Source organism: Nerophis ophidion, linkage group LG27 (genome assembly GCF_033978795.1).
Source record: "Nerophis ophidion isolate RoL-2023_Sa linkage group LG27, RoL_Noph_v1.0, whole genome shotgun sequence".
NCBI lineage: Eukaryota > Metazoa > Chordata > Actinopteri > Syngnathiformes > Syngnathidae > Nerophis > Nerophis ophidion.
Genome location: NC_084637.1, coordinates 302076 through 372830, shown reverse-complemented (window position 1 = coordinate 372830; position 70755 = coordinate 302076). Strand labels below are relative to the sequence as shown.

At 42.9% G+C, this 70755-nt stretch overlaps 1 protein-coding gene across 2 annotated transcripts; it reads right to left on the bottom strand.

The window, feature by feature from the left end:
• Positions 1–19567: 19567 nt before the first annotated feature.
• On the bottom strand, positions 19568–63973 carry LOC133544261 (cholecystokinin receptor-like). Of its 2 annotated transcripts, XM_061889421.1 has the most exons (5): positions 63277–63972; positions 52371–52619; positions 38028–38289; positions 31258–31388; positions 19568–20548 (listed from the first exon to the last, which is right to left on the bottom strand). In XM_061889421.1, the coding sequence occupies exons 1-5, from the start codon at positions 63497–63499 to the stop codon at positions 19995–19997; spliced, it is 1419 nt and encodes a 472-aa protein (XP_061745405.1). In that variant the 5' UTR covers positions 63500–63972; the 3' UTR covers positions 19568–19994. The 2 variants fall into 2 exon arrangements, with proteins under 2 accessions (XP_061745405.1, XP_061745406.1); XM_061889422.1 differs by lacking the exon at positions 52371–52619 and having other exon boundaries at positions 63277–63973.
• Positions 63974–70755: the final 6782 nt, after the last annotated feature.

Below are 70755 nucleotides of genomic sequence, written 5' to 3'. Positions count from 1 at the left end.
GTCTTTTCTTTGGAGATGTTTCTTGCCTCATTCTTCTGTTGTCTACTGCGGTGGTGTGAGTTGATGAGTAGGACTAAACTGGATGTTTAAAAAGAGGCGATGAAGAGGTCTTGAGAAAAACTATACTTGAATTGAGAAAAGGGTTCAAATGTAGAGAAGAAATGATGATAATGTCATTTTGTCATACTAGAGATGCTTTAGTTTGCTATTTTCCTTTTCTTTTCTACAAAAGACTTGAATGAAATTATTTATAAAATGCGTTCTACAAGTCATTATCTTTTTTGGACGTAAAACAAATGTATTTATTAAGAATTTTGTTTCAAAGAAAAATAAATCTTAAATATGTTACGCAATGTGACGTTTTGTGTCTGTGAATGAGAGGGTGAGGTACATCATGTTGGCCAGTAGAGGGCAGCAGAGCACCATGGCTTCCAGTTCTATGCACAGAAGATTGTGAGTGTGAATAAGAGGGTGAGGTACATCATGTTGGCCAGTAGAGGGCAGCAGAGCACCATGGCTTCCAGTTCTATGCACAGAAGATTGTGAGTGTGAATGAGAGGGTGAGGTACATCATGTTGGCCAGTAGAGGGCATCAGAGCACCATGGCTTCCAGTTCTATGCACAGAAGATTGTGAGTGTGAATGAGAGGGTGAGGTACATCATGTTGGCCAGTAGAGGGCATCAGAGCACCATGGCTTCCAGTTCTATGCACAGAAGATTGTGAGTGTGAATAAGAGGGTGAGGTACGTCATGTTGGCCAGTAGAGGGCATCAGAGCACCATGGCTTCCAGTTCTATGCACAGAAGATTGTGAGTGTGAATGAGAGGGTGAGGTACATCATGTTGGCCAGTAGAGGGCATCAGAGCACCATGGCTTCCAGTTCTATGCACAGAAGATTGTGAGTGTGAATGAGAGGGTGAGGTACGTCATGTTGGCCAGTAGAGGGCATCAGAGCACCATGGCTTCCAGTTCTATGCACAGAAGATTGTGAGTGTGAATGAGAGGGTGAGGTACATCATGTTGGCCAGTAGAGAGCAGCAGAGCACCATGGCTTCCAGTTCTATGCACAGAAGATTGTGAGTGTGAATGAGAGGGTGAGGTACGTCATGTTGGCCAGTAGAGGGCATCAGAGCACCATGGCTTCCAGTTCTATGCACAGAAGATTGTGAGTGTGAATGAGAGGGTGAGGTACATCATGTTGGCCAGTAGAGAGCAGCAGAGCACCATGGCTTCCAGTTCTATGCACAGAAGATTGTGAGTGTGAATGAGAGGGTGAGGTACATCATGTTGGCCAGTAGAGGGCATCAGAGCACCATGGCTTCCAGTTCTATGCACAGAAGATTGTGAGTGTGAATGAGAGGGTGAGGTACATCATGTTGGCCAGTAGAGAGCAGCAGAGCACCATGGCTTCCAGTTCTATGCACAGAAGATTGTGAGTGTGAATGAGAGGGTGAGGTACATCATGTTGGCCAGTAGAGGGCAGCAGAGCACCATGGCTTCCAGTTCTATGCACAGAAGATTGTGAGTGTGAATGAGAGGGTGAGGTACATCATGTTGGCCAGTAGAGAGCATCAGAGCACCATGGCTTCCAGTTCTATGCACAGAAGATTGTGAGTGTGAATGAGAGGGTGAGGTACGTCATGTTGGCCAGTAGAGAGCAGCAGAGCACCATGGCTGGTGCTCTGCTGGGAATGATGTGCGTCCCAAAGTCACCAGCCTTGGCGTCATTATAGACAGCCATTTTAAACTAGACAAACAAGTCAATGGCGTTTTAAAATCCTGTTTTTATCACCTTCGTCTTTTAGTAAAGGTTAAACCGTTTTTATCTTTTAACCTTTTTGAACGAGTGGTGCATGCTTATTTTTGAAGTGGCCTGGACTACTGCAATGCACTTTATGCTGGCATTAGCCAAAAAGCTTTCTCCTGGTTGCAGTTAGTCCAGAAGGCGGCAGCAGGACTTTTAACAGGGGCCAGGAAACGCCAGCACATAACCCCAATTCTTCAGAGTTTGCACTGGCTCCCTGTTCATTTTAGAATTGATTTTAAAACATTGCTGTTTGTTTTTAAATCTTTACATGGACTGGCACCTCAATATATCTCAGACCTCATCCAAATTTACATTCCTGCGCGCGCTCTGAGGTCCGAGAGCCAGTTCCAGCTCGTGGTGCCCAAGACCAGACTCTGGAACACTCTGCCCCTCCATGTTCAAACTGCTTCCACAGTGGACTCTTTTAAGTCTCGTCTTAAGACCCACTTTTATTCTTTGGCTTTTAACACTACGTGAGTTGTGTGGTCCTCTGTCCTCTGTTGTCCTCTGTGTTTTTTATACACTTTGATTTCTATGTCACTGTTTTAATTGATTTTACCCTTTAAAATAGTTTTTAATCATATTTGTTTTTATATTGTTTTTATTGGTTTTATATTCATTTATTTTTTGTTTTTATTCAGTCATTGGTGGAGCATAATATATTTCTATATACTTTTTTTATTTTATTTTATTTTATTTTTACAATTGTTTTTAACATGGCTGTGCAGCACTTTGGAAACGTTATTGTTGTTTAAATGTGCTATATAAATAAAGTGGATTGGATTGGATTGGCTTCCAGTTCTATGCACAGAAGATTGTGTGAATGAGAGGGTGAGGTACATCATGTTGGCCAGTAGAGGGCAGCAGAGCACCATGGCTTCCAGTTCTATGCACAGAAGATGTACTCACCTGTCCAGGAGAGGTCATGTGTTGTTTCCATCTATCACTACACACTGAAACATTGGGATTTAATTCTACAGAACATTTCTGAATGTGGCATGAATGATGAAGTAATAAAGGATGTTGGAGTTACAATTCAAAATACACTATATTGCCAAAAGTATAACCCTAACCTAACCCTACATCATCAAAATAGTACCACTTGACTACATCATAATAGTACCACTTGACTAGATCATAATAGTACCACTTGACTAGATCATAATAGTACCACTTGACTACATCATAATAGTACCACTTGACTACATCATTATAATAACATTTGACTACATCATAATAGTACCACCTGACTACATCATAATAGTACCACTTGACTACATCATAATAGTACCACTTAACTACATCATAATAGTACCACTTGACTACATCATTATAATAACATTTGACTACATCATAATAGTACCACCTGACTACATCATAATAGTACCACTTGACTACATCATAATAGTACCACTTGACTACATCATAATAGTACCACTTGACTACATCATTATAATAACACTTGACTACATCATAATAGTACCACTTGACTAGATCATAATAGTACCACTTGACTACATCATAATAATACCACTTGACTACATCATAATAGTACCACTTGACTAGATCATAATAGTACCACTTGACTACATCATAATAGTACCACTTGACTACATCGTAATAGTACCACTTGACTACATCATTATAATAACACTTGGCTACATCATAATAGTACCACTTGACTACATCATAATAGTACCACTTGACTACATCATTATAATAACACTTGACTACATCATAATAGTACCACTTGACTACATCATAATAGTACCACTTGACTAGATCATAGTAGTACCACTTGACTTCATCATAATAGTACCACTTGACTTCATCGTAATAGTACCACTTGACTACATCGTAATAGTACCACTTGACTAGATCATAATAGTACCACTTGACTTCATCGTAATAGTACCACTTGACTTCATCATAATAGTACCACTTGACTTCATCGTAATAGTACCACTTGACTACATCGTAATAGTACCACTTGACTAGATCATAATAGTACCACTTGACTACATCATAATAATACCACTTGACTACATCATAATAGTACCACTTGACTAGATCATAATAGTACCACTTGACTACATCATAATAGTACCACTTGACTAAATCATAATAGTACCACTTGACTACATCATAATAGTACCACTTGACTAAATCATAATAGTACCACTTGACTAGATCATAATAGTACCACTTGAAATAGAGGACATTTCAAATGTACATGTCAGGCTTTCCCCTGACAGTTTGTCTATGTTTTAGTTTTTCCTCTGCATTTGTCTGTTTCCTCTGTGTTTTAGTATTTCCTGTCCTTAGTTCCTGTCTAGTGCTCTTATTTTGGTTCAGCTTCCTGTTTCTCTCCCTGTGTCCTGTTTTCACTCAGCTGCGGCTGATTGGCATCGGGTCACACCTGATGTCAATCAGCCAACTCCTATTTGTACCCACTTTGTCTTCCAGTCAAGGCTGGATCATTGTATTGTCTTGCATGTCTCTTCTGTATTGTAGTTCCTGACGTGTCGCTTCTGTATTGTAGTTCCTGACATGTCGCTTCTCTATTGTAGTTCCTGACGTGTCGCTTCTGTATTGTAGTTCCTGACATGTCGCTTCTGTATTGTAGTTCCTGACATGTCGCTTCTGTATTGTAGTTCCTGACATGTCGCTTCTCTATTGTAGTTCCTGACGTGTCGCTTCTGTATTGTAGTTCCTGACATGTCGCTTCTCTATTGTAGTTCCTGACGTGTCGCTTCTGTATTGTAGTTCCTGACATGTCGCTTCTGTATTGTAGTTCCTGACGTGTCGCTTCTGTATTGTAGTTCCTGACATGTCTCTTCTGTATTGTAGTTCCTGACGTGTCGCTTCTGTATTGTAGTTCCTGACATGTCTCTTCTGTATTGTAGTTCCTGACATGTCGCTTCTGTATTGTAGTTCCTGACGTGTCGCTTCTGTATTGTAGTTCCTGACATGTCGCTTCTGTATTGTAGTTCCTGACATGTCTCTTCTGTATTGTAGTTCCTGACATGTCTCTTCTGTATTGTAGTTCCTGACATGTCTCTTCTGTATTGTAGTTCCTGACATGTCGCTTCTGTATTGTAGTTCCTGACATGTCTCTTCTGTATTGTAGTTCCTGACATGTCTCTTCTGTATTGTAGTTCCTGACATGTCTCTTCTGTATTGTAGTTCCTGACATGTCTCTTCTGTATTGTAGTTCCTGACATGTCGCTTCTGTATTGTAGTTCCTGACATGTCGCTTCTGTATTGTAGTTCCTGACATGTCGCTTCTGTATTGTAGTTCCTGATGTGTCGCTTCTGTATTGTAGTTCCTGACATGTCTCTTCTGTATTGTAGTTCCTGACATGTCGCTTCTGTATTGTAGTTCCTGACATGTCGCTTCTGTATTGTAGTTCCTGACATGTCGCTTCTGTATTGTAGTTCCTGACATGTCGCTTCTGTATTGTAGTTCCTGATGTGTCGCTTCTGTATTGTAGTTCCTGACATGTCTCTTCTGTATTGTAGTTCCTGACATGTCGCTTCTGTATTGTAGTTCCTGACATGTCGCTTCTGTATTGTAGTTCCTGACGTGTCGCTTCTGTATTGTAGTTCCTGACGTGTCGCTTCTGTATTGTAGTTCCTGACATGTCTCTTCTGTATTGTAGTTCCTGATGTGTCGCTTCTGTATTGTAGTTCCTGACATGTCGCTTCTGTATCGTAGTTCCTGACATGTCGCTTCTGTATTGTAGTTCCTGACATGTCGCTTCTGTATTGTAGTTCCTGACATGTCGCTTCTGTATTGTAGTTCCTGACATGTCGCCTCTGTATTGTAGTTCCTGACATGTCTCTTCTGTATTGTAGTTCCTGACATGTCGCTTCTGTATTGTAGTTCCTGACATGTCGCTTCTGTATTGTAGTTCCTGACATGTCTCTTCTGTATTGTAGTTCCTGACATGTCTCTTCTGTATTGTAGTTCCTGACATGTCGCTTCTGTATTGTAGTTCCTGACATGTCGCTTCTGTATTGTAGTTCCTGACGTGTCGCTTCTGTATTGTAGTTCCTGACATGTCGCTTCTGTATTGTAGTTCCTGACATGTCGCTTCTGTATTGTAGTTCCTGACATGTCGCTTCTGTATTGTAGTTCCTGACATGTCTCTTCTGTATTGTAGTTCCTGACATGTCGCTTCTGTATTGTAGTTCCTGACATGTCTCTTCTGTATTGTAGTTCCTGACATGTCGTTGCCGTGTAGCGCTAAGCTAGATTTGGTCACTTTGAGTAGCTTACTGCTTTTTGTTCCCTGCTTCCAGTTTTTGTTTGTTCATAGCCTAGTTTTATTCACCCATGTGCGTGCTTTTTGTTTGTATCCTTTGTTTGTTTTTTGTTCTAGTATTTTATATTGAAATTAGGTTTTCTCACTCCAAGCCTGCCTCCTTCTCTGCATCTTGGGGTTCGACAACAAATAATCCTGACAGTACAAAGCTGAATATTTGGATCTTGTTGGCAGTCCTGGTGGTTATCAGTTGTAGATAGTTATTAGTTGTAGTTAGTTAATAGTTGTAGATAATTATTAGTTGTAGATAATTATTAGTTGTAGTTAGTTATTAGTTGTAGATAGTTATTAGTTGTAGATGGTTATTAGTTGTAGATGGTTATTAGTTGTAGATAATTATTAGTTGTAGTTAGTTATTAGTTGTAGATAGTTATTAGTTGTAGATGGTTATTAGTTGTAGATAATTATTAGTTGTAGATAATTATTAGTTGTAGTTAGTTATTAGTTGTAGATAGTTATTAGTTGTAGATAGTTATTAGTTGTAGATGGTTATTAGTTGTAGATAATTATTAGTTGTAGTTAGTTATTAGTTGTAGATAGTTATTAGTTGTAGATGGTTATTAGTTGTAGATAATTATTAGTTGTAGATAATTATTAGTTGTAGTTAGTTATTAGTTGTAGATGGTTATTAGTTGTAGATAATTATTAGTTGTAGTTAGTTATTAGTTGTAGATAATTATTAGTTGTAGATAGTTATTAGTTGTAGATAGTTATTAGTTGTAGATGGTTATTAGTTGTAGATAGTTATTAGTTGTAGATGGTTATTAGTTGTAGATAGTTATTAGTTGTAGATGGTTATTAGTTGTAGATGGCTATTAGTTGTAGATAGTTATTAGTTGTAGATGGTTATTAGTTGTTTATTGCCTGATTCATTGCTGCTCACTGAGAAGAAAGCTTAAACAAATGAAGGATCTTGTTGATTTTTCCTGAGCCAATTGTCAAACAGGAATTGTTGACTTACTATTAACATACCGGAGGTACACGGAGCGCCTCAAGTGCTGCTCTTCCCATCTGTCAACCTCTTCTTTTTGAATGCCGTGCAAAGACAACTTATGCAGACTTTCCTGCTGGGAAAACTGCTCAATTCCCTGCAAGTAGAGTCAGCTGAATATTGTTGTTTGTCTTTTATTAAATCAAGAATGGACACCGATGGAAATTAAAACAAATAATGCATTACAGTGACAACATTACCACACACGTCTTGTGTAAAAAACAAAAAACATGACCTGCTAATTATGGGCCTGCTGCCTTGCCAACATGCTGCCAAGCAGCAGTGGATGCAATGCAAGATAGATAGATAGTACAAGCAGGGCCATATTATTGTTGCTCCTACTACACGGTTTATTATTATTATTGTTTGTATTCTTTTTCTATCCTAAACTTTTGTCGATATAAGCGACAAACCCCCACATATGTTATACCTTCGGAAAAGTCTCACTAGGATGGCAGGGGATGCAAAACAATAACAGTGCGATACGTTTTCATAACATGGTCACTACTGCCTACTTTCTCTTCTTATATTCTTATTTTACTCTTATATTTTTATTCCCAATGTTGCTTTTTATTTTTATTCTTATTGTAATAATTTTCTATTTTGTTTCTATTAAAACCCCATTATTTACTTTTTACTGTTTGATTGATCTCAACTCTGTACACTGCTGCTGGAATTTTTTATTTTCCTGAAGGAATCAATAAAGTACTATCCATCTATCTATCTATCTATCTATCTATCTATCTATCTATCTATCTATCCATCTATCTATCTATCTATCTATCTATCTATCTATCTATCTATCTATCTATCTATCTATCTATCTATCTATCTATCTATCTATCTATCTATCTATCTATCTATCTATCTATCTATCTATCCAGCCAGCCATCCATCCATCTATCTATCTATCTGTCCCTCCCTCCCTCCCTCCTCCCTCCATCCATCTATCTATCTATAATATTTGACTTGACATTTGAGAAAAATGAGTAAAATGCTTATAAGATAGCCTTAAGTTTCAAAGTGCTGCAATAGATCGATGGTGACTAGCTATTAAAAAACAAGCTAACAAGTCACTATCATGACATTAACATTATTAGCATGGCGCATAATGCTCGGAGTATCTTGGGCTGTAGGGGCCTATCATGAAATAGTTCAGAAAAGATTGGTGTTAAACTTGAGTGAAATGATGAACACTGCTTTTCTACTATCATGTTGTCTTTGGGCGATGTGAGTATTGTCATCGGCGCTCACTCCGAGAAAGTTGTCGCAAAGTGTGGGTGACAAACCCCAAGATGCAGAGATGGCAGGCTTTGTCAAGGAAAACATCATTTAATGTCCAAAATGTAAGGCAAAAATAAAAACCAGGAACTTGGAAAAAGGGGCCAGGAAACAGGAACAGGAACCAGGGAACAGCTTACAAGCGACAAGGAACCAGGGAGAACTAGAGACAAAAAGCAGTCCACGGCATACAACGACAGGTAGTAGCGACAATACTCAAGCCCAGACTGGATGGCAAAGCAGGTTTAAATAGCAGCTGACTGATTGACGCCAGGTGTGGCCAGGTGCCAATCAGCCACAGCTGAGGAGAAACACCGCTCAGGGACAAGCAGGAAACAACCAAAATAAAGGACAGGAAATAAAGACAAACACAGAGGAAAAACTAAATAAATGGGTTGTACTTGTATAGCGCTTTTCTACCTTCAAGGTACTCAAAGCGCTTTGACACTACTTCCACATTTACCCATTCACACACACATTCACACACTGATGGAGGGAGCTGCCATGCAAGGCGCCAACCAGCACCCATCAGGAGCAAGGGTGAAGTGTCTTGCTCAAGGACACAACGGACGTGACGAGGTTGGTACTAGGTGGGATTTGAACCAGTGACCCTCGGGTTGCGCACGGCCACTCTTCCACTGCGCCACGCCGTCCCCATACATAAAACATAACCAAACTGTCAGGCACAGCCTGACAAGAGTATGACGATCCTCCTGGTAGGGGTGTATCCCTTTATGGAGGAGGCCTGTGCATGACTTAGTTCAAGGTGGGGAGACTGGTGCACAGACAGTCACCACACCATCCTAGACATGACTTAGTTCAAGGTGGGGAGATTGGTGCACAGACAGTCACCACACCATCCTAGACATGACTTAGTTCAAGGTGGGGAGACTGGTGCACAGACAGTCACCACACCATCCTGGACATGACTTAGTTCAAGGTGGGGAGACTGGTGCACAGACAGTCACCACACCATCCTAGACATGACTTAGTTCAAGGTGGGGAGACTAGTGCACAGACAGTCACCACACCATCCTAGACATGACTTAGTTCAAGGTGGGGAGACTGGTGCACAGACAGTCACCACACCATCCTAGACATGACTTAGTTCAAGGTGGGGAGATTGGTGCACAGACAGTCACCACACCATCCTAGACATGACTTAGTTCAAGGTGGGGAGACTGGTGCACAGACAGTCACCACACCATCCTAGACATGACTTAGTTCAAGGTGGGGAGACTGGTGCACAGACAGTCACCACACCATCCTAGACATGACTTAGTTCAAGGTGGGGAGACTAGTGCACAGACAGTCACCACACCATCCTAGACATGACTTAGTTCAAGGTGGGGAGACTGGTGCACAGACAGTCACCACACCATCCTAGACATGACTTAGTTCAAGGTGGGGAGATTGGTGCACAGACAGTCACCACACCATCCTAGACATGACTTAGTTCAAGGTGGGGAGACTGGTGCACAGACAGTCACCACACCATCCTAGACATGACTTAGTTCAAGGTGGGGAGACTGGTGCACAGACAGTCACCACACCATCCTAGACATGACTTAGTTCAAGGTGGGGAGACTGGTGCACAGACAGTCACCACACCATCCTAGACATGACTTAGTTCAAGGTGGGGAGACTGGTGCACAGACAGTCACCACACCATCCTAGACATGACTTAGTTCAAGGTGGGGAGACTGGTGCACAGACAGTCACCACACCATCCTGGACATGACTTAGTTCAAGGTGGGGAGACTGGTGCACAGACAGTCACCACACCATCCTAGACATGACTTAGTTCAAGGTGGGGAGACTGGTGCACAGACAGTCACCACACCATCCTGGACATGACTTAGTTCAAGGTGGGGAGACTGGTGCACAGACAGTCACCACACCATCCTAGACATGACTTAGTTCAAGGTGGGGAGACTGGTGCACAGACAGTCACCACACCATCCTAGACATGACTTAGTTCAAGGTGGGGAGACTGGTGCACAGACAGTCACCACACCATCCTAGACATGACTTAGTTCAAGGTGGGGAGACTGGTGCACAGACAGTCACCACACCATCCTGGACATGACTTAGTTCAAGGTGGGGAGACTGGTGCACAGACAGTCACCACACCATCCTGGACATGACTTAGTTCAAGGTGGGGAGACTGGTGCACAGACAGTCACCACACCATCCTAGACATGACTTAGTTCAAGGTGGGGAGACTGGTGCACAGACAGTCACCACACCATCCTGGACATGACTTAGTTCAAGGTGGGGAGACTGGTGCACAGACAGTCACCACACCATCCTGGACATGACTTAGTTCAAGGTGGGGAGACTGGTGCACAGACAGTCACCACACCATCCTGGACATGACTTAGTTCAAGGTGGGGAGACTGGTGCACAGACAGTCACCACACCATCCTGGACATGACTTAGTTCAAGGTGGGGAGACTGGTGCACAGACAGTCACCACACCATCCTAGACATGACTTAGTTCAAGGTGGGGAGACTGGTGCACAGACAGTCACCACACCATCCCGGACATGACTTAGTTCAAGGTGGGGAGACTGGTGCACAGACAGTCACCACACCATCCTGGACATGACTTAGTTCAAGGTGGGGAGACTGGTGCACAGACAGTCACCACACCATCCCGGACATGACTTAGTTCAAGGTGGGGAGACTGGTGCACAGACAGTCACCACACCATCCTGGACATGACTTAGTTCAAGGTGGGGAGACTGGTGCACAGACAGTCACCACACCATCCTGGACATGACTTAGTTCAAGGTGGGGAGACTGGTGCACAGACAGTCACCACACCATCCTAGACATGACTTAGTTCAAGGTGGGGAGACTGGTGCACAGACAGTCACCACACCATTCTGGACATGACTTAGTTCAAGGTGGGGAGACTGGTGCACAGACAGTCACCACACCATCCTAGACATGAATTAGTTCAAGGTGGGGAGACTGGTGCACAGACAGTCACCACACCATCCTAGACATGACTTAGTTCAAGGTGGGGAGACTGGTGCACAGACAGTCACCACACCATCCTAGACATGACTTAGTTCAAGGTGGGGAGACTGGTGCACAGACAGTCACCACACCATCCTAGACATGACTTAGTTCAAGGTGGGGAGACTGGTGCACAGACAGTCACCACACCATCCTAGACATGACTTAGTTCAAGGTGGGGAGACTGGTGCACAGACAGTCACCACACCATCCTAGACATGACTTAGTTCAAGGTGGGGAGACTGGTGCACAGACAGTCACCACACCATCCTAGACATGACTTAGTTCAAGGTGGGGAGACTGGTGCACAGACAGTCACCACACCATCCTAGACATGACTTAGTTCAAGGTGGGGAGACTGGTGCACAGACAGTCACCACACCATCCTAGACATGACTTAGTTCAAGGTGGGGAGACTGGTGCACAGACAGTCACCACACCATCCTGGACATGACTTAGTTCAAGGTGGGGAGACTGGTGCACAGACAGTCACCACACCATCCTAGACATGACTTAGTTCAAGGTGGGGAGACTGGTGCACAGACAGTCACCACACCATCCTAGACATGACTTAGTTCAAGGTGGGGAGACTGGTGCACAGACAGTCACCACACCATCCTAGACATGACTTAGTTCAAGGTGGGGAGACTGGTGCACAGACAGTCACCACACCATCCTGGACATGACTTAGTTCAAGGTGGGGAGACTGGTGCACAGACAGTCACCACACCATCCTGGACATGACTTAGTTCAAGGTGGGGAGACTGGTGCACAGACAGTCACCACACCATCCTAGACATGACTTAGTTCAAGGTGGGGAGACTGGTGCACAGACAGTCACCACACCATCCTGGACATGACTTAGTTCAAGGTGGGGAGACTGGTGCACAGACAGTCACCACACCATCCTAGACATGACTTAGTTCAAGGTGGGGAGACTGGTGCACAGACAGTCACCACACCATCCCGGACATGACTTAGTTCAAGGTGGGGAGACTGGTGCACAGACAGTCACCACACCATCCTGGACATGACTTAGTTCAAGGTGGGGAGACTGGTGCACAGACAGTCACCACACCATCCCGGACATGACTTAGTTCAAGGTGGGGAGACTGGTGCACAGACAGTCACCACACCATCCTGGACATGACTTAGTTCAAGGTGGGGAGACTGGTGCACAGACAGTCACCACACCATCCTGGACATGACTTAGTTCAAGGTGGGGAGACTGGTGCACAGACAGTCACCACACCATCCTAGACATGACTTAGTTCAAGGTGGGGAGACTGGTGCACAGACAGTCACCACACCATTCTGGACATGACTTAGTTCAAGGTGGGGAGACTGGTGCACAGACAGTCACCACACCATCCTAGACATGAATTAGTTCAAGGTGGGGAGACTGGTGCACAGACAGTCACCACACCATCCTAGACATGACTTAGTTCAAGGTGGGGAGACTGGTGCACAGACAGTCACCACACCATCCTAGACATGACTTAGTTCAAGGTGGGGAGACTGGTGCACAGACAGTCACCACACCATCCTAGACATGACTTAGTTCAAGGTGGGGAGACTGGTGCACAGACAGTCACCACACCATCCTAGACATGACTTAGTTCAAGGTGGGGAGACTGGTGCACAGACAGTCACCACACCATCCTAGACATGACTTAGTTCAAGGTGGGGAGACTGGTGCACAGACAGTCACCACACCATCCTAGACATGACTTAGTTCAAGGTGGGGAGACTGGTGCACAGACAGTCACCACACCATCCTAGACATGACTTAGTTCAAGGTGGGGAGACTGGTGCACAGACAGTCACCACACCATCCTAGACATGACTTAGTTCAAGGTGGGGAGACTGGTGCACAGACAGTCACCACACCATCCTGGACATGACTTAGTTCAAGGTGGGGAGACTGGTGCACAGACAGTCACCACACCATCCTAGACATGACTTAGTTCAAGGTGGGGAGACTGGTGCACAGACAGTCACCACACCATCCTAGACATGACTTAGTTCAAGGTGGGGAGACTGGTGCACAGACAGTCACCACACCATCCTAGACATGACTTAGTTCAAGGTGGGGAGACTGGTGCACAGACAGTCACCACACCATCCTGGACATGACTTAGTTCAAGGTGGGGAGACTGGTGCACAGACAGTCACCACACCATCCTGGACATGACTTAGTTCAAGGTGGGGAGACTGGTGCACAGACAGTCACCACACCATCCTAGACATGACTTAGTTCAAGGTGGGGAGACTGGTGCACAGACAGTCACCACACCATCCTGGACATGACTTAGTTCAAGGTGGGGAGACTGGTGCACAGACAGTCACCACACCATCCTGGACATGACTTAGTTCAAGGTGGGGAGACTGGTGCACAGACAGTCACCACACCATCCTGGACATGACTTAGTTCAAGGTGGGGAGACTGGTGCACAGACAGTCACCACACCATCCTGGACATGACTTAGTTCAAGGTGGGGAGACTGGTGCACAGACAGTCACCACACCATCCTAGACATGACTTAGTTCAAGGTGGGGAGACTGGTGCACAGACAGTCACCACACCATCCCGGACATGACTTAGTTCAAGGTGGGGAGACTGGTGCACAGACAGTCACCACACCATCCTGGACATGACTTAGTTCAAGGTGGGGAGACTGGTGCACAGACAGTCACCACACCATCCCGGACATGACTTAGTTCAAGGTGGGGAGACTGGTGCACAGACAGTCACCACACCATCCTGGACATGACTTAGTTCAAGGTGGGGAGACTGGTGCACAGACAGTCACCACACCATCCTGGACATGACTTAGTTCAAGGTGGGGAGACTGGTGCACAGACAGTCACCACACCATCCTAGACATGACTTAGTTCAAGGTGGGGAGACTGGTGCACAGACAGTCACCACACCATTCTGGACATGACTTAGTTCAAGGTGGGGAGACTGGTGCACAGACAGTCACCACACCATCCTAGACATGAATTAGTTCAAGGTGGGGAGACTGGTGCACAGACAGTCACCACACCATCCTAGACATGACTTAGTTCAAGGTGGGGAGACTGGTGCACAGACAGTCACCACACCATCCTAGACATGACTTAGTTCAAGGTGGGGAGACTGGTGCACAGACAGTCACCACACCATCCTAGACATGACTTAGTTCAAGGTGGGGAGACTGGTGCACAGACAGTCACCACACCATCCTAGACATGACTTAGTTCAAGGTGGGGAGACTGGTGCACAGACAGTCACCACACCATCCTAGACATGACTTAGTTCAAGGTGGGGAGACTGGTGCACAGACAGTCACCACACCATCCTAGACATGACTTAGTTCAAGGTGGGGAGACTGGTGCACAGACAGTCACCACACCATCCTAGACATGACTTAGTTCAAGGTGGGGAGACTGGTGCACAGACAGTCACCACACCATCCTAGACATGACTTAGTTCAAGGTGGGGAGACTGGTGCACAGACAGTCACCACACCATCCTGGACATGACTTAGTTCAAGGTGGGGAGACTGGTGCACAGACAGTCACCACACCATCCTGGACATGACTTAGTTCAAGGTGGGGAGACTGGTGCACAGACAGTCACCACACCATCCTAGACATGACTTAGTTCAAGGTGGGGAGACTGGTGCACAGACAGTCACCACACCATCCTAGACATGACTTAGTTCAAGGTGGGGAGACTGGTGCACAGACAGTCACCACACCATCCTAGACATGACTTAGTTCAAGGTGGGGAGACTGGTGCACAGACAGTCACCACACCATCCTGGACAGAATGGGGTCAGGGTCCAGTGGCATGGAGTCCAAGACCACTGGGGACCCTTTTCTGCTGCAGCCTTCTCCCGCCATCCCAGCCGTTGTGACGCCTGTTCCACCGTTGAGGTCTTGGGTTGTTATTTCCTCAGAACTGGGCCCACACGGATGTGAGGGTGCCTTCTTCCACCATCGCAGCCGTTGTGGTAGTTCTTACATTTACCGTCGTCCACCCGCTCCGCCGTTGAGGTCTCGTTACATTTATCTATATCATTATTTGTCATCTATTAATTAAGACTTGCAAATAGAAATTAATTTTGTCAGCGAGCCTTCTTCTGGCAGGCCCTGTCACATGACTCTGTTTCCCATATCCAACGTAAGCTTTAGTGAGGTTTGACTCCTTTTCACCGATCAAACAGCAGGGATTCAATTAGAACTACAACAACCAATTACAACTACAACTACCAGTTAGAACTACAACAACCATTTAAAACTACAACAACCAATTACAACTACAACTACCAGTGAGAACTACAACAACCATTTAAAACTACAACAACCAATTACAACTACAACTACCAGTTAGAACTACAACAACCAATTAAAACTACAACAACCATTTACAACTACAACTACCAGTTAGAACTACAACAACCAATTCAAACTACAACTACCAGTTAGAATTACAACTACCAGTTAGAACTACAACAACCAATTCAAACTACAACTACCAGTTAGAACTACAACAACCAATTACAACTACAACTACAACTACCAGTTAGAACTACAACAACCAATTACAACTACAACTACCAGTTAGAACTACAACAACCAATTAAAACTACAACAGCCAATTACAACTACAACTCCCAGTTAGAACTACAACAACCAATTACAACTACAACTACCAGTTAGAACTACAACAACCAATTACAACTACAACTACCAGTTAGAACTACAACGACCAATTAAAACTACAACAACCATTTACAACTACAACTACCAGTTAGAACTACAACAAACAATTACAACTACAACTACCAGTTAGAACTACAACAACCAATTATAACTACAACTACCAGTTAGAACTACAACAACCAATTAAAACTACAACAGCCAATTACAACTACAACTCCCAGTTAGAACTACAACAACCAATTACAACTACCAGTTAGAACTACAACAACCAATTACAACTACAACTACCAGTTAGAACTACAACGACCAATTAAAACTACAACAACCATTTACAACTACAACTACCAGTTAGAACTACAACAAACAATTACAACTACAACTACCAGCTAGAACTACAACAACCATTTAAAACTACAACAACCAATTACAACTACAACTACCAGTTTGAACTACAACAACCAATTAAAACTACAACAACCATTTACAACTACAACTACCAGTTAGAACTACAACAACCAATTCAAACTACAACTACCAGTTAGAATTACAACTACCAGTTAGAACTACAACAACCAATTACAACTACAACTACCAGTTAGAACTACAACAACCAATTACAACTACAACTACCAGTTAGAACTACAACAACCAATTACAACTACAACTACCAGTTAGAACTACAACAACCAATTAAAACTACAACAGCCAATTACAACTACAACTACCAGTTAGAACTACAACAACCAATTACAACTACAACTACCAGTTAGAACTACAACAACCAATTACAACTACAACTACCAGTTAGAACTACAACGACCAATTAAAACTACAACAACCATTTACAACTACAACTACCAGTTAGAACTACAACAACCAATTCAAACTACAACTACCAGTTAGAACTACAACAACCAATTATGACTACAACAACCAATTAGAACTACAACTACCAATTAGAACTGTAACTACCAATTACAACTACAACAATCAATTAGAACTACAAATACCAATTAGAACTACAACAACCAAGACATTTTCACCGGGGAACAATACTATATGGTGAGGATGTAACCATAAACGGTAATAACGACGGCAGTAAAATTCCCAACAGTTGGTATTCAATTGTTATTTTGACAGGAAACTGAGATTGATAACTGCACTTTGATAAAGTCGTGGCGGACTGGCTGGCGCCAGCTTGCTAGCTTAAATGCTTGCATGAAAACAAGAGACACACATCTTTAAAAATCAAAATAACCCAGTCTTAACTTCTGTAAACACACCTAAGTTATTCTTCTGTGCACATTTAAGCTAAAAGGGACAGTTTTTTGGTGCATTCAAGTACCGGATACATTGCTGACCAGAAGTGATACATACCGTATTTTTCGGACTATAAGGCGCAATTAAAATCTTTTAATTTTCTCAAAAATCGACAGTGCGCCTTATAACCCGGTGCACTAAATATACGGCATAATTCTGGTTGTGCTTACCGAATACCAAAATGTTTTGGTATGACTTTGAAGACGTGCTGCTTGAGGGATTTTTGTCCCAGTACGGCTACTGTAGTCAGAGATACCAGTGGTACTATGGTGTGTATAAGGACCGCAACATGGCACCCATTAGCAGACATATTAGCTGGCCTTTGGTTTCACAATATTATGCAAAAGCAACTTTTCTTACCTCCTGGTACTTGCTGATTTGTATTTGGATCTGCATAAGTCATGGAAAATGTGCGTACTGTATATCCGCCACTGTAGTCCGTGCAGATTTTATAGTCGATAAGCTTCTTCTTTTTCTCAATTTTCTTGTTATGTGACATCCATCCTCCACTCTTGCCAATTCTAATCTAAAGTAGTGTAAAGTTCTTACTTATATCTGTCAGTAAACTCACCATGAAAGCACTAGAACATACCGGTGTAGTGAGTTTACATTATTCACCCAAGGAACTTTAGTTTTTAGAGAGTTCCAGTCACGGGACACATTTTGCGCGTTGTTGATGCACTAGTGAGCCACGGATGAGGAGATGCTGCTCCGGTATTGATTGAAGTCAAGTGTGAATGTCATTAAAATAGTTAGCGCCATCTTTTGACACTTCTTCCACTCCTGTCCTTGCACGCTACAACAAAGATGATGGGGAGAAGATGCTGTCCAAGTGGAGGCACGTAAATAGTTAGCGCCATCTTTTGACACATCTTCCACTCCTGTCCTTGCACGCTACAACAAAGATGACGGGGAGAAGACGCTGTCCAAGTGGAGGCACGTAAATAGTTAGCGCCATCTTTTGACACTTCTTCCACTCCTGTCCTTGCACGCTACAACAAAGATGACGGGGAGAAGATGCTGTCCAAGTGGAGGCACGTAAATAGTTAGCGCCATCTTTTGACACTTCTTCCACTCCTGTCCTTGCACACTACAACAAAGATGACGGGGAGAAGACGCTGTCCAAGTGGAGGCACGTAAATAAGACCGCCCACAAAACTGAATAGAATGTCAGAAAATGACTGGACGATTAGTGGCGATAAAATATTTGAATCTTTTGACAGCTCTACTATATATATATATATATATATGTATATACATATATATATATATATATATATATATATATATATATATATGTATATATATATATATATATATACATACATACATATATATATATATATATACATATATATATATACATACTCATCATATATATATATATATATAGACATATATATATATATATATATATATATATATATACATATATATATATATACATATATATATATATATATAAAACTATTAATTTTAAAAGCTAGGATTGTTTTTAGTGCAATGTACTACACTAACTTTCAAACAAATACAGTCTAGTTTAGTAATAAAATAAATTGTACAAGTAGGAATTATATAACCCTCATGGTCGTGGGCCCACGACCGCTCATTTCCTGCACGCATCACTCCGGCGGCAGCAAGTAGCTGCATTTAATCAGCACTCAGCGCACCTGTGATTGTGATTGATGGGTTTTCTGTGCTTCTTAAGCCAGTGCAGACCTGCGTTCCGGGCCAGAACGTACTCTTCTGTTCACATACAGTAAGCCACGTACGTCATGCTCTGAGCTCACTCTTGGTCTCTGTGTTTTCTTCCTCGTGTTATTGATTGTCTCGTGTCCTCCTTGTCGCTCAACTGCAGACCTTCGTTCCCGTGTTGACGAGCCGGGTGTCTCGTCATTCCTTGTTCCTCTGCTTCCCGGACTGCCTCTTGGATCTCGACCTCCCGCTTGGACACCGACCTCCTACGCCCCGCTATAGCCCCCAACTTCCTGCTTGTTTCACAGATTATTTGCAAAAGAAAAAACAATTTTCTCAATCTGAACATAAAATATCTTGTCTCTGCAGTGTGTTCAACTGAATACAAGTCGAAAAAGATTTGTTGTATACTCTTTTTATTTAGGATTTACACAAGGTGACAATTTCACTGCTTTTGGCTTTTGCATATTTTAATTTGACAATGGACAAGCAAGAGAAAATGGATGGATGGATGTGGTATTTAATCGAGCATTTAAGGGAAAACATCATTTAAACATGTTTTTAACGGGGCTGTAATATAACTAAACGCAAAGGTGCAAAACAACAGAAATATTTCAGTAAAGAGATACACCAGTCGCTACTAGGGCTAAAAAAGCAAAAGGCTTCAGTGAGCTTTGCTTCTGGTGTTGCCAGGATGATGATTGCTTTGTATTTATAGACAACATCTAATTGTGTCAATATGAGCAAATGAAGGAAGTGAACAATTAGACATTTGGCACCATGCAGGGACTATAGTGCATTACTCTGCACATCATGAAGAATGGTTGGTCAATCAGGCGGTGGTACTGACTGTAGTGTAGCTGTACTTTGACACAGTGGTAGCCATTGTCGCCCCCATGGTAGTGCCATCATCTCCTCCTGTTTCCCGCTTCTTCAAACAGCAACACTTGCGGCAGAAACGGCAGCGCCAGCACCAGGCAAAGGTGGACAGGAGGGCCTTGCGGAATCGTGTGTTCATGAAGCAGTATATGACAGGATTGACGCAGGCAGAGGTGTAAGACAGCAAATGTATGAAGGAAATTGGGGCCCCTGAAAGGCTTCTAGAGGCTGACCTTAAATCAAAAGCCTTCCAGGTGTTAGCAAAGTACAGAGGCATCCAGCAGATGAAAAAGAGGGCCACAATCACCATCAACATCCGTATCACACGTTTCTTTCCCTGTAATTTGGCATCCGAGGTGTTCCTGCGAGAACACTCAGTCTTGGAATGTGCGGCACCAGATGAGAGGGTGGGCAGCTCCACGGTGGAAGAGGGCTTGTTGGAAACTTGAATGTAACAACCGTCATCGCCATCATTCGGCTGCTCTGCAACCGCACCGTTCTTCAACTCTGGGAAGAAAGTAGCAGTTGGATTATTGCGCTGACATGAGCTGAACATCTTTTCTTAAAATCCATCTATACATCTTTTCTTAAAATCCATCTATAAAAAGATATATATATATATATATATATATATATATATATATATATATATATATATATATATATATATATATACATGTATACACATTTATACACCCACATATATACACATTTGCATGTATATATATATATATACATATATATATATGTATACTGTGTGTATATATATATATATATACATACATATATATGTATATATATACATACATACATATATATATGTATATATGTATATACATACATACATATATATATATATAAATATATATATATGTATGTATGTATATATATATATATATACATACATACATATATATATACATACATATATATATGTATATATATATATACATATATATATATGTATATATATATATATATATACATATATATATATATATATGTATATATATATATATATATATATATATACATATATATATGTATATATATACATACATACATATATACATGCATATATATATGTATATATGTATATACATACATACATATATATATATAAATATATATATATGTATGTATGTATGTATATATATATATATACATACATACATACATATATATATATATACATATGTATATATATATATATATACATACATATATATATATATGTATATATATATATATATAATGATGCACATTATGTGTGCTTGGGTCCTGTTTTTAGGAACACTAATACAAAACCTCACAATAATTTCTGATTGAATTCTAAAAACGTTATGACAGACCGCCTTAAAAAACGGAATGGAATTTGATTTATTTTTTACTGAATGAAACAGCCAGAATGTACATGAAAATAAAGAACGTGAGATTTACAATATTAACTATGAAGGATAAAACACTGAATATTGACAACATATGAAGGTCACACCCCCTCTCCGTCCACATATTTTACAATCAAGCGAAACTCAACAAAAATTCAGCAAACAAAGTTAAATATGAACATGAAGGGTAAAAAAAAACACAGACACTCTAATAATACATGTGATATATCACTAATCTTTACAACATTTTTATAAAAATCTCCTTCAACGTCTTTCCATGACACCCACATTTCAAGTTTTGGAAACACTCTGTGGAAACACTCTCCACCCACACTGCTTGGTGCCTCCTCTGAGCTGCTGTGACTTACATGACCATAGTAACTCATTACATTACCGCAGTGACTCATTACACTACCATAGTAACTAATGACATTACAATAGAAACTAATTAGATGACCATAGTAATTAATTAGATGACCATATTAACTAATTAGATGACCATAGTAAATAATTAGATTACCATAGTAACTTATTAAATGACCATAGTAAATAATTCGATTACCATATTAACTAATATGATGACCATAGTTAATAATTAAATGACCATATTAGCTAATTAGATGACCAGAGTAACTTGATAGATGACCAGAGTAACTTGATAGATGACCATAGTGACTAATTAGATGAGCATAGTAACTAATTAGATGACCACAGTAAATAATTAGATGACCGTAGTAACTCATTACATTACCATAGTGACTAATTAGATGAGCATAGTAAGTAATTAGATGACCATATTAACTCATTACATTACCATAGTGACTAATTAGATGAGCATAGTAATTAATTAGATGAGCATAGTAAGTAATTAGATGAGCATAGTAAGTAATTAGATGAGCATAGTAAGTAATTAGATGACATAGTAAGTAATTAGATGAGCATAGTAAGTAATTAGATGATATAGTAAGTAATTAGATGACATAGTAAGTAATTAGATGAGCATAGTAAGTAATTCGATGAGCATAGTAAGTAATTAGAGGACATAGTAAGTAATTAGATGACATAGTAAGTAATTAGATGATATAGTAAGTAATTAGATGACATAGTAAGTAATTAGATGAGCATAGTAAGTAATTCAATGAGCATAGTAAGTAATTAGAGGACATAGTAAGTAATTAGATGAGCATGGTAAGTAAGTAGATGACATAGTAAGTAATTAGATGAGCATAGTAAGTAATTAGATGAGCATAGTAAGTAATTAGATGAGCATAGTAAGTAATTAGATGACATAGTAAGTAATTAGATGAGCATAGTAAGTAATTAGATGACATAGTAAGTAATTAGATGACCATACTAGTTAGATGAGCATAGTAAGTAATTAGATGACATAGTAATTAATTAGATAAGCATAGTAAGTAATTAGATGACATAGTAAGTAATTAGATGAGCATAGTAAGTAATTAGATGACATAGTAAGTAATTAGATGAGCATAGTAAGTAATTAGAGGACATAGTAAGTAATTAGATGAGCATGGTAAGTAAGTAGATGCCATAGTAAGTAATTAGCTGAGCATAGTAAGTAATTAGATGAGCATAGTAAGTAATTAGATGACATAGTAAGTAATTAAATGAGCATAGTAAGTAATTAGATGAGCATAGTAAGTAATTAGATGACATAGTAAGTAATTAGATGACATAGTAAGTAATTAGATGAGCATAGTAAGTAATTAGATAAGCATAGTAAGTAATTGGATGACATAGTAAGTAATTAGATGACATAGTAAGTAATTAGATGACATAGTAAGTAATTAGATGACATAGTAAGTAATTAGATGAGTATAGTAAGTAATTAGATGAGCATAGTAAGTAATTAGATGACATAGTAAGTAATTAGATGACATAGTAATTAATTAGATGAGCATAGTAAGTAATTAGATGACATAGTAAGTAATTAGATGAGCATAGTAAGTAATTAGATGACATAGTAAGTAATTAGATGAGCATAGTAAGTAATTAGATGACATAGTAAGTAATTAGATGAGCATAGTAAGTAATTAGATGACATAGTAAGGAATTAGATGAGCATAGTAACTAGTATATGATGCAGATTCCAAGCATAGTTGAAGACTTCTGGTGATTAGAAAAGATGAGTGCACATCATGGTGGGTGACTGCTCACTGATGCTAAAAAGCAAAATATCGTTCCGTCTACTTGTAATTGTGTTACAGCTTTCTTTACTACTTCCCAAACATACTTAGTATTCTTATTTAACTTGGAAATTACCCGATCTCTGTTTCGCCACCTGTCCGTCAGCGAGCTAGCTGCTAAACTAATTAAGTTAGCGTGAAAAAAGGCAGAGTCGGTCTGAAGGGATCTTCTTCCCGCACGTCGCGACCACTTCCCTGAAGACAGCAATAACTTCACTTGGCGAAAGAAATACCGTGAGTATGGCTCTCTGCGCTTTGTGCCCCGTCTTCATGGATAGGCTGGCTCTGCTAGACAGCCGTGTCCGCCAGTTAGAGCAGAGTAATCTCCTAACTTTAGACGTTGCAGACACATCTGCTAGTGTTAGCTGCAGCCAGCTAACTAGCCAAGCTTATAGCAGCTCTAAGCGGCCTGTAAGCAACGGTGAACCGGTTGAGACGCATAATAGATTTAGCCCTTTAGCTTGTCCTACACCCCAGTCTACCGGGCACCACACTTTAGTCATAGGAGAGTCCATCACCCGAAACATAAGGCTTAGCAAACCAGCCACAATTAAGTGTATTCTCGGGGCCAGAGCACCTGACATTGAAGCTAATCTTAGGGAGCTAACTCGCAACAGGCATAGTAAACACGTACGGCAGGCTAATCGCACCACTAGCAATGCGAACATGGTTGTACTCGTTGGCTCCAATGACTTTAGGATGAGACAATCAGAGATTACAAAGAGAAACATAGCCAGGACCTGTAATTTCTCCAGAAAGATGTCCAGGAATCGAGTAATTGTCTCTGGCCCCATGCCTGCAAGAAGCAATGATGAGAGATATTGCAGATTAGTCTGCTTAATAAGTGGCTGGCTAGTTTTTGTAGACAATAGGGACTAACGTTTATTGATAATTGGCCCTCTTTCTGGGGCAAACCGGGCTTGTTGATGATAGACAGCCTTCACCCTAAACAGGAAGGCGCCATCATCCTATCTACAAAACATAGATTTTTGTTTGAGTCACACTGGACTAACTACACTAGAGCAAGCCCTGTCACAGGCAATTACTGAGTCTGTTAGTCCGGGTGAGGAGTCAGTTAAGATAGAACTAGCCAGCGCCAGGCTGGAAAATCCCTGCACACATAGCATTCCTCCTAGAATAATACACAACTCACATCATGTTTTTAATCTGCAGTGACTGTGTCAGAGTTGGACATGCGTTCTTCTGAGGTGGCAAATTATCACGCCTTTAGTGTTTCGTAGCACCACGCAAACAATCTGAAAATTCCTGTCATATAAATTCCTAGATATGATCAAAATTATTTAAAGCGCACTACGCAAAATAAACGCAACATTATTAGTATTACTATTACGGATCATTTTAAGAAAAACTCCTCAAAACAGCCCACTATCTATAATACGGGCTTTCTAAACATAAGATCATTGTCTCCAAAAACTTTATTAGTTAATGAGGTCATTAAAGACAACAATCTTAACGTCATTGGTCTCAGCAAAACCTGGCTTAAACCAGATGATTTTTTTTGGCACTGAATGAGTCATCTCCTCCTAACTATACGGATGCGAATATCGTCCTGAGAAAGAGGGGGGGGTGTCACACTAAGGGGTGGGGGGTCGCAATAATATACAATGAAAACCTTAACATTACCGCCAACCTAAGTAATGACTATAAATCATTTGAGGTGCTTACTATGAGGTCTGTCACACCGCTGCCTCTCTACCTGGCTGTTTTACATACCGCCCCCCCTGGGCCCTATTTGGACTTAACCAGTGAATTCTAAGAGTTTGTCACTGATGTAGTGACGCACGCCGACAATATAATCATAATGGGGGACTTTAATATCCATATGAATACCCCATCAGACCCTCCGTGCGTGGCGCTCCAGACTATATTGATAACTGTGGTCTTACACAAATAATAAATGAACCCACGCATTGCAACGGTAATATGATAGATCTAGTGCTTGTCAGGGGTCACCACCCCCAAAGTTATGAAACTCCCGTATACTTAAGTCAGGGGTCACCAACCTTTTTGAAAGCAAGAGCTACTTCTTGGCTACTGACTAATGCAAAGGGCTACCAGTTTGACACACACTTAAAAAATTGCCAAAAAATTGCCAATTTGCTCAATTTCAATTTGAGAAATGAATCTATATATATAGATATATAAATATAAAAATGGGTATTTCTGTCTGTCATTCCGTCGTATAGTTTTTTTTCCTCTTACGGAAGGTTTGTGTGGTGTCCCCCAGGGATCTATTTTAGGCCCCATCCTGTTCGCTCTTTATTTCCTCCCTCTTAGAGATATTTTTAAGAAACATGGAGTGTTTTATCACTTTTATGCAGATGACTGCCAAATTTATATGCCGATTTCAAAAAGCCACGGCCCTCTTACACCCCTTCTTAACTGTCTATGCCACGTCAAGGCTTGGTTAGCCCAGAATTTTTTAATAATGAATGAGGGAAAAACGGAAATTTTAGTTTTTGTTCCGGTCCTCACTGACTTGGGACCATTGCAAAATGATGTGCGTCCCAAAGTCACCAGCCTTGGCGTCACTATAGACAGCCATTTTAAACTAGACAAACAAGTCAATGGCGTTTTAAAATCCTGTTTTTATCACCTTCGTCTTTTAGTAAAGTTTAACCGTTTTTATCTTTTAACCTTTTTGAAGAAGTGGTGCATGCTTTTATTTGAAGTGGTCTGGACTACTGCAATGCACTTTATGCTGGCATTAGCCAAAAAGCTCTCTCCTGGTTGCAGTTAGTCCAGAAGGCGGCAGCAGGACTTTTAACAGGGGCCAGGAAACGCCAGCACATAACCCCAATTCTTCAGAGTTTGCACTGGCTCCCTGTTCATTTTAGAATTGATTTTAAAACATTGCTGTTTGTTTTTAAATCTTTACATGGACTGGCACCTCAATATATCTCGGACCTCATCCAAATTTACATTCCTGCGTGCGCTCTGAGGTCCGAGAGCCAGTTCCAGCTCGTGGTGCCCAAGACCAGACTTAAGACCAGGGGAGACAGGGCCTTCTCTGTGGTCGGCCCTAAGCTCTGGAACACTCTGCCGCTCCATGTTCAAACTGCTTCCACAGTGGACTCTTTTAAGTCTCGTCTTAAGACCCACTTTTATTCTTTGGCTTTTAACACTACGTGAGTTGTGTGGTCCTCTGTCCTCTGTTGTCCTCTGTGTTTTTTATACACTTTGATCTCTATGTCACTGTTTTAATTGATTTTACCCTTTAAAATAGTTTTTAATATTTGTTTTTATATTGTTTTTATTGGTTTTATATTTATTTATTTTTTGTTTTTATTCAGTCATTGGTGGAGCATAATACTGTTTTTTTTAAAATATTGTTTTAACATGGCTGTGCAGCACTTTGGAAACGTTATTGTTGTTTAAATGTGCTATATAAATAAAGTGGATTGGATTGGATTGTTTTTTTGTAGAGAATAAATGATGAAAAAAACACTTAAATGAACGGTTTAAAAGAGGATAAAACACGAAAAAAATGAAAATTAAATTTTGAAACATAGTTTATCTTCAATTTTGACTCTTTAATATTCAAAATTCAACCGAAAAAAAGAAGAGAAAAACCAGCTAATCCGAATCTTTTTAAAAATATTTTTAAAAAAATCATGAACCATCATTAGTAATTTTTCCAGATTAAGATTAATTTTCGAATTTTGATGACATGTTTTAAATAGGTTAAAATCCAATCTGCATTTTGTTAGAATATATAAAAAATTGCACCAAGCTATATTTCTAACAAAGACAAATCATTATTTCTTCTAATTTTAAAAGGAATTCAAAAAACTTTGAAATAAGATTTTAATTTGATTCTAAAGATTTTCTAGATTTGCCAGAATATTTTTTTTGAATTTTAATCATTATAGGTTTGAAGAAAGACTTCACAAATATTCTTTGTCGAAAAAACAGAAGCTTAAATGAAGAATTACATTAAAATGTATTTATTATCCTTTACAATAAAAAAACAAAACACATTTACTTGAACATTGATATAAATTGTCAGGAAAGAAGAGGAAGGAATTTAAAAGGTAAAAAGGTATATGTGTTTAAAAATCCTGAAATCATTTTTAAGGTTGTATTTTTTCTCTAAAATTGTCTTTCTGAAAGTTATAAAAAGCAAAGTAAAAAAATAAATGAATTGATTTAAACAAGTGAAGACCAAGTCTTTATAACATTTTCTTGGATTTTCAAATTCTATTTGAGTTTTGTCTCTCTTAGAATTATAAATGTCAAGCAAAGCGAGACCAGCTTGCTAGTAAATTAATAACATTAAAAAAAACAGAGGCAGCTCACTGGTAAGTGCTGCTTTTAGAGGTATTTTTAGAACAGGCCAGCGGGCGACTCATCTGGTCTTCACGGGCGACCTGGTGCCCGCGGGCACCGCGTTGGTGACCCCTGACTTAAGTAATGTTCGATCATTACCTAATAAAATTCGAAGTTCTGACTCATTGTCAGCAAGCTAATAATAATAATCTGTGTATGTAAAGCTGGAACGCCACGACTAAACGGGCGCGTGACTGAACTTGAGGTGCACCGTCAAGCAAGGAGTGATAGTTTAATAACTTATAAACACATGCTTACCTTAGCTAAAGCTAAATACAACTCAAATCTCATCCGCCTCAACAAAAACGATCCAAAAATTTTATTTAGTACAGTAGCATCGCTAACCCAACAAGGGACTCATTCCAGTAGCCCCACCCACTCGGCAGACGACTTTATGAATTTCTTTAATAAGAATATTTAACTCATTAGAAAGGAGATTAAAGAACACACATCCCAGCTAAAACTAGGTTCTATTAACACAAATACAACTGGAGATATGACGGATATCGCCCTCCAAAATAATCTGTCTCTTTTTGATGAAATAACATTAGAGGAATTACTACAGCGTGTAAAAGGGATTAACAAACAATACCGTATTTCCTAGAATTGCTAATTAATTAATTTAAAACCTCTTCTCACTCCTGCGCTTACCAAAGGCATGCGGTTAAAAGTAAGCATGCGCTAATTATTTTAAAACCTCTTCTCACTCAAGCACTTACCAAAGGCATGCAGTAAAAATGTGAGTGTGATGTAAGCTTGGACCTTAAATCCTACTGAATAGCTCTTAATCTTCTTCCCTTTATGCGGTTTCAAATTACCGGTATTGAAATCAGCCTCCTCCATTTTGAAAATCATGACAGGGGAAGTGTCACTCGTGATGTCACAAGTTTGACCAGGCGGTAATACTAAGCATGCGCTAATTATTTTGCGAAGCGAGTTTGACCCGGCAGTAATTGAAGGCAGGCGCATACTATATGCCCTGCGGAAATTCAAGGAAATACGGTATGTTTACTTGACCCACTTCCTGGGAAACTTATCAAGGAGCTTTTTGTATTATTAGGTCCATCAGTGCTAAATATTATAAACTTATCACTTTCCTCGGGCACTGTTCCCCTAGCATTCAAAAAAGCGGTTATTCATCCTCTCCTTAAAAGACCCAACCTCGATCCTGACTTCATGGTAAACTACCGACCGGTGTCTCACCTTCCCTTTATTTCGAAAATCCTCGAAAAAATTGTTGCAGAGCAGCTAAATGAACACTTAGCGTTTAACAATCTATGTAAAACCTTTCAATCCGGTTTCAGGGCAAATCACTCTACGGAGACAGCCCTCGCAAAAATGACTAATGATCTATTGCTAACGATGGATTCTGATGCGTCATCTATGTTGCTGCTCCTCGATCTTAGCGCTGCTTTCGATACCGTCGTTCATAATATTTTATTAGAACTTATCAAAACACGAATTGGTATGTCAGACTTAGCCCTGTGTTGGTTTAACTCTTATCTTACTGACAGGCTGCAGTGCGTCTCCCATAACAATGTGACTTCGGACTACATTAAGGTAACGTGTGGAGTTCCCCAGGGTTCGGTCCTTGGCCCTGCACTCTTCAGCATCTACATGCTGCCACTAGGTGACATCGTACGCAAATACGGTGTTAGCTTTCACTGTTATGCTGATGACACCCAACTCTACATGCCCCTAAAGCTGACCAACACGCCGGACTGTAGTCAGCTGGAGGCGTGTGTTCATGAAATTAAACAATGCATGTCCGCTAACTTTTTGCAACTCAACACCAAAAAAACAGAAATGCTGATTATCGGTCCTGCTAGACACCGACCTCTATTTAATAATACAACTTTAACATTTGACAACCAAACAATTAAACAAGGTGACTCGGTAAAGAATCTGGGTATTATCTTCCACCCAACTCTCTCCTTTGAGTCACACATTAAAAGCGTTACTAAAACGGCCTTCTTTCATCTCCGTAACATCGCTAAAATTCGTTCCATTTTGTCCACTAACGACGCTGAGATCATTATCCATGCGTTTGTTACGTCTCGTCTCGATTACTGTAACGTATTATTTTGGGGTCTCCCCATGTCTAGCATTAAAAGATTACAGTTGGTACAAAATGCGGCTGCTAGACTTTTGAAAAGAACAAGAAAGTTTGATCATATTACACCTTTACTGTATATACCTTTACATACATATATACATACATATATACCTATACTGTATATACCTTTATATACATATATACATACATATATACCTATACTGTATATACCTTTATATACATATATACATACATATATACCTGTACTGTATATACCTCTATATACATATATACATACATATATACCTATACTGTATATACCTTTATATACATATATACATACATATATACCTATACTGTATATACCTTTATATACATATATACATACATATATACCTATGCTGGCTCACCTGCACTGGCTTCCTGTGCACTTAAGATGTGTCTTTAAAATGTCACTTAAGATGTGACTTTACGTATAAAATACTACACGGTCAAGCTCCATCCTATCTTGCCGATTGTATTGTACCATATGTCCCAGAAAGAAATCTGCCTTCAAAGAACTCCGGCTTATTAGTGATTCCCAGAGCCCAAAAAAAGTCTGCGGGCTATAGAGCGTTTTCTTTTCGGGCTCCAGTACTCTGGAATGCCCTCCTGGCAACAGTTCGAGATGCTACCTCAATAGAAGCATATAAGTCCCATCTTAAAACTCATTTGTATACTGTAGCCTTTAAATAGACCCCCCTTTTAGACCAGTTGATCTGCCGTGTCTTTTCTGCTCTGCCCCCCTCTCCTTCGTGGAGGGAGGGGCACAGGTTCGGTGGCCACGGATGAAGCCCTGGCTGTCCCAAGTTGGGATCCGAGGTGGACCGCTTTTCTGGGCATCGGTTGGGGACAGATTGAAAAGCTTAATGGGCTGCATGTGACCCCCAGGCCTTATTTTGCCCAGGTCTAGTTGAGCTACTAGTCTAGGGCGTACCCTGCCTCTGACTAACCCATAGTCAGCTGGGATAGGCTCCAGCCGGTATTAAAAATAAATCAAGTTACTAATGCTGTTACTTTTTCTGATCGCAAGTAATCTAAATCATTAGTTTTACATAGGTTACCACGCCGTGACCGATACGCACTTAGTGTGAGCAACAGCCACCACATTCCTACAGTTAAGCACTAACTTTTAGTTGATGACACCTGGTATGGTTTTAAAAACACTTTTCTTACCAGAAGTCTCTGTGTTATTCTGCTTGGTCTCAAACTGCATGCCTCGGTAGAGCACTCTTGAGATGAGACCATAGGCTACAGCCATCAACACTCCAGGGATGAAGAACAAAATGAATAGCAAGAGAACATACCTGCAATAAAGCCAGAATAACAAAAGGATGATGTCAATATTGATTTGGAGTTGTATTGTTAGCTTCAAGTACAATCTAGACAAAAAGTATGGACGAATGAACCAATACTGTATTTGTACTAGGGAACATGTCTGGTGAATTCTAGAATATATTTACTCCTGGGGCGGCATAGCTCGGTTGGTAGAGTGGCCGTGCCAGCAACTTGAGGGTTGCAGGTTCGATTCCCGCTTCCGCCATCCTAGTCACTGCCGTTGTGTCCTTGGGCAAGACACTTTACCCACCTGCTCCCAGTGCCACCCACACTGCTTTAAATGTAACTGCTTATCAGTTATTTAGAAACCAAATGTAAGATAATTGTATGACTGAATGAATGCATCATGATGGAACGAACGAAATGTAGGCTTCTTGTTGCATCAGAATATTTGTTAGACAATACGATCATCTCACCAGAGAAAAGAATACACCATATTGGGCTCACAAGAACGAGTTGAGAGTTTACCAACAATTCTAAGCAGGAGGACTTGAGGGAGTTGGGGGTGATGTCAGAGTGCAAAATTCCTGAAAGTGCCCTACTTAAAAAAAAATACTGTGTGTGTGTGTGTGTGTGTGCATGTGTGTGTGTGTGTGTGTGTGTGTGTGTGTGTGTGTGTGTGTGTGCGGACAGGATCACCACCTTACCGTGGTGGGGCACTTTACGCGTCCCCATGACCCCTAGAGCTATGTCGGTTGGAGTCTTGTACTCCTGGCAGGGTCACCCAAGCCAAACAGGTCGAAAGGTAGAGTCCAGACTAAGAGTAATCCCAAAGACCTCAAAGGTGGAGCAGGCAGAAGATGGTAGCAGTGAAAAGCACCACAATGGCTGTAAAAGTGGACAAAAGCTAAGGGAGCACACCCTGACAGAAAAGCAGCCTCACGCTTTGAGGCGGTTTCCCAAAAACCTGGATTCCGGCAGCTTCCCGCTGTTGTAAGAAGATGCTGGTCGTCTAAGGTCTCCTTTGCCACTGGAACCATCTCCTTACAATCAAGGCAGTGGCGTTGGGAAAAGCGCACCCCTCGTACCACTCTAAAAACCATCATTGCGCAGGTATCTTCTTCACCTGAGTCTCGGAGCTCCACAGTCTAGCGGTGATGGAGCGTCCAGTAACGGGGGCAGGTTTGAAGGTGCTGGAAGCACTTAGCTGGAACTCTGCCCGTCAGCGGCACAGGACAACGGTCGTTAGCGGCTGGAATTGAGTGGCAGCTGTTTCCGGCAGACTCCTGTGCGTCTGAGCAGCCCTTATTTAGGGACTGCACTGCTCACCCCAATTGGGGAAAGGCCTTGAAAAGGTGGCCTAAAAACTGCCCACTCCGCACAGTACCCGGACAGGAAACCGCACCTGTCGGGAGATTCCATTACACGGTCGAAAAACAAAGATAATACCATTTAAAATTGCAGTATGGAACATAAGGACACTCCTGGATGCCAGTCCGGACAGACCACAGCCCGGAACAGCACTTGTTGCCAGCGAGCTAAAGCGCTACCATGTGGATGTGGCAGCACTCAGTGAGACCTGACTCCCCAAGAAAGGCTCACTCAATGAAGTAGGAGAGGGTTATACATTCTTTTGGAAAGGATGACCCATGGGCGGCCCACACCTTCACGGAGTTGGTTCTGCAATCAAGAACAGCCTTGTGCTCAAGCTCACAAAATCACCAGTGGGTGTCAGTGAAAGGCCCATGACTCTTCGCATCCCCCTTGCAAAATGCAGACATGTCACTTTGGTAAGTGCCTTTGCACCAACTATGCCATCCAATGATGAAGAGAAGGACTGCTTCTACCAGGCACTAGATGACATTCTCAGTCACATCCCGAGGAGTGACAAAACCATGCTGCTTGGTGATTTCCATACAAGAGTCGGAAAGAACTCGCAAAACTGGAATGGTGTGATCGGCACCCAGGGCATTGGAAAAGTCAACCGCAAAGGCCTTAGTCTCTGTGCGGAACACGATCATCCCATCACAAACACCATCTCCAACAAAAGAACAAATATGAGGCATCCTGGATTAGGGGTGTAACGGTACACAAAAGTTTTTGTTCGGAAGGTACCTCGGTTCAGAGGTCACGGTTCGGTTCATCTTCGGTACAGTAAGAAAACAACAAAATATACATTTTTTTGGTTATTTATTTAACAAATTTGCTAAATCTTCCACCAAAAATATGTTTCTTAGTGGAATATTTGATGTGAAGTAATCGGAAACTTGGGTAGGTCAATAATTCATAATAGCATTGATTTTGATTCAATATTATGTTTTGAGCAATGACAGTTTGAAAAAAAAAAAAGCTTTGTTTTATTAGTCAACGTTGCAACTTTTTGTAAATTACATTTAGCCTTTAAGCTTTTTTATTTCACTTTTGTTTATCTTTTTGTTTATTTTAATAGTATTTTTAGAATTTGCCGTGGGCCTTTAAAACATTAGCTGTGGGCCGCAAATGGCCTCCGGGGCACACTTTTGACACCCCTGCTATAGATAATCAAAAATTAAATCTGATTAATCAATGGATAAAAAGCAGAGGCTGGCGACGCATGCGCGTTTATCATAACTCTCTGTCTCTGCCCCTCCCTCACCAATGTTAACGCTGCGTGCACCACTTTTGGGTTTGTTTTAGCCCCTTCTTAACCCTGAACGTACATTGAAAATACACGCAATCCCAACTTAAAATGCCGGACATTTGAGGCATTTAAGAAACTCCACCTGGACAGCTCCGCAAAAGAGGACATATCCCGTAAAAAGAGGAGGTGTGGTCAGTCTACCTACCAGTCATTGCTAGCATGCCGTGTGTTGTTGTTTTTTTGATTGATTGAAACTTTAATTAGTAGATTGCAAAGTACTCTACATATTCCGTGCAATTGACCACCAAATGTAAACACCCGAATAAGTTTTTCAACTTGTTTATAAGTCGGGGTCTACGTTAATCAATCCACGGTGTCTCTGTGTGCATTGTTTACATAACGTGCGGCGCGCTACTTAATATGTCCGTGTGGAACTCGTTTGATACACCTCCGAACCGAACCGAAGCCCCCGTACCAAAACGGTTCAATACAAATACTCGGTCTTCGTATTATTGCTCGGTCTTGTGGTAAATTTTAAATGTGCTTTATAAATAAAGTTGATTTGATTTGATTTTAAATACATGTACCGTTACACCCCTATCCTGGATGCATCCAAGGTCCAAACACTGGCACCTGATCGACTACGCAGTCGTAAGGCGGGTTGACCTCCGGGACGTGCTCATTACAAGAGCTATGCGAGGGGCAGACTGCTGGACCAACCACCGCATGATTCTGACAAAGGTCAGAATGCATATCCGGCCCATAGCACGTCATGGTGGCCCAAAGAGGAAAGCACTCAACTGTGCCAGACTCTCCAGCACCGACACCCGTGACAACTTACGTCACTCCCTAGCTGAGAAGCTGGCAGATATTAAGCCGCTTATCACCTCCGAGTCTGGGATGGATGAGAAGTGGACTTCTCTATCCACCATCCTCTTTGACACTGCAGCCCAAGCCATTGGCTTCAAAACCAAGAAACACAAGGACTGGTTTGACCAGAATGCTGGAGAGAACTCCACCTTCCTGGACAGAATGCACCAGGCACACAGAGCCACCCTGAACAGTCCACAATTCTAACTCCAGCTAAAATGATGTACAAGCAAACTATAAACTGTGACCCAAGAATGTACAACAATTCTTCTTAAAAGAAGAGGATAAATGTAACCGTTTATTTTAAAACATTTGTATGTACATTCGACACTTAAAACTTTTAGCATATCTGTATGTGGAATTCAATGATGGAATGAATTAGAGAAAGAAATGAAACAAAGCAGCAATATGATTCACTTCAAAAGACTGTTCAAACTACACATGTTCACAAACTACACAGTAGAGAAATGCAGATTAATATCTTGAACTTTATTGAAAATTGTATATAATTCATCTCATTATGAGAATCAGAATGGATCTGAAGAACTGCTATATTTGGAAATTGACTATAGACTGTGTTACAAGATGACAACAGGAAGTGAACATAGGTATTATAAATTGATATGAAGTAGAAAAGGGGCAGGAATAAATGAGCCTTTCTTCTTCCTACTCCCTTTCGAACATGTAAAGAGAAATAAGAACGTGCAAGCTATGTGACGCATCACATGTAAATTGTATGCATGTACATAGCATAAGTTGATACAATACCAGATATTGATTTGGACAAATACATATACATCAGTTTCATCCATTTCAAGAAAGCATTTGATCATGAAAAAAGAAGTATGGCAGACAGTGGGAGATGAAGTTCTGTGTCTTTTACAAACCCCGTTTCCATATGAGTTGGGAAATTGTGTTAGATGTAAATATAAACAGAATACAATGATTTGCAAATCCTTTTCAAGCCATATTCAGTTGAATATGCTACAAACCCAACATATTTGATGTTCAAACTGATGACCATTTCTTTTTTTTTTTGCAAATAATCATTAACTTCTGAATTTGATGCCAGCAACACCTGACAAAGAAGTGGGAAAGGGTGGCAATAAATACTGATAAAGTTGAGAAATTCTCATCAAACACTTATTTGGAACATCCCACAGGTGTGCAGGCTAATTGGGAACAGGTGGGTGCCATGATTGGCTATAAAAGCAGCTTCCATGAAATGCTAAGTAATTCACAAACAAGGATGGGGTGAGGGTCACCACTTTGTAAGCAAATTGTCGAACAGTTTTAGAACAACATTTCTCAACGAGCTATTCCAAGGAATTTAGGGATTTTACCATCTACGGTCTGTTAAATCATCAAAAGGTTAAGAGAATCTGGAGACATCACTGCACGTAAGCGATGATATTACGGACCGTTGGTCGGTACTGCATCAAAAACAGACTTTAGTGTGTAAAGGATATCACCACATGGGCTCAGGAACACTTCATAAAACTACTGTCAGTAACTACAGTTGGTTGCTACATCTGTAAGTGCAAGTTAAAACTCTGCTATGCAAAGCAAAACCCATTTATCAACAACACCAAGAAACGCCGCCGGCTTGGCTGGGCCCGAGTGCATCTAAGATGGACTGATGCAAAGTGGAAAGGTGTTCTGTGGTCTGACAAGTCCACATTTGAAATTATATTTGAAAACTGTGGACGTGGCCTCCTCCAGAGCAAAGAGGAAAATAGCCATCTGGATTGTTATAGGCGCGAAATTCAAAAGCCAGCATCTGTGATGGTATGGGGGTGTATTAGTGCCCAAGGCATGGGTAACTTACACATCTGTGAAGGCACCATTCATGCTGAATGGTCCATACAGGTTTTGGAGCAACATATGTTGTCATCCAAGCAACATTATCATGGACGCCCCTACTTATTTCAGCAAGACAATGCCAAGCCACTTGTTATAACAGCGTGGATTTGTAGTAAAAGAGTGCGGGTACTTTCCTGTCTCCCATGGAAAATGTGTGGCGCATTATGAAGCGTAAAATACGACAGCGGAGACCCCGGACTGTTGAACGACTGAAGCTCTACATAAAACAAGAATGGGAAAGAATTCCACTTTCAAAGCTTCAACAATTAGTTTCCTCAGTTCCCAAACGTTTATTGAGTGTTGTTAAAAGAAAAGGTGATGTAACACAGTGGTGAACATGCTCTTTCCCAACTACTTTGGCACGTGTTGCAGCCATGAAATTCTAAGTTAATTATTATTTGCAAAAAAAAAAAAACGTTTATGAGTTTGAACATCAAATATGTTGTCTTTGTAGTGCATTCAACTGAATTTGGGTGGAAAAGGATTTTCAAATCATTGTATTCCGTTTATATTTACATCTAACACAATTTCCGAACTCATATGGAAACAGGGTTTGTAAATTGATAATTTGAACATAATTTTTAACGATAATATCAACTTTGACTTCCTCAGAAGCAGTGTTCTGTTCAGATGTCATCAGTTTGGAAAATGATGTTTCTCAGAAAAGTTAACTGAGAATTGAACTTTTAATAATGTAAATACCTCACAAAGTGATGTTGAGCCTGACAGGATTGAAATGTATTTTACGGGTGATGTTTTTTTAAGTACCTTCTGGAAATACTCGTGCTTCCTGCGGTGTGCAGTGTAAGCGTTCCCAAAGGGCGCGTTCCTTTCCCCGCTGTGCGCCATCACCGGCTCTGTGACGGCTTGGAAACGCTGGAGAAAAGGTGGCGCGCTTTGCTTTGCTGTACGCAGACTTTATAACCTCCGCCAAAGAGGTGATGTTTTCTCCAGGTTAGTTAGCAACATCAATCAAAAAGTTATGGACAGATTTTGATTACATTTCCATCATATGTTAGAAAAAACAATTCCTCTTATCTACTACAAACACCCTTCTCCCACTTTCTAGGGCCCCGCCGTGCCACTCCCTTGCTCTGCAGATGATTTTGTGAGAAATACTTTATTTTAAGATCGGCCAACGCAAAAGCGCCAGAAAAAACTACACTGAGCAAGATTTTGTTTAATACCGTAACATGTGATGGTATTATGTGAGGATTTTGAAACTGCAATACTGCGGAATCAACAAATGTGTTTTTAACACTGTGTCCCACAACATGCGGATGGATGGATGGATGGATGGATAATGCATACATACCAAGTTTGCTCAGCTTGTTGACTGGGCCAGTGGAGGCGGCACATGCGGCCCACAGTGTCATTGGCCTTGGGGAAAGTCTTGATGATGCTGAACACGGGATAAGGAATCATGATAAGGAGTGACAGCACCCAGGTAGCCGCAATAACACGGTATGCGTGGGATTTGGTTTGCCATGCTCTGGACTTCAGTGGGTTGCAGATGGCACTATATCGCTCAATGGCAATTGCCACCAGGCTGAAGGTAGAGATGCTGACGGAGAGTCCTAAAAGGTGGAGAAAACAGGCAATATGTTTAATACCCGGGTCCATCTAAGGGACATCTAATTGTTTAAAAGGTATATCTGCCTCTGAGAGGCTTAGGAATGTTGAACATTCCTTCAGTCATCTCCTCAACCAAGTATAACATGAATCCTTTCACTCTTTTAAATAAATGATAAATGGGTTGTACTTGTATAGCGCTTTTCTACCTTCAAGGTACTCAAAGCGCTTTGACACTACTTCCACATTTACCCATTCACACACGCATTCACACACTGATGGAGGGAGCTGCCATGCAAGGCGCCAACCAGCACCCATCAGGAGCAAGGGTGAAGTGTCTTGCTCAGGACACAACGGACGTGACGAGGTTGGTACTAGGTGGGATTTGAACCAGGAACCCTCGGGTTGCGCACGGCCACTCTCCCACTCCGCCACGCCGTCCCTTTTCCCACTTAATGGTGGGGTAATTCTTCCTGTAAGGATGTTAGTACATCTTCATGCATTCCTTTTGTACAAAATGAGACATAAAACCACAATGATCCTACAGTAAACCTGGATGTCAGCAGCAGTTACAAATGAGAGCCATGAGACAACGCCAGCAGCATCATCTTTGGCTGCAACATATAGTAAACATTATTTTGCTGATGCAACCTGTCCAAGCTAGACACATGTAGTCTCATTTTTGCATGTAAGGAATATAACAGCCGTAGGCATTTCTAGTCTGTTTACAAGAAACATGTTTGAGGACTGATCAATGACCCTCCATCTTGAAGAAACTGTTCTCAGGATTGGTTTATGAAAATCACTTACTAAAATGCATGTATTACCTAAAATTGCAGGAACCAAGAAACAAGGAGGAATGTGGATTTGGTGCACTGGATTTCTTCAAATCTTGTGCCAATGGGAACAGAGCAGTGTTTCCCCTCATTTCTCATGCGCCTCAGCAAACACAAAAGCTAGCTGAGCATTCTTGGACCACATGTAAGCACCTGACAATATTACACCTGTCCCAGCTGACCGTATTACACCTGGGCATGTCGTTAAAGTGCATCCTCTATGGGGTCTTAGGGCACTAGCAGGTTAAGCCCTTTACTACTGTTACCCCAGGTGGTCCTTGGCAAAGGCCTAGTTCCTGACTTCCCCCTAGCCAGGGATACGTTGAAGACCTCAATGGCGGAGCAGGAGGAAGACAGAAAATTTAAGAACTACCACAACGGCTGCTATGGCGGAAGAAGGTACAGCAGAAAAGAGTTCCCAGTGGTCTTGGACTCCATGCCAATGAATCCAGACCCGATTCTGTCAAGGATGGTGTGGTGACTGTCTGTGCACCAGTCTCCCCACCTTGAACTAAGTCATGTCTAGGATGGTGTGGTGACTGTCTGTGCACCAGTCTCCCCACCTTGAACTAAGTCATGTCTAGGATGGTGTGGTGACTGTCTGTGCACCAGTCTCCCCACCTTGAACTAAGTCATGTCCAGGATGGTGTGGTGACTGTCTGTGCACCAGTCTCCCCACCTTGAACTAAGTCATGTCCAGGATGGTGTGGTGACTGTCTGTGCACCAGTCTCCCCACCTTGAACTAAGTCATGTCTAGGATGGTGTGGTGACTGTCTGTGCACCAGTCTCCCCACCTTGAACTAAGTCATGTCTAGGATGGTGTGGTGACTGTCTGTGCACCAGTCTCCCCACCTTGAACTAAGTCATGTCTAGGATGGTGTGGTGACTGTCTGTGCACCAGTCTCCCCACCTTGAACTAAGTCATGTCTAGGATGGTGTGGTGACTGTCTGTGCACCAGTCTCCCCACCTTGAACTAAGTCATGTCTAGGATGGTGTGGTGACTGTCTGTGCACCAGTCTCCCCACCTTGAACTAAGTCATGTCTAGGATGGTGTGGTGACTGTCTGTGCACCAGTCTCCCCATGTTCAACAAAGTCACGCACAGGCATCCTCCATAAAGGAATACACCCCTACGAGGAAGATCCTCACACTCGTTCAAGTGAGCGCCGATGATTACACCTGTCCCAGCTGACCGTATTACACCTGGGCATGTCGTTAAAGTGCACCCGGCAGTGGAGGCTCCCTCTATCGGGTCTTGGGGCACTAGGAGGTTAAACCCTTTACTGCTGTTACCCCAGGTGGTCCTTGGCAAAGGCCTAGTACCTGACTGCCCCCTAGCCAGGGATACGGTGAAGACCTCAACGGCGGAGCAGGCGGAAGACGGTAGATGTAAGAACTAGCACAACGGCTGCGATGGCGGGAGAAGGCTGCAGCAGAAAAGGGTTCCTAGTGGTCTTGGACTCCAATGCCACTGGATCCTGACCCGATTCTGTCAAGGATGGTGTGGTGACTGTCTGTGCACCAGTCTCCCCACGTTAAACAAGGTCACTCACAGGCATCCTCCATAAAGGGATACACCCCTACCAGGAAAATCGTCATACTCGTTTGAGTGACCGCGTATGGCTGCGATGGCTGAAGACTGTCTGTGCACCAGTCTCCCCACGTTAAACTAAGTCACGCACCCTACTGTCCCAGCTGACAGTATCACACCTTTCCCAGCTGACCATATTACACCTGTCCCAGCTGACCGTATTACACCTGTCCCTCCTGACCGTATTACCCCTGTCCCAGCTGACAATATTACACCTGTCCCAGCTGACTCTATTACACCTGTCCCAGCATACATTATTACACCCATCCCAGCTGACCGTATTACACCTGTCCCAGCTGACAATATTACACCTGTCCCAGTTGACAATATTACAACTGTCCCAACTGACAATATTACACCTGTCCCAGTTGACAATATTACAACTGTCCCAACTGACAATATTACACCTGTCCCAGCTGACTGTATTATACCTGTCCCAGCTGACCGTATTACACCTGTCCCAGTTGACAATATTACAACTGTCCCAACTGACAATATTACACCTGTCCCAGCTGACTGTATTATACCTGTCCCAGCTGACCGTATTACACCTGTCCCAGTTGACAATATTACAACTTTTCCAGCTGACTGTATTATACCTGTCCCAGTTGACAATATTACAACTGTCCCAGCTGACTGTATTATACCTGTCCCAGTTGACAATATTACAACTGTCCCAGCTGACAATATTGCACCTGTCCCAGCTGACTGTATTATACCTGTCCCAGCTGACTGTATTACACCTTTCCCAGCTGACTGGATTACACCTGTCCCAGCTGACAATATTACACCTGTCCCAGCTGACAAGTTTAATGTCTTAAACTAAATACGGAGATCCAGTTTGGTGAATATGGTTGCAGGTGCCAAGGACTCAAAAGAAGAGTTGAGTAGTGGAAGAGGGGACTTATTCTTAATGGTGGTGTTGTTTAGGTGACTGTAATCAATGCAGGGGCGGAGGGACCCATCCTTCTTGGCCACAAAAAAGAATCCCGCCACCAGTGGACACTTGGACGGGGTAATGATGTCCGAGGCAAGGCTCTCAGTGAGGTCATTCTTCATAGCCTCTTTCTCTGGAAGAGACAATTTGTAAAGGAGGATCGACGGCTGGGTAGCGTTAAGGGAGTAGCTCAATGGCACAGTAGTAGGGTCTATATGAGGGTAGTCCCAGAGCACGTACCTTGCTGAAGACCTCGGCTAAGTCATGGTAGCAAGCAGGAACCAAGGATAGATTGGCCTGGGGAGTCGTGGTAGTGGAGTGGTGGACCGGAGGAGATGCTGACCCAAGATAGTCGGCCATGCAGGGTGTGTTCCAAGCCAGAATTCTGCTGGAAGCCCAAGAGATATGGGGGTTGTGGTGATGAAGCTAAGATCTTCCTACAACAAGTGGGGATACTAGAGCTTCCATCACCCATAAACTGAATGTCTCCTTGTGGTTACCAGAAATGGTCATGGAAAGGGGCTCCGTACGGTACTTGATGGGGCCCAATGGTCGTCCATCTAGGGACTGTGCAGACAGCGTCTTGTCCAGGGAGATCAGGGGAATGCCCATCTGCCGGGCGAACACGTAGTCCAAAAGACTTTCGTCAGCTCCAGAGTCCATGAATGCCTACACATGAATGCTTCTCTTGTCCCAGGCCAGAGTAGCGGGTAGCAATATATTGGGCTTTTCTTCTTTATGGGGGAATAAAGTATGGCTCACCAGGATCCCCTCTGCTGGTGAGCCTGATCTTTTGGCTTCGCAGGGCAATTATACCGGATATGTCCGGCAAGACCGCAGTAGAGGCAGAGGCGCTGCCTGTACCTCCTCTCCCTTTCCTTTATGGGAAAACGTGTCCTTTCCAACTGCATGGGCTCTGGGGTTGCCTTTTGTGGTAGCAGGGGAACGGTATGTTTCCACTTCTGCCTCGAAGGTAGGCAGAGTTTGGTTCCTAGAGCCAGCTCTCTGGTCTCGCTCTGCTGTCCATTCACAAAGTCTTATGTCGAATTGGAGGGCCAGTTCGATGAGGTCCTTGCAGGAATTAGGTCTGTCTCTCGGCAGACCGTCCTTAATCTCCTCAGAATGGCCGCGATGGAATGCGCTTTGGAGCGCCCGGTCATCCCAACCGCTGTCCGCCGCCAAGGTCCGGAATTCTAGGGTGTAGGCTGCCACGGAGCGTGAGACCTGTGAGATGGAGTGCAGACGTCCGGCCTCGTACCCCCCATCCTTGGGGTGATCAAAAAAGGGCCGAAATTTAGCACGGAACTCAGAATAGTGGGAGTTGAGCCCCACGGTCCTGTCGACTCCGGCAGTAGCCCACTTGAGAGCTGGACTGGAAAGCAAGGCAAAAAAACAAAAACCCTCTACATAGTTTAAAGTCCCATCAAAGGGTCTAGGACTGGCAATCCTGGGCTCTTGTTCCAGAATACTGTGTTCAGGTCCCCGGACTTGAGAAGCATGCGGAGGTACCACAGGTCCTGGACTGGCCCAAGGGCATATGATGTCCAGCCTGGAATATAGACGAGTAAAGGCTTTCTCTAGGTTGTCCTCAAAGGCAGAAAAACAAACCTGATGTTCGCTCACGACGGAGCCAAGGATAGCCAGGTCGGAAATTCTGGATGTCCGGGACTGGGGCTTGCCGTTGTCGCCTTGTTCCGACATTTTGTGGCCAGAACGTACTGTTATGTACAGAGAAGGGAAGGAGGCGACAACCAGGGCAGAACTGCGGTTTCACAGGGCTTATTTAAACCTTTGATGAATATGTGGAGTGTGTATGCTACTCTAAGTGAATGAGTGTAGACTATGTGCAATATTATTAATGTAAATGTTACCAGGGGTTGTTGTCTGTGAGTGTTGGTTGTATATTTCGTCGAATCACGAGGGGCAATGTGAAGTTTGTGGACAGGCAAGAGGTCGTGGGCAGGAGTGAGGCAACGTGGTCTGGGTCCGAGCAGGGTGGTCGTGGATCAAGGAGGGCACTCAGGAATCCGGGTGGGTGTCAAGTGACACGTCACGATCATGGAAGACAGGGGAGTAGCTGTGGAAGACACAATGTACATGAACCAGGGAAACACGGAGAAAGAGAGAGGGCAAAACAAGGGCGAGTAAATCACGGGAGAAGGGAATGCCAGACGTGATGCTTACTGGAAGGTTAGTGACGTTCTGGCAAAGGTTCCTCGGATACGCTGGTCTTCATGCCGCTCCCTCTCATCCACACCAGGTGTGTTGATTACTGATTGTCTGCAGACTCATCACTGCGTGAGCGTGCTGCACTCAGTGCGAGCAGGGGCATGTCTGAGTGCGCTGTCAGCGGAGGTGCCAGCAGCTCCAGCTGCCGAAGAAACGTGTGTTCGACTCTGCGCCGTGACCCAGTTTGTGTTACACGTTCCTAACTTGATTCAAAGATCCCTATTATTTAACATTGACAGCAACACTTATTCATCTCAACTTTTATGACACAATATTCTATAACTGAAAGATTTAAATGAAAAATAAATATTTACATAAATGTTATTAAATATGTATTTAATTACTTTTGTTTTTACAAAAGCCCAGGCCAAGATCACATTGTTGTGCAGCCAAACAATCGCAGAGAGTGTTTATGTAGCAAGTAAAAGGGCAAATCTAATTGATGGTCAGGGAAGTAGAGAGACACTTGTCATTACTGAAATCATTTCAAAGTTTTCCATAACTGTTCCATATATGTGAAAAAAAGTCATTGTCTCATTTGAGTGCAAAAAGTAGTGTGCTGGGTCAAAGGTTGGCTTCCCATATTTGAAATATATTCATCCTGATCTATTTCGAGTCTACAAAATCATTAAAGGCTAATCTGCAAGGCTAGCTAGTTGCCATTGATGACACAGTACCTGATTTACTGTATATGGCAGTTTTCAACGCTTTAAACAAAGTAAAAACACTTGCCAACACTTTTAACTTGTACATTTCAACAGTTTGGTACCTTGCGCTGATCAGAGCTCAATTGGAGTTGTCAAAGGAGATCACTCTCTGTGGTCTAAAAACACTCCCAAACTCCTGCAGATTGATCTTCGCGTGGCTTTGGGTTGCTAGGCAACTGCTTTAGTCGCTAGTCTCACTGATGCTTCTAGTTTGTTCTTTTCAGCAAATCTGTGGCTCTCACTGACCAACAGCAGTTCGAAGACGTGCTAAAATTCCTCTGTAGCTGAGACCACAATCTGAAGTCAGGAACATCCATCCATCCATCCATTTTCTACCGCTTAATCCCATTTTTGGGGTCGCAGAGCGCTGGTGCCTCTCTCAGCTACAATCGGGCGGAAGGCGGAGTACACCCTGGACAAGTTGCCACCTCATCGCAGGGCCAACACAGAAAATAGCAAGAGTGGAGTTTTTGTCTCCGCGTCATTTCCCGTTGAGAGGAGGAGACGTAAGCATGTCATGACAAAACCATCCTGTGTATTATGTTGTAAAGACAAATAAACGCCGAGAGCGTATTATGGAGTGTAGATGGTGAAATCCCCAAATTCCTTGCAGTCGCTGGTTGAGAAATGTTGTTCTTACACAATTTACTCAGGCATTTGTTGACAAAGTGGTGACCCTCGCCCCGTCCTTGTTTGTGAACGAGTGAGCATTTCATGGAAGCTGCTTTTATAGCCAATCATGGCACCCACCTGTTCCCAATTAGCCTGCACACCTGTGGGATGTTCCAAATAAGTCCTTGATGAGCATTCCTCAACTTTCCCACTCTTTTTGCCACTTGTGCCAGCTTTTTTGAAACATGTTGCAGGCATCAAACTCCAAATGAGCTAATAGTTGCATAAATTAAGTTTACCAATTTGAACGTTACATTTCTTGTCTTTGCAGTCTTTTCAATTGAATATAAGTTGAAAAAGATCTGCATTTTGTTTGTATTTACCATTTACACAACGTGACAACTTCACTGCTTTTGCTTTTGTATTTTAAGCTCCATCTTTCATGTCACCTCTTCTTGCAGAGTTTGTGATTTTGGTTGGAGAATCTGCAGTTCTTGCTGGTGGTGGGAGGACTCTTTCCAGAAGGGTTTCTCCTGTTTCCCAAACTCCTTTGCTTCCTCTCAGGATAGATGTGACAATGTCTTGGTAAAACTGTTGTCCTTTCCTCGCTTCTCTTAATCCCATCAAACAGGTCCTCTGCCATCTTGAAGAGTGTCCTCTTGTTGTGTCTGTGATGCTCCTCACTGTCCAGGACAAACCACCTCAGTCTGCTGCATCGTCCATGAGAGGCTCTCTGTTGTGTCGCTCACATTTTGGGATTCAGCTTTCAGCTTTTGGGAAATGTGGTGGTTGGTGATGCTTGGTCTATTACCTTCTGCAGTTTAATATATTTTGGCGAGTCAAAATATATTACACTGCAGAGAATGATGGGCCAAATAATTTCCCATGGAACATATTTATTTTTACAATACTGCAGAACAGGAAGATTTAGTTTGACAGGAGCAGAGTCAATCGTCCTCGTTATGTACGTATTACCTCTTTCTTGTGTTAAGAACACAATACGATTGTACTGCAAAACAATACCACATTACTGAAAACCAATATTGTTACTATACAATAACACCACACAAATATTACATTTTTTTTATTTATTATTATTATTATTTTGTTATATTATTTCCCCACACACATTCTCCTTATAAATTGACTCAAAAACACTATTTCAATTTCGCAATTTCCTTGACAATAAAAGCATATTATTTTCTATACTATACCTTTGACTCTAAGACAAAATTACCCTATTGACCTTAAATTACTGTGACCGTCTTTTTAAGCATTGTTTTAATTACTGTTTTATCCTGTTAGCTATTACTCCAGTGAATCTTATTCATTAAATTAAATCTATATGAAGCCGATGTCTCTCTCTTTATTCCTAATCATCCATCCATCCATTTTCTACCGCTTATTCCCTTTGGGTTCGCGGGGGGCGCTTGTGCCTATATCAGCTACAATCGGGCAGAAGGCGGTGTACACCCTGGACAAGTCACCATCTCATCACAGTATTCCTGATCAATAATTATTCATTTGAATGAATATAAAGTATTTGACAGTTTTCTATGAGCTCAAACCAAATACACACAGTGGTGTAGCTTTAACTCCAATACACATGCAACATTTATCATTGTCTAATATTTGAGTCGGCACCAGTGAAGCAACACACTTTTTTAAAAAATCTTAGCTGTGCATTTAGCATAGTATTTTAATGGACACAAGTACAGTACAGGCACCATACTTGCCAACCCTCAGAATTTTTCCAGGACACTCGCGAATTTCAGTGCATAGAAGGAAGCTTCCGCCACTATAGGCATTCTGGCTTTCTAAAGCCCAGCTCCCTTTGGGAATGCACAAAAAAACGAGGACTAAGTGGAAACTAACATACTTGGAAGCCTCAAACAAGCGAACAGCGCTCAACAGCATCCATCAGTAGACAATGTACCGACAAGGAAAATAGCCACGGCTTAACCAAAATAGTCTTGATTGTTCATATGAAACAGGTGTGTGGAGCAGCGCTCAGAGGCGGTAGTAAAGCTACTGTAGGCTAACACACACAAAACAGGAAGTACAACCAAACTAAGAGTGCTTCACATGAACTAAAACACCATACATAGGAAACGCAAAAACTCAAAACTTAACTGTCAAGCAGGGCGTTACTGTACCCTCTCTTTAAAGGAAGCGGACTTTTGATCATATTATTTACTATGACACAGTGTTGGGCCATGTCCAAGTGGATAGGAGGATAAGATAGGTCTTTATTGCCATTGCACAAGTACAATGAAACTTTGTTTTCAGCACAAACCTGTTGAAGATTAGACAAACAAACAGTGTACAGGGTTACAGAACAAGAATGCTGACGGGTCGCCATAAGACGCCCCGTAAAAGATGGGAAAAAGGTAAACGCTGGGGAAGGATGAGTAAAAAACTACAATCCAGACTGGGCTCCTAAGGGGGCCCAGTCTGGAGTGGGATAAAACCTCCATAGCAAAGCACATATACATATTACAACATGCATCTCGAGATATCTAGCAACAGAGGGAAGGTAGTTCAAGGTCATGGTGGTAGGCCGCAGCTCTCAGGCGCTGACCATCCATTCATCACCCCTATGGGATTTGTGTTGAGGGCGTTGGGTTGGGGGTGGATGGGGTGTGTATGTGTGGCGTAAATTTTCTTGGATGTGTGTGTGTGTGTGTGTGTGTGTAAGCCCGTAGTGTGTATCTGTTCCGCGGCCTTGATGTATTGCAGTCGCTAGTCCAAAGTCAATAACAACAGGTGTGTGTCCATGAGAGACAAAAAGGAAGTTTGTTGTGTCTTCGCTGCGCTGTCCTTTGGGAGAGTCTCGAAGCCAGAGAAACAATCCAAGTTAAAATGATTTTTTATGCAAGTGAAAATAAAATTTGCTTTTCTCTCTAAAATTGTCTATGACTGGTCCTCAAACCTGCGGGGTAGACAGTCCGATGTAATCCACAGTTCTTCCCGCATCCTCCAATCATTTGTGGCAGCTTTGGGGTACTTTGAAGACTGCCAGCAACTTCCAATTTGTGGACAAACCAGAGCAACACTTACTCCAATCAGCAGATGTCCTGTTGTCCTAATTCCGAATAGGTGGACATCTTCACGTCCTCGACAGAAAAGGGTCGCCAGGCACGCAGCACTCCTCCTTCTTCTCCCAAGAGTCTGTCGTGTGTCCAGCAACAACCGCTTCGTCATGACAGCAGGTTCCCCCAAACCCAAGATCTTGTCAATTTTGTTGAGGCTAGTTAATAGTTCCAATGTTTGGATTTGGAGAGCAGTACAAAAAGAGACAACAAGAAAGTTAAGACAAGACAAAACAAAGAAGCAAGCAGGAGAGATAAGGAAGAGGAAAGGGTAGCGTCCACCCTCGCTGAGTGCCAGAGAGAAAAGAAAGAAAAAAATGTGTTCTTCTCTTACATAAGTATTGTGAATGATAGGCAAAATAAAATAAACAAGTGCAGTTCCCCTTTTGGGTAAGGATCCCATACGTATCAAAATAAAAACAGAGTAAGTCCAAAGTTACAGGAGGGTGGAGGGATCAAACATATCCAGGCAATCCAGTGTGTGGATTGCCTGGATATGTATCTTTGTCGTCAGCGGGGAAGAGTCAAATGCCACTGCAGCTGGCGAGGCGAGCGTCCACGGAACGACCACCACTGTGGCTAACAAGGAGGTGGACATGAGTGGGAATGCGTAACCAGCAGCTGTCAAGGTCCACACTGCCGATGGCTCAGAGGGCGTCCATTAAACAACCATCTTTGCGGCAGATGAGGAGGAATGCAGGCAAGACTGGTGTTTCTGCAGCAGACGAGAAGGGCGAGATGCCAGGCGGGCGCTTCTGCAGCAGGTGAGCTGGAAGCTGAGCAGAATGCAGACCAGGATGCAGAGCAGGATGCTGCGTCTCAATCAGACCCACCAAAGACGGAGCTGTAGATGGCATGGAACCCACTAGAAGCAAAGCTGAAAGGGGCGTCGGGCCCAATGGAGGCAAGACTGGAAGTGGCGCTAAAGGTGCCTACTCTCATGAAGAGGCGGGTGGCGGCCTCCTTGCTGGAGTAAGTGCTGGGGGTGGTAGCCTTGCTGGAGGGATCTGTAGATCCCCAGCTGCACAGATGCCAATACTAGCCCCCCTTAGAAAGCAGATTCCAGACTCTCGCTGACGGCAGGAGCTGTTTACCCACGGTCTCCAAAGAAGCAGAAGCCAAGGGTGGAAAGGAGGTTTGGGGGAGGGTTGTTGCTCCCTATCATGCAGGATCTTCACAATGTTCGCATGTGAAGATATATGTCAAGTCCTGTTGGTTGGGATTTTTTGTAGTTTTTCTTCTGGTATGGGAGCTAGTTAGAGCTGCAATGGCTTCAAACCAGCTATTGGACCACATTGGTTTGCTGCAAAATATACTCTGGATGTTGTACCATCCCAGCACTGTTGGGGTAGGTGCGGGAAGACAAAGGCAGTCGCTTTTGTTCTGCTGGTTCCTTTTTTTCCAACTCTTTAGATATTTTTGTCTGCATTTTTGACAGCATGTCACAATCTGCTCTTGAATGGGAAGTATTCTCCCATCAGCTCCCCCTCGCAAGCACGAGCACATAAAAACACACACGGAGCTGGCGAGCTCATCCTGTCGCCTCACACCTTCACAAACATTTGTGCTAAAAATAACTCTTGTCACACAACACAACACACATCCGTGTGGTTATAATAATAAGTGAAACAAAGTTTTATATACAGTTTTACCTCTAGCCAGGAACAAAAATGCTGTCGCCTGAGCATACACACACCACATCACTATGGCAACACACGTACACACAACAAGCATGCATTGCCGCATCCCATCCAAAACTAAACCAGAAATACTGTATTAATCCATCCGTTTTCTACCGCTTGACCCTTTCAGGGACACGGGGGTGCTGGAGCCTATCTCAGCTGCATTTGGGTGGAAGGCGGGGTACACCCTGGACAAGTCACCACTTCATCATAGGGCCAACACAGATAGACAACATTCACACTCACATTCACACACGAGGGACTATTTAGTGTTGCCAATCAACCTATCTTCAGGTGCATGTCTTTGGAGGTGGGAGGAACCTATCCCCAGGTGGGAGGAAGCCGGAGTAGAACCCACGCATTCACGGGGAGAACATGCAAACTCCACACAGAGAGATCCCGAGCCCGGGATTGGCAAGCCTTTTCAAATTTAAAGTGTTACGTTTTTTATGGATTTCAATGACATGTACAAGTGTTAGGAAACTTCCATGTTCCACTATTTTTACACAGTCCAAAAAAAGGAAAAATCCTTATTAATAATGAAACTGCCGTTAGTCACGACTTATGCACTTTCCCCCCACTTAACTGGGCGTTAAATGCCTTTAACTTTAAGCGCGTAACAAACTCTGAGGCGTAAATGGGAGAGAGAGCTGCGGGTTTGGAGATGTGTTTGAGGTCAGTTGGTGGTGCAATGATCAAGACATGAGGTCTGCAACAAGCCTTGCATTGAAGTTACACAGCAGGTAAGTCTGCTCTTTGGGGATTTGCTTTGCCAGCAATAGCAACACCATCAGATTTTTGCCCTTTCTTTTCTTAATATTTAACTCATTTGCAAATTTTCACCCATACTGGGTTAGGGTTAGGTATGTTTAATAATGAAACTGTTGTATTTTGAACTTGCGTTTTGTTGTTTTTTAAATTTGGTTTATGGGTCAGCTCCTGGCTGCCACATTTTCTCTTTTCACTTTTGCACGATCTCTTCAGGCATTTTGCTTCGCTTTTTCTTCTTACATTACCTTTTTGACTGCACGAACCTTTTGCCCGTTTTTGTTGTACTTTTGCAAATCCTGGGCTTGTAAATAAGTATTTATTTTATTAACAAGTCAAAACTCGGTCTCGCATCTTGGGTTCCAGCCAAACACTTCCAGAGTTGTCCGATAATGGCTTTTTTGCCAATATCCCTCTCGACGTCCATTGCACCGGTCACCCTTTATGTGTGTGTGTGTGTCCCAAATGTTCTTCATGATACTTGAGATATGACAAAGCACAACATAAGGAGTATGGCGTCTTAATCCTTACCAGCGACCTCTAAACTGTGGCACTTACCACCTTTACAGTGTGTTGTATGTCTGGGTGTGTGACAAACACATTATTTGGACTGACTACAACGGTCCTTCTCAACTAGTAGGTCGGGCCCTCCGGGGGGGGGGGGGGGGGGGGTGACCCGGGGGGGTCACCTGTGACCTTGGGGAACATGCTTTTTTTCCTCCATACTAAAGTATGACAAATGCAGCACTTGGCTTCACTGTAATCACGGTGAGATGCTGGGGTGCTCTTTCCTTTAATGCTAATACTCTTACAATGTTATGTAAAGGTACAGTTATAACCAATTATATTGTATATAATTATATACTATTATAGTCATGGCGGAGCGCAAAATATTTTCTTCTTCCTGAGGGGCATAACAGAATATAACCGAGTAGTACTGCACTAAAAGCAAAATTAAGAAAAAAAAAAGTTTTCTTATTTCAAAATAAAATGAAGCTGCAAATAATTTTACATAGGACACACATGCGGGGCAGCATGGTGGAACAGGGGTTAGTGCATGTGCCTCACAATACAAAGGTTGTGAGTTCAATCCCGGGCTCAGGATCTTTCTGTGTGGAGTTTGCATGTCTTCCCCGTGACTGCGTGGGTTCCCTCCGGGTACTCCAGCTTCCTCGCACCTCCAAAGACATGCACCTGGCGATAGGCCCTTCCCACTTCCAGAGACATGCACCTGGGCATAGGTTGATTGCCAACACTAAATGGTCCCTAGTGTGTGAATGTTGTCTATCTGTATTGGCCCTGTGATGGTTGGGTTAGGGTTAGGGCTAGGCGCTAACACCCCCCGCGAACCGGAAATGGACAAGCAGTAGGAAATGGATGGATGGATGGAGGACACACATGCAGTCAAACGTGCATCCCTCTAAAAATTGTTGGAATTTTAAAGTGAATCAACAACTACAATACTGACATTCCAACGGTTTCAACACGAGATTAATCAGAAGTAAGTTTCACACAATAAACAGAATTCTTCGTGATTAATATGCTCTTTCCTGATGCTAATGTCGGTGTAAGAAATACATGAAAAAACACTCAGTTTAGTTCAAGCCAACTTGTAAACAAAGTTTTCTCACCCATAAAGTAGGTGACTATCTTGCACATGGCGGCACCAAAGATGAAATCCTCCAGTATATTGGGGATGAGGGTGAAGGGCATACAGAAGATGGCCATCATCAGGTCACTCAGGGCAAGCGAGAGCAGGAAAGAGTTGGTGACCGTTCTCATACGCTTGTTGAGAATCAGGACAGTGATGATGAGGAGGTTTCCAAATACGCTGATGATGAAGATGAGCGTGTAGAGCAGAATACGCACTGATTCCATCTCTAGGGAGAGAACATGGTCAAACATGTGATTGACAGCATCTGCATCAGAATGCAGTATTTATAGAAAGTATATGACACAGTGAGGACAGAATGCAGTATTTATAGGAAGTATATGACACAGTGAGGACAGAATGCCGTATTTATAGAAAGTTTATGACACAGTGAGGACAGAATGCAGTATTTATAGAAAGTATATGACACAGTGAGGACAGAATGCAGTATTTATAGAAAGTATATGACAGAGTGAGGACAGAATGCAGTATTTATAGAAAGTTTATGACACAGTGAGGACAGAATGCAGTATTTATAGAAAGTATATGACACAGTGAGGACAGAATGCAGTATTTATAGGAAGTATATGACACAGTGAGGACAGAATGCCGTATTTATAGAAAGTTTATGACACAGTGAGGACAGAATGCAGTATTTATAGAAAGTATATGACACAGTGAGGACAGAATGCAGTATTTATAGAAAGTATATGACAGAGTGAGGACAGAATGCAGTATTTATAGAAAGTTTATGACACAGTGAGGACAGAATGCAGTATTTATAGAAAGTATATGACACAGTGAGGACAGAATGCCGTATTTATAGAAAGTTTATGACACAGTGAGGACAGAATGCAGTATTTATAGAAAGTATATGACAGAGTGAGGACAGAATGCAGTATTTATAGAAAGTTTATGACACAGTGAGGACAGAATGCAGTGTTTATAGAAAGTATATGACACAGTGAGGACAGAATGCAGTATTTATAGGAAGTATATGACAGAGTGAGGACAGAATGCAGTATTTATAGGAAATATATGACAGAGTGAGGACAGAATGCAGTATTTATAGAAAGTTTATGACACAGTGAGGACAGAATGCAGTGTTTATAGAAAGTATATGACACAGTGAGGACAGAATGCAGTATTTATAGAAAGTATATGACACAGTGAGGACAGAATGCAGTATTTATAGAAAGTATATGACACAGTGAGGACATAATGCAGTATTTATAGAAAGTATATGACACAGTGAGGACATAATGCAGTATTTAGAGAAAGTATATGACACAGTGAGGACATAATGCAGTATTTAGAGAAAGTATATGACACAGAGGACGGAATGCAGTATTTAGAGAAAGTATATGACACAGTGAGGACAGAATGCACTGTTTATAGAAAGTATATGACACAGTGAGGACAGACAAAGACAAATAATACAATGGCAAAATGAAATTAGAACAGGAATCTCTACTGTGAAAAATGTATATTTATTCTTATAGTGTTTAGGTTAAAGCATGTGTGTGACATCCATCTCCTACTAAACACTCATAACAAATGTCCTGGGGAAAAGAGACAGAGGAAACTTTTTTGCTTAACAGGAAAATATGAGTACAAAGTCACAAAATCAATAGATTGAAGTGTCTTTATGACAATATTTTCCAGTTTGAAAGGGAAAGACATAGAAAAAATGGCTAAACAGCACATTGCTTTCAAAAGTATTTGTTTAACTTTAAAATGGATATTGAAATAAAACATTTCCCATTTAGTTAAGCTCAATATTAGGTATATAACGAAGTTGTAATTAGTGCGTTATTGCCATTTCAGAATGACCGTGCCAATGTCACGACATTGAACAAGAACTTGGCAGTGTGGTTTTTCCTGCTGCTATTGAGTACTAAAGTACATCTCCTGTACGGACAACGACTGCGACATTTACATCAGAAGTGTGGATGCATTTTGGCTTTACAATGAAGACAAAAAGGATGAAGCGGAAAACATGCTGGAGTCTCTCGTCAGTCTAATAAAGGAGCAGACTGGCAATTATTTCATTTTGGTGGTACTCATTTTGAAACACAGGCATACAAAAAAAAGTTTGCTGAAACTGCACTTTGTGACGTCTAAAACAGAAAAGGCATAATATGAGAAGTAACTTGTGTAATTATTCACTGGAAATGTGGTTAATGTAAAAGCAAGAAGCCAGACATGAATTTGTGAGATACTTATATTGTTCAGTGAACGTGCAGAGAATCAGCATTTTCCAAACTAATACAAAAATGTCCATGGCAGAAGACACTGGTTATCAGGAAGTTAAAATACACTTAACAAAACATCAGTTTTTTCCCCCTGTTGTTACAGTGGATGTTTACATGAATAGTTTAAAGACACTCAACCGAATGTATTATGTAAGTATTTTTGATATTTGCGTGTTACTTGACATACTACATGCGCGTAAAAATACCAATTTGTCGTAAAAAATATGATTTCAACATTTGAGCATTATTTTTGTGTTCCACTACAGTAAGTGTGTTTAACCTTAACATTCCTGTCACCTCATTTTGCACATAACAAAGTTTTTACCAAGTATTCTGTATGTCGACAATACAGCAATAATACAGTAGCCTTAAAATGGAACTGCCTTTTTTTTGTAGAATTTTGACTACAATTTACAATCCTTGTGAGAGGGAGGAACACACGTCCTTTTTTTTTAAATCACACATTCTAACTGGCAAATAAACTTACAATGGAGCCAAAGGGAGTAATGCTTCTGTTTCAACCGAAAATCCCAATACATAAAAATCCAAAAAGTACCAACAAAACTTTATTTACATGTTGTGACCTAAATATGAACAAGGTATTAGCAATATTGGTTTTATAAGTGCTAACATTAAGGACTTACATTTAGCGGCACATTGAGAGAGACAACGTCCTATATTGACATCTTTAGCTGGTGAGCTCCTTTCTTGCCTGGGAGCCCGCAAAAATGTATTGTAGATTTAAAATCATGTCTCTCACCTTGATAGTAAAAGTGTTAGGGTAAGGGTTGGTGGTTAACCATAACCCCAAACCTAACCCATAAATGGTGCATATCGCTCACCTTGATAGTAAAAGTGTTAGGGTAAAGGTTGGGGGTTAACCTTAACCCTAACCCTACCCCAAAATAGTGAAAAAGATTGTAAAAGGATTGTGAGCCATTCTTCATCTAAAGGAGAAAACAGTAAATACTAACAGTTGGCATCCCACGTTGTCCAATAAATGATATTCATTTATGTTTGTCTCTCATGATGTCTTGAGTATGTCGTAATCAGTTGAAGAAACAAGCGGGCGTTGTGATGCGTCTGTGAAATAAATGCTTAAAATGATGAAAATACTTACATATGACTTCTTATTATGAATGTGCCTCTTACATGACTTGGTGTATATAAAACCTTGTTGAACAAGAGGTTAGTTCCACAAAGGTTGATTCCTTAAGCATCATGGATTGCAGGAAAGCATGGACACAGAAGCACAGCATCATTCAGTTTGAGAGTGAAAGCATGTGACAGGACGAGGTCGAGAAAGGCTGAGCACTGCACTGACTGAGCACCCTGATTCAGGATGGCGGTCAGGCAGATGTCCCAAAGTCTGGACTGAACACCCTGATTCAGGATGGCGGTCAGGCAGATGTCCCAAAGTCTGGACTGAGAACCCTGATTCAGGATGGCGGTCATGCAGATGTCCCAAAGTCTGGACTGAGCACCCTGATTCAGGATGGCGGTCATGCAGATGTCCCAAAGTCTGGACTGAGCACCCTGATTCAGGATGGCGGTCATGCAGATGTCCCAAAGTCTGGACTGAGCACCCTGATTCAGGATGGCGGTCAGGCAGATGTCCCAAAGTCTGGACTGAACACCCTGATTCAGGATGGCGGTCAGGCAGATGTCCCAAAGTCTGGACTGAGAACCCTGATTCAGGATGGCGGTCAGGCAGATGTCCCAAAGTCTGGACTGAGAACCCTGATTCAGGATGGCGGTCAGGCAGATGTCCCAAAGTCTGGACTGAGCACCCTGATTCAGGATGGCTGTCACGCAGATGTCCCAAAGTCTGGACTGAGAACCCTGATTCAGGATGGCGGTCAGGCAGATGTCCCAAAGTCTGGACTGAGCACCCTGATTCAGGATGGCTGTCATGCAGATGTCCCAAAGTCTGGACTGAGCACCCTGATTCAGGATGGCGGTCATGCAGATGTCCCAAAGTCTGGACTGAGCACCCTGATTCAGGATGGCGATCATGCAGATGTCCCAAAGTCTGGACTGAGCACCCTGATTCAGGATGGCTGTCATGCAGATGTCCCAAAGTCTGGACTGAGCACCCTGATTCAGGATGGCGGTCATGCAGATGTCCCAAAGTCTGGACTCAGCACCCTGATTCAGGATGGCGGTCAGGCAGATGTCCCAAAGTCTGGACTGAGCACCCTGATTCAGGATGGCTGTCACGCAGATGTCCCAAAGTCTGGACTGTGTACCCTGATTCAGGACTGCTGTCACGCAGATGTCCCAAAGTCTGGACTGAGCACCCTGATTCAGGATGGCTGTCACGCAGATGTCCTAAAGTCTGGACTGAGCACCCTGATTCAGGGTGGCGGTCAGTCAGATATCCCAAAGTCTGGAGCAAAGCAGTGGGCGGTGACCGGGGGGAAGAAAACAATCCAGGCAAAATAATTGCTGAAAATGGGAGAGGACTTCCAGCAAAGCATAAAAGGGACAGCGCTTCAACATCCAAAGTGTCCCACAAAGAGTTAGCGTCTGACAGTATGAAGCCAATTGAGGTAACAATTGGAAAGTACACCTGCATAAAAGTACACATTGTTAAAGGGCAACTGCACTTTTTTTTATTTATTTTGCCTATCATTCACCATCAGTATGAAAGATATGACGATGGATGGATTTTTAAAAATGCATTGTAAATATTAAACTAATGCGATCAAAAGTCCGCTTACAATAGACCCTATGGGAGCTGGTCAATCCTGCCTATAGAGCCCCTAACATTTAAAACTTACCTATTGTGATCATTTTAAGCATACGTGGCACATTCATTTAAAAAACGCATCACTTTTGCTTATTTTTTTTTAATCTTCTATCCGTTTACCTGTATGTCATCTTCTTTGTAAGGGACGCTGGAAGCCGGCAGACCCATCAGCGATCCTGTTCTGTCTCCCTGTAATGTTTGTCTGATCTTGAATGGGATTGTGCTGAAAATTGTAATTTTCCTGAAGGAACTCTCCTGACGGAATAAATAAAGTACTATCTAATCTAATCTATTTTTTTTTACAATCAATGATTTCTGCTCACTGCAGAGTTTGTGAGAGTCAACAAACAAAATAAAACATCACTTCCTGTACAATGGAAGCTTTCATTAGGATATGCAGACTGCTAGGATGTTCATGTATTCCTATTTAGGTGAAGAATGTCTCATAATCCTCGCATAGAAATGGGGGGGAAACAAGGGCTTTTTGTGTCGTTCTCACCAGTTCCAAGTCGAAGTGTCCTAACTTGTCAGATTACCTACACAGATGTCTCAAGTCAAGGTGAGATGCATGATTTATGATCTAGAATAAGCTTACAGGCACCAGGGAAGCGAGGAAACAGCGGACCACTCCATGGTGTAAACATAGGGAGACACGGCAGTGGCTATGAATAGTGTGTCTTTGTTAGCGCTTATGATAACAATATTGTGTCCTGGGCATGACAATATGTGTCCTGGGCATGACGTTAAAGTGCATCCGGTAGTGGAAGGTCCTCTATGGGGTCGTGGGGCACTAGGAGGTTAAGCCCTTTACTACTGTTACCCCAGGTGGCCCTTGGCAAAGGCCTAGTACCTGACTGCCACCTAGCCAAGGATACGGTTAAGACTTCAACGGCGGAGCAGGCAGAAGACAGTAGATATAAGAACTACCACAAGAGCTGTGATGGCGTTAAAAAGGCTGCAGCAGAAAAGGTTCCCCAGTTGTCTTGGACTCCATGCCACTGGACCCTGACCCAATTCTGTCTAGGATGGTGTGGTGACTGTCTGTGCACCAGTCTCCCCACCTTAAACTAAGTCATGCACAGGCATCCTCCATAAAGGGATACACCCCTACCAGGAGGATCATCATCCTCGTTCGAGTGACTGCCGATGAATAACAATATCACTTAATTGTCAAGTCATGAAAGGTAAATTCAGTATTGTTGTCGCTTTTTGAATGGTTATTTATCGGATTGCATGGGTGGAACAGTGGAGCTTCCATTGGCTGCGTTGTATGCGGACGTTTATTGACATTTATTTAGTATTTTTCCATCCATCCATTTTATACCGCTTGTCCCTTTTGGTGTCACGGAGGGTGCTTGAGTCTATTTCCGCTGCATTCGGGCAGAAGGCAGTGTACACGCTGGACAAGTCACCACCTCATCACAGGGCCAACACAGATAGACAACGTTCACACACTAGGGACCATTTAATGTTGCCAATCAACCTATCCCCAGGTCCATGTCTTTGGAGGTCGGAGGGGCCTATCCCCAGGTGCATGTCTTTGGAGCTGGGAGGGGCCTATCCCCAGGTGCATGTCTTTGGAGGTGGGAGGGGCATAGAACGACCCCAAGCCCGGGGATCAAACACAGTACCTTTGTATTGTGAGGCACATGCTCTAACCCCTGTCCACTGTGCTGCTTTATTTAGTATAGTTTAATACTCAGCACAGCTTGTGCTTTGTACAATAACCATATGTGCCTTCTTCTTATCCCTGCAGTAGGTTTGCATTAAAGTTGTGGCAAATGACTTCCTTGACATCAGTGCTGCTGCTGAGACAACTTATCCAACTCAATTAGTTCTTCTCTTGGGAGAAATACATTGAACCTACATTACATGGACCTTTCAGATCTTACAAGCTCAGCTGCATTTAATGATTTAAAAAGTCAATATATATTGATATAATTGAGTTCATCGTTTCTATTTTGAGTGTATTCAAAGACCAAAAGGCTGCTAACTGGGAAATGGGAGAATAAACAATGCGCAGTGCATGAGCTCTATCTATCTCTAGATTTTTAAAGGTAAGCAGGCAAGCAGAAGCTAAAATTACTACAAATCCTTTAAACACATAGACTGAAAGCGTTCAGGGCCGCAATGCTCATGTAAATGTTCTTCATTTGTGTAAACATCATGACCACACTACACTAAGTATCATATTATTTACACAATACACGGGCCGTGGAAGAATACATCAGATGGTGGTGTATATGTGGAGGAAGACTTGGATCAGTATGTTAAGTTAAAGTTCAAGTACCAATGATTGTCACAAACACACTAGGTGTGGCAAAATTATTCTCTGCATTTGACCCATCACCCTTGATCATCTCCTGGGAGGTGAGGGATGTGTACCCTTAACATGGCAATCATTTATTCCTTTCTCTTTTATGGTATTGGAATCTGTATGCTCTTACACTGAAAGGAGTGTGTTTTTTATATTATGCCTCTGTTCGAGTTCCGGTAAAGTTTTCTTTATATTATTCCCCCCAGAATATATCATTACACGGTTAACCTACTCTATTTAAATGACACAACCAACAGGTTAGGGCTTCACGGTGGAAGAGGGGTTAGTGCTTCTGCCTCACAATACGAAGGTCCTGAGTAGTCAGGGTCCAATCCCGGGCTTGGGATCTTTCTGTGTGGAGTTTGCATGTTCTCCCCGTGAATGCGTGGGTTCCCTCCGGGTACTGCGGCTTCCTCCCACCTCCAAAGACATGCACCTGGGGATAGGCCTCTCTCACCTCCAAAGACATGCACCTGGGGATAGGCCCCTCCCACCTCCAAAGACATGCACCTGGGGATAGGCCCCTCCCACCTCCAAAGACATGCAACTGGGGATAGGCCCCTCCCACCACCAAAGACATGCACCTGGGGATAGGCCTCTCTCACCTCCAAAGACATGCACCTGGGGATAGGCCCCTCCCACCTCCAAAGACATGCACCTGGGGATAGGCCCCTCCCACCTCCAAAGACATGCAACTGGGGATAGGCCCCTCCCACCTCCAAAGACATGCACCTGGGCATAGGTTGATTGGCAACACTAAATGGTCCCTAGTGTGTGAATGTGAGTGTGAATGTTGTCCGTCTATCTGTGTTGGCCCTGTGATGAGGTGGCGACTTGTCCAGGATGTACCCCGCCTTCCGCCCGATTGTAGCTGAGATAGGCACAACCGCCCCCCGCAACGCCAAATGGAATAAGCAGTAGAAAATGGATGGATGGAACCAACAGGTTATGAGCCCAGGAGGGAAGTTGGAGGCCAAAGGAACAGATTATGCTTTGATGAAGATGAGAAGAATTCCGAGTTGTGGGAGACAAAGTTTTTTCAGCACGATGGTACAGGGGGTAGTGAATGTGCCTCACAATATGAACTTCCTGAGTTCAAACCCGGGCTCGGGATCTTTCTGTGTGGAGTTTGCATGTTCTCCCCGTGACTGCGTGGGTTCCCTCCGAGTACTTCGCCTTCCTCCCACCTCCAAAGACATGCACCTGGGGATAGGCCCCTCCCACCTCCAAAGACATGCACCTGGGGATAGGCCCCTCCCACCTCCAAAGACATGCACCTGGGGATAGGCCCCTCCCACCTCCAAAGACATGCACCTGGGGATAAGTTGATTGGCAACACTAAATTGGCCCGAGTGTGAGAATGTGAGTGTCAATGTTGTCTATCTGTGTTGGCCCTGCGATGAGGTAGCGACTTGTCCAGCGTGTACATCACCTTCCGCCCGAATGCAGCTGAGATAGACTCTACCACCCCCAGCGACCCCGAAAGGGACAAGCGGTAGAAAATGGATGGATGGAAAAGTTTTGGGGAACATGCGCCTGCTAGGCCTCAAATCGACAATGCCAAGCGGGTGTATGGACGGTGTAGCCAGGAGTTGTGGATGCATTGCATTGTGGGTGGGTGTTGTGTGGCCTTTGTGGTGTTTTGCAGGGCGTATGTTCTCCTGAAGTGTGGGTTTGTCATTGTTTAATGTGGTTTCACGGAGTGTGGCGCGTGTTGGTGGAAGTGTTGAAGATGTTTGTATCGCCACCATTAGTGTGATCTGTGTGGCTGTGGAACAAGACCCCTGGTTTACACACATTGGGAGCAAAATAATAAACCTCTCCGTCGTTTTGATTGACGGCAGGGGGAGGGTCACACGTGATGTCACAATGTTGACCAGGTGGTTAAAGTAACCATTGGGGATCAAGTTTCACCCAGCTCTAATTGAAGGCAGACACAAATCATATACCTGGCGCATGTTAAATGATGAACTCTTAACATTGCAACACATGCCAATACGGCCGCTTTAGTTCACTAAATTGCAATTTTAAATTACATGCGGAGTTTCTTGTTGAAAACATTGCGGAATGATGACGCGTATGATGATGTGTGTTTGTCACATTATTGGTTGGAGGGGACATATTAGCTCAGCACCACTTACGGCTAAAAGTCGTCTCTCTTCATCGCATAATTACACAGTATTTTGGACATCTGTGTTGCTGAATCTTTTGCAATTTGTTCAATTAATAATGGAGACTATAAAGAACAATGCTGTAGGTGGAAAGCGGTGTATTGCAGCTGCCTTTAGCACCGAGACACAGCCGGTGTTTCTTTGTTTGTTGTGAATCTTTTACACAGAGCGGTCAAGCGAACATGTTTCTCTACGTCAACCAGCATGTTTTTGGATGGGAAAATTGTGATATATATCTTACCGGAGACATCAGTGGATTATTCCTCTTCCAGTAGCTGTCAAAAAAGGCAGCTGTGAGCTTGGATCCTCGGCTTCTCTCAGAGACACTGGCGTGTTCACCGCAGCCCTCCGACTTTGAGGTATGACTTTAAAATCTCACTAAAACACTATTAAAACAATAAGCAGGTAAGGGATCTTCCAGAATTATCCTAGTAAATGTGTCTGATTACATCTGAAATGCTCACACTGCCGCCACCTGGAGCCGTCGCTTTTCATTTTATTTTTATTTTTTTTCTAGTCCTTCACTGTCAATATCCACAAATCTTTCATCCTCGCTCAAATTAATGGGGAAATTGTCGCTTTCTCGGTCCGAATTGCTCTTCCTGCTGGTGGCTCACATTATAAACAATGTGAGGATGTGAGGAGCTCCACAAACGGTGACGTCACGCGTACATCGTCTGCTACTTCCGGTAAAGGCAAGGCTTTTTTATTAGAGACCAAAAGTTGCGAACTTTATCGTGCATGTTCTCTACTAAATCCTTTCAGCAAAAATATGGCAATATCGCGAAATGATCAAGTATGACACATAGAATGGACCTGCTATCCCCGTTTAATTAAGAAAATCTCATTTCCGTAGGCCTTTCATGAGTATCTTTGGAGTAAACAGTCTTTGTCTGTATACATTAGTAGAAGTGGTTTCCAAAAATATGTATTTATTTCCCATTGGAGATGGTATATTATAATTTGAATAAACATTCAACTTCAATGTAACTGACATTCATCTATCACTACAGAAATGGGTTATTTTCTGCAAATCATTTATGTTTCTGTTTCCATACGGCACATGTGATGCAGACCATAATGTTTCTGTTGCCATACGGCAAATGTGATGCAGCACACAGCATGAATCATTTATTCAGTGTAGCAAAAGATGTTTGCTGCAAATGTGAAGGGGAACATAAAGATGTTCATATGTTAAGGTTGCTATTACTCCAAAAGTGATATCACACCTGGCCTGCTGATGGCATTTGAAATCAGGCATGACATCAAAAAACCATAACAAAATGTCAACTTGCAATTTTTGTGCAATTTTACTATGAAGAGCATTAAGAGTGATGGAGGATGAATGGAAGGAGTGAGGAGAATGCTTGATGAGAAGAGGGGAGACTTACCTTTGGCTCTGTTGGCGGCTTTAGGAACTATTGCTTGGCTTGTGCAGCTCATATTCTTGCTGCTCAGTGTCAGGCTGATGTTGCACGGCTGGACCTCCTGCAGGGACATGTTCCATAGCTTCACCTCCTTCAGGGACATCTTCACGCCCACGGTCTCCTTTGTCAGAGAAACTTCAAGCCAAGTGGCAACAAAATAAATATTTTCAATAAGGCAGTAGAACATCGACTAGCAAGCTTGAAGGTGCTGAATGTCGACGCACGACGTCTGCAGACTGAAGTCATAAACCTGGTCTACTGCAGCCTCGCTCTCTATACCTCTCTCTCTCTCTTTACCTCTCTCTCCCTCCCTCTCTCACTCTCTCCACTCTCTCTCTCTCTCTCCCTCTCTATCTACTTCTCCATCTCTCTCTGTCTCTCTCCCCCTCTCTCTACTGCTCCATCTCTTGCTCGCTCTGTCTCTCCTCTCTCTGTCTCTCTACCTCTCTCCCTCCCTCTCTCTCTGTCACTCTCCCTCGCTCCCCCTCTCTCTCTACTTCGCCATCTCTCTCTCTATCTATCTATCTGTCTCTCTCTCTCTGTCTGTCTCCCACCCTCTCTCTCTATTTCTCCATCTCTCACTGTCTCTCCCTCTCTGTCTGTCTCTCTACTTCTCCATCTCTTTCTCTGTCTCTCCCTCTCTCTGTGTCACTCTCTCTCTCTGTCTCCCCTGTCTCTCTCCCTCCTGTCTTTCTCTCTCTCTCGCTCCCCTGTCTCTCTCTCTCTCTCTCGCTCCCCTGTCTCTCTCTCTCTCTCTCTCTCTCTCTCTCTCTCTCTCTGTTTCTCTCTCTCTCTCTCTCTCATGAACTGCATCATAACATTCACAAGCATCAAGCGTGTGTGTATTATTGATTAATGTTTCATGAGGTAGTTCATTTGTTTCACCAAGTTTGCAGCAGAATACCTGACAAACTAGGAATTGCACACAAAAGGTGTATTTTCTGATGTACTCCAGCAGGGGGGAGACTGGCATATGCCTGGCTTCCGGTCATTGAAGTAACCAGCATCTCATCTACTGAGGCGAGTGGGGACGCCATCTTGAACCAGTCGATATTGCCACCTTGTGGCAGGATTAGTATAGTGTCAGCAAATTTCAACCATCATCATTTTCTCATTTATAAACTGATTTTCACACTGTGTTGTCCTGAAGTCAACCGTTAATATTATTTACGTAATTACATGATAATATTTTTGTATTAATTCATAATATTTTGTATTAGTATTTGCAGTGCTATTTATTTGGAGTTAGAGTTGTTTATATTTGTTGTACGCTGTAATCGGTAAACAGCAGTTAGATGATGTCACTTCCGCTAAGTTACTTCCTGTTGTTTGACTGCCGGTATTTGTTCGAAAGCTAGAGATACATGTTGTGGTCTTCTGTAGTACTTTCTGTTGCCATCCTACACAAAGCGGCGAAGAAGCAATGCCGTAAGTCGTCTTTAATAATCTAATAAGATGTCAGACACGTTTAAAAAAGTGTAATAGTGCCGATATGTTAAACATAATTGTCGAACTAGATACAATGTGTTCAAGTCATTTAGGCAGACGGGAGTCTCCCTCTGCTGGACATTTTCAGACATTACCGTTACATTTATATGTCATTGTAGACAAATATGTACAGAGGCAATAAGTGTGTTGTGTGTTGTGTCTCTTTGTTCTTTTCAGTTTTTCACCATCTTGTCTATGAAGAATTGTCAAAAGTAAATGGTCAAGCTTACAACGACGTTCTCTTCATTGACTCCGGTTTGGCTTGGTGTTGAGTTGGCGTTTTTACACGTCTCACGAGAACACTAAAGTGAAAAAGGCACGTTTCGGCTGCCCTACGGTATCAACATGGCGACAAGTCACAGTGGAAGCAGCAAAACGTCAGTATCCACAGCAAGCGCAGCTCTTGTTAGAGCTAAAGCAGAAGCCGCGAAAGTACAAGCGTTGTACGCAAACCAAGAAGCTAAGCTTAAAATGGAACAAAGGCTCATAATCAATTAGAAACAACGAGAATAAGCACAGAATTAGAAGTGCTGACACTACAACGAGAAGCAGACGCAGCTGAGTCGGAATCTCAAGTGTTGGAGGAGGCTACGGGAGCACAATCCACAGGCGAAGACAGGAAATCTGAATCTGAAAAGGCAAAAATTGAACGCACCAGTGAATACGTTCAATCACAGATCGACCTTCAAGAGCAGTTGGCATCTCCAGCTGTGTCCGTTAACACAAGCTACTATCAACACCTGGCATCTGGATGAAAATACTCCATATATGCAACCCAGTCCTAATAAAACAAACTTTAAGAGCCATAAAGAATCCCACTTATCCACACCAAACTTAAATGAACCAGTTAAAGCTATGACAAACTTCGAAGAAAAAAGACAGTCTGGCTCAAACATACATGTTCCGCCCTATGTTCCCCGACAGGTTCCACAAGCCAGCACGCCGTCTTCAGTGGAACCATTGGCCCACTATTTGGCAACACGAGATCTCATCACCTCAGGACTGTACTTCTTCGCCGATAAACCAGAAGATTATCGCGCATGGGAGTCGTCATTCACTACAGCGGTCAGCGGTGCTCACCTCACAACGACCCAAGAACTAGACCTCATGACAAAGTGGTTTGGTAAGGAGTCTTGAGAACATGTGAGACGCATCCGCTCAATGTATGTAAACCATCCAGAACTGGCTCTACACAAAGCATGGGAGAGACTGCGTGACTGTTATGCTGCCCCTGAAATCGTTGAAAAATCACTATTTGATCGGCTGGACAATTTCCCCAAAATTTCTAATAAAGACAACACTGAGCTACGCAAACTGGGAGATTTGCTCATGGAAATTCAAGGTTTCAAGGACGGCTATGTCACCGGCTTGTCCTATCTGGATACGTCACGTGGAATTAGGTCGATTGTGGACAACCTTCCTTAAAGCCTTCAAGAAAAATGGACATCTTCTGGGTTTTTGTACAAAGAACATAATAATGGTTGCTTCCCTCCCTTCCACTACTTCTGTGTTTTTGTGTGCTCCGAGGCAAAGAAACGAAATGACCCCAGTTTCACCTAACAGTACAATACAACTGCTAACCTTGACAAACACGTTGCAAAAGGTTTTAACTCTAACCCTAACCCTAAGACCCATCACAGTGCACAAAACAGACACTTTAACAACCAATAGTGACCCCAATGAATGTTGTCCTCTACACAACAAACCACACTCTCTTAAGGGATACAGGACATTCCGAAACAAATCCCTGGATGTTAGAAAGGCATTTTTGAAGGAAAAAGGGATATGTTTTAAATGTTGTTCCTCAGTTTCACATCTCGCCAAATACTGCCAGTCTTCTGTGAGGTGTTAGGAATGTGGAAGCACTCATGATGAGGCAGCAATGCATCATGGTCCATCCCCTCAAATGGCCAAGGCTCCTCCATCTCTTAAAGAGGATGGCGGAGAGGGAGAAGAACAGTATAACATGCCTGATGCTAGCACGAGCTGTACAGATGTTTGCGGTCAAGGTCAGTGGGGGCAATCATGCTGAAAAATATGCCTTACTAAAATGTACCATAGGACTTCACGGTGGCAGAGGGGTTAGTGCGTCTGCCTCACAATACGAAGGTCCTGCAGTCCTGGGTTCAAATCCAGGCTCGGGATCTTTCTGTGTGGAGTTTGCATGTTCTCCCCGTGAATGCGTGGGTTCCCTCCGGGTACTCCGGCTTCCTCCTACCTCCAAAGACATGCACCTGGGGATAGGTTGATTGGTAACACTAAATTGGCCCTAGTGTGTGAATGTGAGTGTGAATGTTATCTGTATATCTGTGTTGGCCCTGCGATGAGGTGGCGACTTGTCCAGGGTGTACCCCGCCTTCCGCCCGATTGTAGCTGAGATAGGCGCCAGCGCCCCCCGCGACCCCGAAAGGGAATAAGCGGTAGAAAATGGATGGATGGATGGGAAAATGTACCATAAAGACTTCAAGGACAAGGCCATCAAAGCCTATGTAATTTTGGAGGACCAAGATCATTGGCAAGACCAGAATTGTTTAAAATGTTCAATGTGGACAGCAAACCAATCACTTATCATCTCAGAACTTGTTCTGGCCTTGTAGAGGCACACGGCAGGGAGGCTGAGGGTTTCCAGATTGAGTCCCTAGATGGTAAAGTTCGCATCTCACTTCCAACACTCCTCAAGTGTCAAGAGATTCCAAATAATCGGAATGAGATCCCAACACCAACTGCAGTTTTGCATCAACCCCATCTCCATCACATTGCCAAACACATCCCTGAATTGGACCCCGGAGCCAAACTACTCCTTCTCCTTGGAAGAGATGTAATCGGGGCACACAAGGTCATACAGCAAGTAAATGGACCACACGACGCTCCTTTTGCACAACGTCTGGATTTAGGCCGGGTGGTGATGGGAGAAGTGTGTTTAGGCAATACACACAAACCAACAATTAATTCAATGAAAACAAACGTTTGGGAAAATGGACGTCATTCCATCTTTCTACACTGCACTAGCCTCATGTGTGTTAAGAAGCAACAAACCTTCAACCAGTCCTGCAAATCACAAGAAAGGATGCTGGGATCGACAGTTTTCAACCAAACTGAACATGACAACAAACCTGCTCCATCAATGGATGACCTCCTCTTTCTAAAGATCATGGACATCCAAACCTACAGAAATGGATCCAACAATTGGGTCGCTCCACTCCCATTTAAGAAACCACGTCAATGTTTGCCAAACAATAAGGCCCAGGCAATCAAGCGGTTCATGTCACTTCAACGAACCCTCCAAAGGAAACCGGGAATGCAGGAACAGTATGTCACATTCACAGAAAAGCTCATAACCAACAAGCATGCAGAGGTAGCGCCGCCATTGAGGAAAGATGAAAAGTGCTGGTATTTGCCATCCTTTGGCGTATACCACCCACGAAAACCTGACCAGGGGCTTCACGGTGGCAGAGGGGTTAGTGCGTCTGCCTCACAATACGAAGTTCCTGCAGTCCTGGGTTCAAATCCAGGCTCGGGATCTTTCTGTGTGGAGTTTGCATGTCCTCCCCGTGATTGCGTGGGTTCCCTCCGGGTACTTCGGCTTCCTCCCACTTCCAAAGACATGCACCTGGGGATGGGTTGATTGGCAACATTAAATTGGCCCTAGTGTGTGAATGTGAGTGTGAATGTTGTCTGTCTATCTGTGTTGGCCCTGCGATGAGGTGGCGACTTGTCCAGGGTGTACCCCGCCTTCCGCCCGATTGTAGCTGAGATAGGCGCCAGCGCCCCCCGCGACCCCAAAAGGGAATAAGCGGTAGAAAATGGATGGATGGATGGAAAACCTGACCAGATCAGAGTCGTTTTTGACTCCAGCGCCCAACACGCAGGTATTTCCCTAAATTACGTGCTACTCTCTGGACCCAACCTCAACAACTCCTTGATGGGCAAAAGGAAAGAGTTGCGATTATGGCAGACATCCAGCAGATGTTTCATTGTTTTTTGGTGCATTAAGATCATCAAAATTTCCTACGTTTCTTGTGGCATCAGGACAATGATCTCAGGAAGCCAGTTATTGAGTATCGCATTAGGGTCCACGTGTTTTTGCAACACACCATCTCCTGCTGTGGAAATCTATGGGCTGCGAAAGGCCTTCAGGGAAGGTGCACAGCAGCACGGAGATGATACTGTCAGGTTTGTGGAAAGGCACTTTTATGTGGACGATGGCTTGGTATTTCTACCATCTGAAGGTGAGGCCATTGACCTGCTCCAAAGGACAAAGTGTTCACTCGCTGAGTCGAACCTTCGCTTGCACAAGTTTGTATCCAACTCTGAGGAAGTCACCAAAGCCTTCTCCCCTCAAGATTGTGCCCCTGTGGTCAAAGACTTAGATTAGAGTGGAGACTTTACACTCACACAACGGAGCTTAGGTTTGCTCTGGGCGATTACATCTGACACATTTACATACTTTGCATCACCAACAAACAAGCCATTCACTCGACCTGGTATTTTATCTACAGTAAACAGTGTTTTTGATCCCCTAGGAATACTCACACCTGTCACAATTCAGGGAAGAGCCCTTCTCAGAGAATTTACCTGCGAGTTAGCAGACTGGGACACGCCCCTGCCAGAAGCCAAAAAGAACAAGTGGGAAACTTGGAAAGAGTCTCTTCAAGGCTTAAACAAGATTCATATTCCACGCAGGTACACTGCAAAGTCACTGTGCGATGCAGTGCTCACAGAGTTGTGCGTGTTTTCAGATGCATCCTGCAAGGCCATTGGTGCTGTGGCTTACCTGAAAGTGGTCCAAGAAGATGGAAAGGCCGAAGTTGGATTTGTGATTGACTCCGGTTTGGGTTGGTATTGAGTTGGCCTTTTTACATGTCTCACAAGAACACTAAACACACATTTTGATGCAAACTTCATAAACGTAGCAAAGATACAGAGCACGTTGTAATATCCACAGCGGGTTTCCAATAATACAATATTTAGACTATATTTTACAAACACTTGAAACCCAACACACACACACGCACGGACACACCCACACACACACACACACACATGGGTTTTTGTGTATGTGCGTACACACTATTCTATTTTTATACTCATAATATATACCTATGAACTTATGCTTAATACAACCTACTCTATCTATAGCCCTTTCTTTATATAGTATGTTGTTGTGTTATTCATTTTCTGTCAAAATGATTTTTTTCCGTCAAGGGGGTTAGGGTTAGCAGTTTTTGGTTAGGGTGGGGCATGGGGAGGTGCACGTTTAGGTTTAGGGTTGGGTTAGGAGGAAGAACCCAAAAGCTCAAAGGAACGCGCTGTCCACGACAACCCTTAGAACTCAAGCTAGGTCCACCAAGGCCCCCCGGGAGAGCCCAATCAAACACATTCAATTGTCACTGGTACCCCCGAAGGATCGAGCTGATGAAGACGCCAAATGAGCCGCTGGATCCAATGTGTCAGCACTTTCATGGCGGAGTCTTCCGTAGCAGTGCTGACATCTATAGTGGACTTCAAGGCGTTGGACATCACAGGTGAGACTGGAAAAGGCGGGGCGACGGGCGTTTTGTTAATGGGCCTGATGTAATTAGTGGGATGACGTCCATCCCTCTGCGTTCCAGGCGCGCTGCTTCAGGTAGGAAGCTCACCGAATGTCTCCGCTTGTATCTGATGCTCCTGGAACAGACCGAAGGAAGTCTCCAGCCGGGAGCTGTGTGCGGGTCTGCTGCTTTTGTCCTCGCACTGCCATTTTTCTATGTTAGGCTTTTTGCTGCGGGTAGCAGGAGTGTCAGCCGCAGGTCTGCTGTGCTGTCGTCTGTCATTCTGTGTTCCAGATGTGTAGCAGGTGCCATGGGGTCAATCCTTCGGGTTCTCGGCCCATGTCTGTGTTTCCCGAAGCTGGATGGAGGGGGTCACAAGACCGACATCATCAGCAAGTCTAATGCTAGCAGCTCGCTGTGGTGT

What these genes read in the sequence shown, in the direction of transcription:
- LOC133544261 (XM_061889421.1), bottom strand. Translation starts at nt 63,499, where the DNA reads ATGTTCTACTGCCTTATTGAAAATATTTATTTTGTTGCCACTTGGCTT. An exon ending in CAACAAGCTGAGCAAACTTG is followed by an intron (nt 31,389 to 38,027) that starts GTATGTATGCAT and finishes GCTTTATTGCAG; the next exon opens with GTATGTTCTCTTGCTATTCA. An exon ending in GAATAACACAGAGACTTCTG is followed by an intron (nt 20,549 to 31,257) that starts GTAAGAAAAGTG and finishes CTTTCTTCCCAG; the next exon opens with AGTTGAAGAACGGTGCGGTT.